General features: G+C 38.7%; 3 protein-coding genes across 3 annotated transcripts; all 3 read left to right on the top strand.

Annotated features, from left to right (window-relative positions):
* Nucleotides 1–1,165: 1,165 nt before the first annotated feature.
* LOC150076698 (2-Hydroxyacid oxidase 1-like) lies at nt 1,166–17,588 on the top strand. The gene is made up of 11 exons (XM_090386940.1): nt 1,166–1,180; nt 2,059–2,153; nt 2,434–2,462; nt 7,913–8,053; nt 9,421–9,572; nt 9,655–9,910; nt 10,279–10,439; nt 10,704–10,795; nt 10,934–11,095; nt 11,180–11,249; nt 17,273–17,588. The coding sequence occupies exons 2-11, from the start codon at nt 2,082–2,084 to the stop codon at nt 17,362–17,364; spliced, it is 1,227 nt and encodes a 408-aa protein (XP_090243066.1). The 5' UTR covers nt 1,166–1,180; nt 2,059–2,081; the 3' UTR covers nt 17,365–17,588.
* A 9,633-nt stretch (nt 17,589–27,221) lies between these two features.
* LOC150076697 (2-Hydroxyacid oxidase 1-like) lies at nt 27,222–38,804 on the top strand. Its single transcript, XM_090386438.1, has 8 exons — nt 27,222–27,308; nt 27,968–28,119; nt 28,204–28,459; nt 28,795–28,955; nt 37,139–37,230; nt 37,374–37,535; nt 38,457–38,526; nt 38,613–38,804. Exons 1-8 carry the CDS (start codon nt 27,235–27,237, stop codon nt 38,702–38,704), a joined length of 1,059 nt encoding a protein of 352 aa, XP_090242564.1. The 5' UTR covers nt 27,222–27,234; the 3' UTR covers nt 38,705–38,804.
* A 5,946-nt stretch (nt 38,805–44,750) lies between these two features.
* On the top strand, nt 44,751–56,998 carry LOC150076696 (2-Hydroxyacid oxidase 1-like). The gene is made up of 11 exons (XM_090386613.1): nt 44,751–44,816; nt 48,208–48,289; nt 48,566–48,594; nt 49,166–49,306; nt 51,481–51,632; nt 51,716–51,971; nt 52,972–53,132; nt 53,255–53,346; nt 53,483–53,644; nt 53,735–53,804; nt 56,907–56,998. The coding sequence occupies exons 2-11, from the start codon at nt 48,230–48,232 to the stop codon at nt 56,996–56,998; spliced, it is 1,215 nt and encodes a 404-aa protein (XP_090242739.1). The 5' UTR covers nt 44,751–44,816; nt 48,208–48,229.
* The last annotated feature ends 3,950 nt before the right edge of the window (nt 56,999–60,948 follow it).

Raw genomic sequence — 60,948 nt, 5'->3', positions numbered from 1 at the left:
GTATGGTGTGGATTCAAAGCAGAGTTTATAATCAGATCATTTTTCTTTGAAGAGTCTACACCTCATGGTTCCGCCCCCCCCCCCCCCAATAGGGTTTACCGTAAATAGTTCACGGTACTGCGCTCTTCTAAGAGATCACATTATTCGCGCTCTGCAAGAAAGGCCATGCTTGGAGACCGTAGTGTTCATGCAAGATGGTGCCCTGCCCCACGTTGGTCGACAAGTGAAGGAACTGCTCCGTTCAACATTTGGAAATCATTTATAGAGACTTTCCACAATTCTGGCCAACTCTCAATCCCATTAGATCTCAATCCTTGTGATATGAGGATAGCTGAAAGACCGTGGCGGCATACAGACGCTTGTAGATTTGAAAGCAAGTATTAAACAGCATGCAGCCAACGTCCCCAATGAGATGCTACGCGAAACTGTGTCGCATGCAGTCCTCCGTTTTCAAAATGTCATCTCAAGTGAAGGAAAGCACGTAGAACAATATCTGAGTTCTAAGTTCTTATATTAAAATCTAATCCATCACACTAATTTAAATGACATACCCACCGATTTTCACAGGGCTACTTCTAACCGTTTTGAAACTATTTGAAACTAGGGTCTCCTGAATATGGAAACTTATTTTATAACCACTCGGCACATCGGAATTGCCTATTTAATAAACTCAGTGTTGGTTTAACTCAAACTATAAACCTCAGTTGAATATTCTTCTTTATTCATTTGTTTTTTTACCACAGTTCAAGAAGATATAACTCCACTCCGTGCCCTTATCGGAGTTCTAATTGCTTCCTCTTTAGGTGTCCTTTGTCCTTTTGTCATTTTAAAGACCCTTTATCCTAAGACTGCCACAAGGGCTTCTGCCCATATGCAGCTTGGTTCTCAGGCAATGACTTGTACAGAAACCTTTTTATACGGTTAGTAATGTTACAACTCAAATAAAAAAGTCATTTTCAAAGAACAAAGACTATTAGAAGAAAGACCATTGCCCATATCACCGTATAGTTGTGCAATTTCCGAAAATATCAATAGAAAGTTTGACTTAGCATGAGTAGAAAATGAGTCATTTGGTTCATCCAGCCTTCATTAGGGGAGTATACAATTTGCCAGTGCAGACGTTACCTGTACAAAGCAGGCCACCACTACTCCGCGTTATTATACCTCTACGAGTTATCAGGTAAGTAGCAGTATGTTAAGTAGTAGCACGGATTTTGTTGCAAGAGAAGCAAGGACAAGTTGTTTTCGGGTTGAATCTAAGTGGGACTGTGAAGGCAGTTATTGCAGTGTTTTTAATATCAACAGCAGTTTAGAAAAGCTCATAATAGTTAGGTGAGTCGTATATATATGATTGATGCTAGCGTGAAATCTATCAGTATTACCCAAAAGATAATTATATGATGTACGTGTATGTGTGTGTGTGCATGCGTGTGTTAGTGCCAAAGCAACTAAAGTTATGAGACGCCAGTGTATTGTTTCAGTGAGGAAAAAACCGTGCTATCCACATTTGAGATGGACTAAGACCTTGTGGAAAAAAGAACATAAAAATTCTTCGCGTAATTGGGATTCAAACCCAAGCTTTTTCTCAGCCGATGCGAGAATTGGTATAATATCCACGTGGCACAATGGATATTGTGCCACGTGGATATTATTGCGTTGGATATGTAAACTGTGTGTGCATTGTATGGTTTTGGTTGTTTACTGGATGAAAAATCTGGCTTTCGGGAAATGATATCCATTTAATAACCTCTCGAGACTGATCAAATCAGCTGGTATTAAAGAAACGTTCATATAGAGAACTCTGATATGATATTTGGTATTCTAAAGGGATCACAACAGAGTAGTGGTAAAGCATAATGATAAATTTGATTAGTTGAGCATAGTGGTAAAGTTGTACTTTACCACTAATTTGATTCTGTTTTCTAGTATGAAAATTACGAAAAGAAGCTTTATAATTCTGTGCTTTAGAATATACAAGTTTCGTACACCACTCTTCTAATCATTATATTCATAAATAATATCTGAATTTTCATTTTAAATTGAGATTTGCTTTAATAGGGTTCCCTTCCAAATAAACAGTCATGAAAATCTTCCTATTTGTCTCACTGGTGCTCACAGGGATGTCAGTTGTTCCAACCGCAGCACAGGATGCGGTAAGTTCCTAGTCTTTTAATTTAAAATAAAAATGTTTTCTCATTAGAAGAATTCCTTAGCATTCAGAAGCAGGTGTTCTTTAGGTTAAAGAACACTTACACGGGCTTCTATATGGAATACTCATTGATAAAAACTGTTTTCTCTGCATTGCATTCCTACTCTTCTTATTTTGTTTGTTGTTTCTCAATGTTTTATATATTTGAATGTTCTAGATCAATAGGATATATTGTCATGTAAATCAAATTAATCTGACTTTCAAAATATTCTTTTACATTCTAGGGACAAGACCCAATAGAAAATATTGTAAGGTAAGTAACAATTATCAATGAATTTATTCTTTAAAAAGCGAGTGTGGGAATTAAGTTCCCTGAAAAGATCACAAATTGAAGGAGATGAAAATGGTTTTATTTTTATTCGAAGTAGCACCACCTGATTGAATCCACTTATGAAAATTGCTGAAAAGAGTCAGAGAAGGCATCCAAAGAGATGATATTGAGTTCGGCGGTTATGTTTTCTTCATGTCCTCAACAAGCCCTCATGTGCAGCACAGTTGGTAGGATCGCAGTCCTCCCCACATCGGGTGGAAAAGACCTGAGTTCGATTCCCGTCGATGAAGGGAGGAACTTTTATAGTCCTTTTTCACAAGTGTTTAATACAAAATTAGCAACAAAATATACTGGCATTCATCTTCTATGCTCAAACACGACCTATGATCGTGATTGGGTGTTGAAGATGCGTAGAAAACTTTATTTATCAGAGTCCCAACTGTGAAGCAAGTAATTCCAGGGTAATTCTAGGAAAAGCCTTGAAGAATCAGCAAATGCTGTGCTGTTAGAACTCTCCAACTGGTCTTCAACACATAAATTGCAGGTTTCTATTGCAAAAACGTCTCAGATGTTGCTTAAGGGAAAGCTTGACCATGGAAGACCTCCAGTTATTAAATATAGGGAACAAACCATTAAGTACTTATCGAAGACCAAATACCTAGGCATTTATATTGATGATGCTCTCAGTTTTCTACCACATGTTCAGTATGTGAAAGAAAAGGCTAAATTGTTCCTGTGCCGAATTAAACAGATAACAAGACAAGACTGGGGTCTTAGAGGTCAAACCTTACGACTTCACTATAATTGTGTGTTTTTGTCGATAATTTCTTATGGAGCTGGTGCATGGGGCTTTAGAGCTAATAAAGTTGCTGTAGTAAAGCAACTGTTACAAGCACAGAGGGCTGCCCTCCTGACCATGTCAAGAGCTTGTCGAACTACCTCCACCATGGCTCTTCAGGTTTTGCTTGGGAAACTACCTGTTCATTTTGAAGTTCAGTACCGCTACCTTAAGTAACACCTTTTGAAGAAAATACCATTGACCTATGATAACATCCAATTAGATCTAAGTGCCCCCATTAAGACTGAGAAGACAAGATTAAGGCAAATTTTTATTGCAAAATGGCAGCAGGAGTGGTCTTCATCTGATATTGGTGCAGTCACAAGGGACTTTCTGCCTGTAGAAAGTGAAATTAAAAAGGAGGAGTTAAAGTGGTTTTCGCCGGGCTTATATGGTATGTTTATATTAACTGGCCACGGAAGTATAAATACTAAACTTCACAAACTGGGACTTTCACCAACAACATCTTGTTTGTGTGGCCAGGAAGAAACTGTTAACCATATTCTTCATCAATGTTATTATTATAACGATCTTCGACGTGACCTACTTAGTGTAGTTCCTAACTTGGACTCCAGCAACAATAAAATTCTGGTTGAGTCTCAGACAGCTTTTAATGCTATGAATGTGTTTGCTTCTCGTGCATTTAAAAGAAGAACCGAAATTAGGTCCTAGTTTTACTGTTCCTGGGATTTCTTGGATCCTTTATTGGATTAGGAAAGAAATATCTCTCATTTTTGATTGGATTCTATATTTGCAACTGATTAGTATCATTAAGTGCTACACTTTCCTGGATTTTATGATAGACTTGTTCTTGATGTGGAACTGTTTTCAGCAGAATAGGTATTTACTGTATAAGGAATTTTGCTCTACTCATCGAGGTACTATTTGGCCTTTAGCGTTTCATAGTTTTTGGAATTAATATTTCTTTGTGAGTGAATACCACTGTGACATTTCATATTACAGACTTTTCCTAGTAACTCTGTTATTAACTATCTTGGATGATTATCTTAGACTTTTTGGGCTCTCTTAGAGCTTGTATTTAGGCAAGAACTTTTTAAAACATAATTTTGAACCCTGCCTAATGTGATCTCATCTAGGATTTGGACATGTATATTACTTTTGCGTTAACCCTGAAACATTTTATTTATTGGGCCAGGTTATGGCATTACCCTGACATTACATTGGACGAATCTGTACATAGTGTATATTCTGCTGTGTTCCTGAAGAAGAGGATATTGTACATATTGCACATAGTGTCTTTCTGTGGAGCTTTTCAGAATTCGTGGAATTTGCTTTCACTGTGTTTTTTGTTAGAAGATCAATTATTTCTTCAACAACTGAAGACGTTCTGCCTACAAGGGGTTAGGCAAACTCTAAATTAAGATGTTTTGCTGATCCTAGTTCCTAGGATTGGATTTTCCATGAGATAGGTCTCCATGGTTAGAGAAGTTAGTCCACTTCTCCACTTCTTCCTACTTTATTCTTGCTTTACTTCTTCTCACTTCTAACTATTGGAGAGTCCCTCTGTTGATTCTCCTCTATTCTATCCATTTACCTCCCCAGATCCCAAACTTCTCCCTCTGTATTCCTCATTTCCACTTCATTCTCTTTTTCGGGCACTCTGAGGTGTTATGCCCTGGGCTTGCCCAGCAGGAGATAATCGATCCTGGCCGCCTCCACGTGGCGGGGATGGGGGTGAGACGTAGTGACCAGGTGTTACTGCTTCTTACCTGCTAAGAGCCAGGCACCGGCCGATAACATAACAACAGAACACATCATAACACTTACACGTCCAACACACTACATACAATTGGCCGGTTTTGGCATAAGCTTCAACACAAGAAGTACAATAGCGGCTTATGGGGGGAAACCCTGAGATCTGCCACAACAACACATGAATATCCCTGAATATCCCTGTGAAGCAAGTATTAGTAATAGCAATGAGAAGTGTTGTTAGAAAATAGGCTTATACAGCATCACCCAAAAAACAAACACTTCCCACATAACTTTCTATCCTTTCGAATAATTTTTCTTATTCTTCTTTGAATGCATTCAAACTACCCACTTTCACAAGAAATATTACAAGTTTTGTTCCAACAAACAACCATCTGCTGGCTGAAGGAAATCATCCGCACATCTATCCTGCAGCCATTCTTCCTCAACTTACATTTATGTCGCTTCATGCGTGTAGTCTCAGGAAGTGGAAGAATACACTTGCTGAGACTACACTTGCTGAGACCATCAACATTTAACTGACTCAACTCATTCAAGGCTTTAAACAACTCAGTTAGATCATGTCGCAGGCTCTAGTCTCTTCACGTTGCAATTTGGAGATTGGAAGCCTTTCTTTGTAAGACCACCCTTTTGTTTCCTTCACTAATCTCCTAGTCCTTCTCTGCACCGTCCAACAGACTTCCATCTTTCCTAAAATGAGATCTCCAGACGTGTATGCAGCCTAAGCATTGCCTTGTACATTGAGATAAATAATCACCTCCTTATCCCTGATAGTAAATTCCTGTATATCATTGGCAAAATCACATGAGCTGCCCTGGCACACAGTCTGTCTTCACTGTTCAGAATAATTCATATCTGATTGCAAATTTACCTCCAGGTCTTTTTTCATTTTCCACTACCCTGGGTGTCGTATCACATAGTTGCTATATTAATCGGGGATTACTGCTAGCAGTCATTTGCAACGATAAACTTCAACCATCATTTCTCAGTCCATCTGCTTAATTTTTCGAGATATTGTTGCTGTATCTTACCCTGATCCTTAACCACACAGCCAGGCTTTGTATCATCTATAAACTTAGACATTAAGTCTGATATGCTTTCATTATTTCATTAATAAATATCGAAAACAACAATGGGCCCTGCAGAGAACGCTGGGAAACTCCACTAAAACCTTGAGTCCACGAAAAGCAGTGTACGTTAATAACTACTGTCTGTCTTCTCCCACTGAACCATTCTTTTGTCCAGTGCAACAATTAATCCCTCACTTCTTCAATCTGTACCCTATTGGCACCCAATTTGTCATTTATGTGCAAAACAATATCAAAAACTTTCTTGAAATCCAAGTATACTGTAAGATATCAAAATTATTTCTTTCATCCAGTTGCTTTGTTGCCGCATCATAATTTCCAATAATATCCATAATATCCAATCCACTGGCCAGTCAAGATCGCTCCTTAATGGACCCATGGTGTGACTACAGCTTAATTGCATTCCTATCTTGATGGTCCGGTCCTGCAATACTTCTTTAACCAGTGACACCATTGTTATTGCCGGAACTAAAGTTAATTTAATAGGTGTGTAAGTACTCATGTCACCTTTTGACCCCTTCTTTGTCACCTTCTTTGTGAATTAGGGAGACACTCGCATATCTCCAGTCTATAGAGACCTCACCTGAATCAAAATGTTCTCTCATAATTATAGCAATGGGTTTGCCTACCTTTATTGGCTGTGTTCCCTTAATATAATTGAATAATCCCATCCAATATAATTGGATGGGATTATCCAGGCACCTTTTTAAGTTCTGTTTCAACAGTTTTTCATCCAATTTCCTCTCAGTTCTCACGAAATTATTTAGCTTCCTGTTTGACTTTAAAAAACTTCTGGCATCCCGTTCCAAAAAGAACTCCTGCGTGAATCTGGATGCAAAATAGCTGTTCTGTTTTTCAACAAACTGAAGTCTTTGTTTGATTTTATTTTATACTAGTTTATATCTACAAAAGGCTTCTGTGTCACCTGATAATTATATGCATCCCATGTATTCCTTCTCTGCTAAAAGTCTCATCAATTCATCTAACATCGATATAAGTCTAGCTCTTGAACAGCATTTCTTAGCTGGTATGAAAAGCCGATTAACTTCTCCGATTTCTTTACTGAATGTTTCCCATTTAGCATTTTTTGGTAACATTATCAATTGGTTGCACTGTATGGAATTTAAAAAGTGAGACCACTGTGGCATCAGTACAAAACAAAAGCTCTTCCCTCTATCTATGAGAATAGTTATATCTTTAAGTAAATCCCACATCAATATACCGTGATTCCTGCCATCAATTGGATCTTTTAACTGCAGATTCTTAATCCATGACGTAATCAATGCTGATAATCAATCAAGGTAATTGCTTGATTCCACTGTTCCAGGAAAACAAACATCATGTCGTGCATTGTAATGATGGAGAATTCGGCTTCTTTCCAAATATGCATCAGAGGATTTATTTTGCAGAGGACAACTGATGAAACTTAAGATTTACTAGATTTGGAGATGATTCGTTTGAATTACCTCTCCAAATACTCAGTTAACTCTGAATCCCTCCTCCAAAAACCCGATTAGTCCTAAGAAAGCGCCGAAGTAAAGAAAAAATAAAATGCATCGAAAACATTTACATGTCCCTTTTAAGAGCCCAGAATGAAGCTAGAATCTTATGTCCTAGAGAATAGATACGAAAATTAAAAGTGAGTTTACCAATAATAGTATCTGATGTAATGCTGGTGCATTCTACTGGCTCTTACGGGGGAATAATGGTTCTATTTCTTCTAAATGACATCTTCCAGTTCTTTTTTGTTCTATTTATTCTTCTTCTAACAGGCCTTCCCGCAGTGAGATGGTGGTCGTGGATTACTTCGAGAGATATGCCACAGTAGCCCTTCCCAAAATTTACAGAGACTACCTGAACGACGGGGCGGATGAAAACTTCACTCTAAGGGAAAACGTCCGAGCCTATAAAAGGTAACCTCTTTCCATAGACATCAAATAAATAAGTAATATTTATATATAAACTACCTTATCAAGTGTCAAGGAACACTTGCCCAAAGTGTCCAGTAAAATTTAGCACGATAGTGAATAAAAGTCATTGGGCATTTGGGACAAGATAGAATTGTATATACGAGTATATCGGGAAAATATCTAATCCTCTAAAAGGTATACGAAAAAAATTGTTTTCACTGTCCATTGGACCTCCTCGGGAAGAGAAGCATCTCAGAGAGGACGTCTGGACGAGAGCAGCGAGTTGTTCTGGTGGTGGCACGTGGAGACGAGCTAACTGATTTACACAGGTGCAGTATTGTGTAATCTCACATTGCCTACTTGTAAATCCGTAGAGTTAATAGGCCGCCGTAGCCTAGCGGTCAGGCGCGCGGGTGCATAAGTACACGTGCCTTGAGTGACCGGGGTTCAAGCCCGTGACTGCTGAATACGGTGCTGTTTCTTGTATTCTGTCTATCTTGTTAACTCCTCTGACCGTTTGGTCGTCCCGGAGTATAAACAGAAAATTTATTTATTTTACTGACATTTTTCATTGCCCAAAGTTGACCATTGTGATAGTATCATGAAATGGAACATGACTGTACCACCACTGTCTGCCAATACACAGGAAGACCACAGAAACTTACGACCTATAGTACGAGATTCGCTTGTACACCTATAGAGTGAAAAGAAACGTCTGGTGAGGGCCAGACCAAAAAGTACTACATCGGTTGCTCAACTGGTCACTGTTCTTCAGGAGAGATATTGAACTAAGCGTCCTGCAGTCTGTCGTTCATTCATGAACATTACCCAGAAGAGTGAAGTGTGCTCCGTCGGCATCTACTCCAAAAGGGGAACCGCCACGCTATTGAAGTGAGAGACAGTAACATCATTGGGAAAACGATGTGTATTCTGATACCTTGTTGAGAAGAGTGAAGCTTTTAATGTTCTGCCAAGAGCAAGTTAAAAGTTGCTTTTGTTATTTACAGAATAAATAATGGTTTTATAACAAAACGGCATGAAATTCCATTAAGGGCTAAAATAAATAAGACCAATAGTTTATTTATTTCTATGAGGTGACAAAGTGTATAATATACAGCTTGATGGGGTAGTTAGACAGTAGTCTCTGAGGGTAAGAAAAAATAACAAAGATAAAATATTAGTAGTGTTGGTTTGGCAAAGAGTGTAGACTAATGTAACCTAATGGATATAAATCGTAGAGAATAGGTTTATTGCTTAATTTGAAAAACGTCCTGCTGCAGTGTTTCAGAGTATTTCTCTCTTTTTCTATTCTTTTGTATTTTTATTATGGAATTACGTTAGGTTTTTCACTGGATGCCTTTTTCGTTCAGATATCGAATTCGACCTAGACTACTCCATAACGTGGCTAACTTAGATACATCAGTTTCAATGCTGGGACAGAAGGTCTCGTTTCCACTCTGCGTGGATCCAACATCTTACCAGCGCTTGTTTCACCCAGAAGGCGAAGTCGGAACAGCGAAAGGTAGGCGTCAGCCCAAAACTGCAATACATCTCACATCGTGGAAGTAGATCATTCCAATAAACATTTTCCGTGTTTCTTTCAGCTGCTTCAAGTGCTGGGATCGTGATGATATTGAGCAGCCTATCTACTTCTTCCATTGAGGAAGTGGCCAAAGCAAACCCGCAAGCCATTCTCTGGATGATGCTCTATCCTTTGAAAGATCGAGAGGTAAATCGGTTTATTGTGGCGAAAGCAATGAAGAACGGCTTCAAGGCAATCGTCTTGACATCAGACTCCCCTATCTATGGTAATAAGGTGAACGACAGAAAGAACAATTTCACTATTCCAGACACTGTTAGGTAAGATGCACAGCAACTGAGTAATGATTTCATTAAGCCCGCGGATCAATAAACTGACCTCAAAACACACGCACTACAATAACAAAATTTGTATGCATACCATAGTTTTCATCACATACTCGTTGTTAACGTTAACTCTGTAGAGATTAAGCATTTCCGGCATTTTAATTCTGATTTCCAATAAGTAAAATTCCTAGAATACATCAAAGAATTTCGTTCCATTAGCTTGCGAAAGTTTAAAAATGACTGGAGTGATTTTCTTTTTTGTATGAAACTGTATTTTGATACATTTTCTGAGTTCCAAAAAAAATAATAATTTCTATGAATTCAATGTTTTTAAAACTGTTCTCATATTTTCTGTTCTATAGCCTTGCTATATATGCTGAGGCCTTTGGAATGCAGAATGCACCAACGAATGAGGTCGAACTACGATTGGTGGACTCATTAGATCCTTCGGCGACGTGGGAAACAGTCCGATGGCTGAAATCCATCACCTCCTTGCCAATTGTAGTCAAAGGTGTTCTCACAGGTGAGTAATATCCATAAAGAAATGTCTGCCCACCTACGTGCTATAATTCCCAAGACGTTCGATACAGAATCATTTATAGATGCAGAATCATTTATAGATAAATCATTTCGCATGGCGTCCAAGTAGTCTCTTGTTTGAATAACGAGTTTTATTTTAATTGTAATAAAAAATTGCGGATCTTCATCAGCTAGGGGACAGGTCTTACTGAAATATTGATGCTGATCTGGCTTCAGTGAAAATCGATTCATATTTATTTAATTGCAGGACAAGATGCCCGTCAGGCTGCGCTCAGTGGTGCTCGAGCTATTCTAGTTTCAAATCATGGAGGAAGACAACTAGACACGGATCCTGCCACCGTAGGTATCACCCAAGATCCTTTTTTTTTCCAAAAATGCAACCGCTTTTATTCTGCAGTTATTCGCGTGGTTTTATGTCAGAGAAGCAGTCCAAGTTCCATTTGTTCTGTCTCTCAGAGATGTCCTGTTTTCCTTTAGATCGAAGCCCTGCCCGAGGTTGTGAATGCCGTGAGGCATCTACCAATCGAGGTGTATGTTGACGGAGGAATAAGAAAAGGAACCGATATATTCAAAGCCCTAGCTATTGGGGCCAAGGTAGTATGCGTTGGTCGGCCTGTGATTTGGGGACTGACTTATGACGTGAGTATGAAATTATCTTCCTGTTCAAGTTACATTGATGTATCTGGATTCCTTCTACATAATCATATTATTTTTTATACGCAGGGAGCAGAAGGAGCCAAAATGGTACTGGATATTTTGAGGGAGGAGTTTAACAGAACCATGATGCTGGCAGGTAAAAATAATTCTATCATTTGTCTTTAAAGTTATGCATTCTTAATTCTCTCTCTCTCTTGTCTCAAATATGCTTTTTGGGCTGTTTACGTGTGACCATGTAGTTAAAAATTGAATTTCTAATAGAATACGATTTGCAGATCATCCAATTTTGAATTCTTGTAATGCCACATAACGCAAAGCTGAGCACTGCCACGAGAAGAAGCTTCCATTGGCAGATTGCAAGTGGAAATGAATATCATTGAGATTGGAACTCAGACCACGTGTATTTCTGAAATGTATGTGGAACTGTTTGGGAGGTTTAGATCTTTTTGCGGATACGCTTTTCTATTACTTTGGCTGTTCATGATGTAGTCAGTAGTAAAGAACAGAGAAAGATGTTGTTCGAAGTAATTAAATTTTGGATAGGGCGTACACTCAGCCAGAATATAGTTCTAACACAACAATTCTTCAATTAAAATTCTCCAGCTTAATGGTCAAAATTCAAAAACTGTTGCAGATGAATTTCCGCAAGTCTCTATAGAAATCTATTGATATTTAGTTAATTCAGGAGCCCTATTATTTGCGTGAAACGTTTACTAGTTTTCCTACAACCAAAAAGAGTCTTATATGCTCCACATCAACATCCTCGTTCTGTTATTGTGCTTTTGAATGATGTTTTGGAGGTTACATTGATTGGCTGTCTAAGTTTCCAATTTGTAAATTGCGCATATATATCTCTCTCTGGTCCTTTCGGAAGTATCAATTTCTTTTTAGGTTTTTGCCCTCCTCAGGATGAATTGGATGAAATTCTTCCTTTTATCGAACATGCTTTTAGAATCTTGAGCCCAGCAAATTTTATTGTAGCTGGTGATTTTAAGGCCAAGTCCGTGACTTGGTTCTGTTCGGTTCTTCTTTCAACCCTAGTGGGTGTCTTCTTGAAGATTTTATTCTGCAGCATCGACTTAATATTCTCAACAAACCTGAGCTACCTTATACTTTTTCTTCTTCTGTTGGTCAGTCCAATATTAATTTAACTCTCTGCTCTTCCTCTATTTTAAATCTGTTCTTTGGTAGTTTTGGTTGATTGGTCTTCTACTGACGATCGCGCAATTTTCTTTCACATTACACTTGTTCCATTTTCTTCGTGGTATTCTTCCACCATCTCTCGTTTTGCTTTGTGAAATGTTAATCGGCAAAATTTCCTTGTTTTTCGGAAGTTTCTGAAACCATGCCTGCAGCTGACTGTGCTACTCTTGTTTACAATATTCTCCTCAAAGCTGATACTCAGTAAAAGGAAATCGAAAAAAACATTTTACCGCTCCTTGGTGGAAAAGAGAATTGGGAATCTTGCGTCGGGAATATTTCCGTGCCCGAAATAATTATCAACGGCATAGACGTTCTTGGCCAGCTGATAATGTCACCAACTACAAAATCAATTTGACAACTGGAAGAAATTTGTTCATCATGTCGGTAATCAAACTCCCTGGAATATTGTTTATAAAATTGCTAGGAACAGGCTGAATGATGTTTTGGGGCACCTGTTATCTATGGAACTGTTATAAGTAAAAACACTGAATCTCTTTCCTGTACAGATACTGTACATTCAATTCTGGATGCTCTCTTCCTACCTGATGATCCCCTTGTAGATTTACCCTCTCATAAAGATATTCGGTCACTTAATCTTAATTACTTTACCTTCGTTGTTGCTCCTTTTACCCCTGTTGAATTATCTTTTGCCATCTCCAGGATTAACCCTAATTGGTGTCCTGACGAAGACCTTATCGAAGGGGCGGTCTTGATAAAACTTCACTTCTGGTGTCCAAATGTTATTCTAAATTTATATATAAGAAATATCTACAATGGTCTGTTTTCCCAAATTCCTGGAAATCTGCCATCTCAAGTATTCTGTTGAAACCTGGCAAGTCTCCTCATCTTCTCCAGTCTTACAGACCTATCGCTTTGTTATTTAATTTAAGGTCCTTGAACGTTTGATCTCATATAGAATTCTCTCTTTGCTTCAGGACACAGACATCTATTCTAGTAATCAATATGGTTTTCGTTCTGGAGTTGGTGCTGAAGATGCCCTTGCTACTCTTCTGAATCTAATTAATGAATTGTCTTCTAAATACGTTCTTGAAATTTTTATCGAATTTGAGGGCACCTTTGAATCTCTTTGGTGGGAAAGCGCCGTCGAACGTCTTAGAACTCTGAACTGCCCTGCTATACAATCTTATTAGGAATTATTTTCAGATAGATCTGTTACAATTTTTACATAGGTTCTTGGAAAGTATTACGTGGATATCCGCAAGGGTCTATTCTAGGACCCCTGGTTTCTTGTTCTGCCAAATTATTCATCACTTGCATACGCGGGTAATTTAGTTCTTCTTTTTTATGGAAATTCTAGCCATTCATGAAAAGAAAACGCGAATTCTGTTCTTCAACAACTTTTTTATTGGTCAACTCTTAACAAATTCACTATTTCTCACAGCAAAATTTGTATGATGGTCTTCAAAGGCCCCCCCCTTTCGCAAACTCGTCCACCCCCTCAAAAAAATTAATAGTAAATCTCTCCCTTTTGTAACTACCATCAAATTCCTTGGATTACTGCTTGATAATCGCTTTACCTTTCTTCTCCATCTGAATCATCTGTCTGACAAAATGAGAAAATTAAACTGTTCGCATTTTCCGTCAGGACTAGGGTCTCAACCATAAGATTTTGCATACACTATACAAAGCTGTTGTTTTACCAATTATTTATGCTGCTGCAGCCTGAATTAGACGAATTAAATTGCACTAAACTGTGAGCTGTTTGTACTGAATCTTAAGTGATAAACACTTGCCTGCTGAGCAACTAGATTTACTCACCTTGGGGATGAAGTTTGCCGTTCTTCCCCGCAGACCCCTATCACTGAGATTGCCTTGTGTGTTGCGTCATTAACTCGTATCCATGAGGAAACTGCGAATGCGATTCGCCTAAAACCTTCGGCGTTAGTACAACGTGCCTGTCCCGTCATCTCTAATCTCAGTTGGCATCAAATCTCTCAACTCATCAAAGCCCTCAACTCATTGAAACCTGATGACTCCATCGTCATCTTGCCAGCAGACAAAGGCCGTCGAACGGTCGTTTTAAACCGTTCCGACTACAACACTAAGGCCCTGTCACTTCTATAAGACACATCCGTCTTCCAAACCGTTCTTGCCTCACCCGTCAAGATTTTAGAACTATGGGACTCTGAAGTGAATAAGCTTGTCTGCAACTGGTTTAGTACGGGGATCACCGACTTCCACGGACTACCAAAGCTACACAAGGAGGGTGTACCCTTACAACCCATCGTCTCCCGTTGTCGTTTGCCGACATACGCGCTGTCCAAGTTTGTATCCAGCCTGCTCTCACCCCTGGTAGGCAAGACTACCCATACCGTTCCAAACAGTGGAAAATTCTTGGACCGAGTTAGCAGACTATCCATTTCAGATGATGAAGTGTCTCTTTTTACTTCAATCCCGGTACAACGATTATTTTTAGGCCACCTGAAGTGATAATCTGTCGTGCTGTTTGTCTTATGTCACAACTTTATTGTTATAAAATCTCATGGACAATGTATAATTTTTTTACATTTTGCATCTGTATAATTTTGTATTTTTCTGTATAATTTCTTTGTATGCCAACTATTTGTTTAAGATTATGTGTGCTAATTGCGTGTGTTCTGTGGTTGATTTGTCTGTTTTTTTGAACCAAAACCCCAGTTTTTGAGGGGAAAACTTTGATATCTACGCCTGAAACCGAATAACTCGAGTTAAAAAACCAATTAAAATTCCTCGCGTCTTCGACGGTTTCGAACCAGGGCATTTTTCACCCGGTATGGGGGGGGGGATGATGGTGACGATACCATTGTGCTACCCGCGCAGACAATCCTGGTATAACTAGCCATCATATGTGCAAAGAAGCTTCTAGACAACAACCAGACCCTAAGCAGCAGATCTTCTCTGACATCCCACGACATTTGCACTGCCCTTAGATTGTGCCTGACTGGTAGTGCTGGTATGTTTAGTAAGTCCATCTATCGGCAGATACATGGCATAGCCATGGATTCACCGGTTAGTTCAGTCACAGTAAACTTCGCAATGGAGGAGCTGGAAGGTCATGCATTTGTGAGTTTTCCAGATCCCATAGCCTTTTGCTGCCGGTACGTGGATGATGTGTTCTCGATAATCCCTCGGGAATCAGGAGATCAGCTCCTACGAGTCCAGCAATATCCTTCCTTTCTTAGGTACCCTTGTCCGATGCTAGGGTTTGCGTTTAAAGACTTCAGTCTTCGCAAGCCAATGTGTGCTGGCCAGTTTATCAACTCCTGCTCAGCACATGCGCGCAACCATCTTCTCGGCACAAGGCGAGCCCTACTAACCTGTGCCTGGATACACTCCAGTTCTGAGGATGATAAGCACATTGAGATCACTTAGGTTAAGGCAGATCTGGCAAAGTGTGAATACCCTGGATTGTTGAGACCTGCAGGCCCGTGACCGTGTTGCCAACCGCAGGGCCCCACGCAGTGAAGACCCCATCACAACCGCATTTATCCCGTACTACTCGAACCTGACGCAACAAATCTCTAGGGTTCTACAGGTTCATGAGATAAAGTGTTTACAACTTCAAGGGAGAAAGTGTCGATCACTCGTCTCGAGGGTTAAAACACCAGTTCCCACCTAAAACAGAGTGGATTGGTGTACCGTATATTCTGCCGTAATTGCACTGGCTACGTCGGGGAAACCGGCAGAAGACTCAGTAATCGAGTTTCTGAGCACGAGACACCCATCCGTTCGGCGGACGTGGATCACTCAGCGATTGCTGAGCACTTCTAGTCAACCCAGCACAACTTCGATCCACGCCGTGACGTTGAGATCATTGGAAGATCCCGCAATTACCATCACCGTGTCTTATTGGAATCGCTCCACATCTCGTGTGGTAGCGGTTCCTTCAACAGGAACAGAGGCTGTCACATCAACCCCATAACTGAGGCAACCATCCTCTTTCCTCTTAGCTGACAAACGTTGGCACTCAGAGCTTTCCTGAGTATTCCAACTACAACCAAAAGCCTCCACTTCAATCAGATAATTGTTTCAAGCAACTGTATTACGCGATTCTCACCACGGATGACCACCATGACATGCACATGATCTTCTGTATTTTACAATAACGGATCACAACTGAGGAAGGACGACATCCTTCTGAAAGTTTTTGTGTATATATTACATTTATTTTTTGTTATTTTTTTCTATTAATCATTAAACGATTTTAATCCAACCATTTATATTTATTTCCTCGTTTCCCAGTGGCGCAATATTATTGTTGTGTTCATCTCAACTGATTGCTCCATATTTTTTACTGTGAAATTTATTACTTCTTATTTGATTTTAATCACAACTTTATTGTTATAAAATCTCATGGACAATGTATAATTTTATACATTTTGCATCTGTATAATTTTGTAATTTTCTGTATAATTTCTTTGGATGCCAACTATTTGTTTAAGAGTGTGTAACTTTCTTGCAAATAGTTCAGTGGTTAACTATCTATCACCATAGAAAAACATGCTAGAGTTGAACTGACGTTCCAGACGCCTCCATTCATCAGACACATACTTTATACTATAGCCACCATCTGGCAGAGAAGAGGCAGGGAGGTCATGCACTAGATAATACACTAGCTAATCCTATAGAGTTACTAAGGAGCTCTGCTCTGCTCTGGGGGTAAACATAGATTTCAGCACTTCAAGCTTCCAAGAAGAGGCTGCATTTCTCTGTGGTGTGGGCTCCACAGCTCGACCGCTGCTTATCTTGGTTCACAGCTGGATGGTCTCCTCCAGTATATATACTTGGTATGGTATTTCAGAACTTGCACTGTGCTATATCCAGGGTTACTAATACTTCCACCATCACGTGGACCTAAATCGTAGGTTCAGATGTATCATTATAAGAATTAAGCAGAAAACTAAATATTACCTGAGGTTAGCTTTAATTTACGCCAATTTTTGTTTATTCCTTTAGGGTCACGGAACATTGGAGACATTGCGAGTTTTCAAGTTGTCAGGGAAGAATACTACTCAGCTCGCTGGAATCCATTCATTCCATCACTTTGAATTCCTGCTGAAAGGATATTATCAGAGAGGAAGACTTTTCTCGCCTACACTCACTCTGCCGAATCTAGATATCAATTGCACAAAGGGATGGTCCAAAACCCAGTCTAATAGGATGACACAGTGTGGACAAGTGCTCGAATATACCAGTGTATGTATTCGAGAGCTCGTCCCATAGAAATCCAGGCGTTACTCCCTGAAAACACTATGTAAAAAGCACCTGAAGAATAAAGGCAGATTTCTTGTGCAACGTTTTGTTTTATGACAACTGACAATAATATTTCTCTGCTCCAAATAAATTTATAGACACCTTTACCATAAATGACTAGTATCATAATTAAAAAGTCAATATTTAACACACTTAACAAGACGAACGTGGAGAGTTACTGCTCTGCTACTTTAGTTTGAAGTATGTAAAGTAAAAATCATGAAACTGATGAAACGGGCCATTTGAGAGAGCCAGAGATCCAATAAAATAATCCATTTTGTGGGATAACTAATAAAATAAATACGACATACTTTGGTCATTCAAATACACTGCCCAAACAAAGGTCATTGGACAATTTGGAGTTATAAAAAAAAATTACTCAAAGAAAGTTGGTGGTATTGTGATCCACTCCTCCTTTCAATCTGGTAGAGCTCAAGTAAAAACACTTGAGTTTTCTTCGTAATGATTTCCAAGTCTCTGCAGGTGATCCATATGGTATTCTTAGGTTGGAGATTGAAAAGCCCAACGAGGATTTAACTGAGTTGAGAGAGAGCGAGATTGAATTCTGTGTACCACCTGGTGATATTGTTTTGTGATGTCTTAATAACAAGTAATATAGAAGTGTGGTATAAATTAATTTTAGAGTAATTTATAAATGGATTATCGCTTCAGACGTTTTAAATATTTCATGGAACAATTTATTTATTCCTGTTGTCACACCCTCCGAATATTAGCTCTTTAGTTCTTTAAGGATTTTTGACTGCTGACGAAAATCCTTAAGGAACTCTTATGGTTTTTTCTCCTGGAAACTCGGGTTTTTCGTCCAGCAAACAGAAAATCGACCTCAAAACACATGCAAGTTACAGACAGTATACAAAGAGCAATATGGCCTTAGTCGCTCCTAAACTTCCTCTCGTATCTCTGTGAAGAACAGTACCACCAGAAAAGGGCCAGGTATGTGGTTAATATAGGTTTGTGTGAATTATGTATGTCTTCTATTCTGCCCTCTTGGCTACCCCAAAATCATCCCTCCAGCAGTCATCTGGAGAGATTATTCTGGGTTCTCGTCCATACCACGGGAAGGTGGATCAGTTCTAACCTGATGTTGACAAACGTGGGCCAGATCCTTCTGGGAGCCCACTTCAGAGGGGAAAAAATTGTTCAGTTATCCATTATTTATAAAATTAAGACAAATCAGGTTACAATCAGTATTGAGGTCTCATTTCAAGACCATAGAGAATTATGAGTTAGAGATCCCGGGCTCAGATGATCCAGAGGAAGATGAACCTATACATAACAGCTGTTGTCTTTTCTCAAAAACCTCTCTGGCAAAAGTTTCAAATGTCCGAAAAATCTCAACATTCTGGATAGGCAAAGATTCCTGGCCAGGCTGTAGAACACAATAATTTGTGAGAGTTCTCTGATCCCCGTAGTTAGTACATGAATATAGTGCGTGATCCCAAGTCTCTGTCTCACCGAAAGACGTAAATCTGTAGTAGCCAACTTGAACCGGAAGAGTCGCTGATTTAATGATCCGTGTCCTGTGGTCAAGTAAGACTTGTATCGATGGAAAGCCATGCCTGTACTTTTTTTATCGTGAAGAAAAGTCACTTACGGGAAGAAGCGTCTTGTCACCAATCCACAAACTTTGTCCAAGCATACCCGCTGGGACAAAAGTTGTTAGAGTTCTCTGATCAAGCGGTCCCAGCGGTCTGCCACTCATTGAACAATTCATTCCATATTCTCTTATTTTCACGCTTGGTATTCTGCTGACAGTCAATAGTGATTCCCATAAACTCTGTCAATATTTGCTTCTTTAATCTGTAAGACAATCCTTTAAAGATCAAATGTAGGGCAAAGGGCAAAACTCCAGCTAAGACTTGTAAGGAAGGGGTCGACACTGTACGACATACTCTGACTATGGATTGGATAATAAAATTTTTCTCTGTTTCTAATTCTAATATTTCATGCCCTGTGAAACCAAGCGTCGACGGCGCAGGCGGCCATTGGGATACATACAGCATTATAATAAATTTTTAAAGTCCTCGAGAACCCCCACTCAGCTCTTGAAATTTCTGTTAACTCTCTAGCGAAGTTCTTGATTTTAATAAATAAGATCTTTATTGTACAGTTCACCGGTACACGCAGGTACCACGACCATACAATATCCTTCACGGCACCATGCCAGGGGTTAACTGTTTAACTGTCAAGTTAGTAACATGTGTCATAAAATTTAGCTTTCAGTCTGTTATTACTCCAAGGATTTTAGTTTCTGTGGCAAAAGGAAGACGAACCTTATTGATTTTAACTTGAAGAGGACAGGAGATATTTAAATTTGCTCCGAATACCATCAGCTTTGACTTCTGAGAGCTAATCTTTAGCTTGTTAAGAAGAGTCCATTCATATAGGTCCTGAAGTGTACTATTGGCAACAAATTCCAACTTAGACGAGTATTAAGAGTATTAATAAAGAGAGAACATAGATGAAACTGATGTCGGCTCTCACGAGCGGTTTCCTTAAGTTGTAAAAAAAAGTGGCCATTCTAGCCACAATAAATCAAGATTTGTTAATTATGCTGCTATAAGGCCTTTTAACAACAAAATACCTGTGTTCTGAAACGAGCCATCAAAAACATAGATGAGTTGCCTGTGCAATATCAAGGCCTTTAAACAAGCATAAGACGATGTTATGCTCAGCTGAGGAACTTCAACCCTTACATAGTTCTTCAGTTTTGTAAAGGATCATTGAGTTGTTAGAAGCTGGAAGCTCAACACGGCATTTGGCCGTTCACGGAGTGGATCGTGATTCTCGAACACTTGGACGGTTTTGGCACGAACAACTTCTAAATGTTCCAGGAAGATACTCGAACACGACGCCGGTAATCTGATGGCATCGAAAGAACGTCAGAATGAAAGATCGACGGATCAGTCGACTAGCGATAAATTCAAATTATTTTATTAGAGGCACTCAGAATTTCTTCTATATACCCATATATGTATTGTGTTTTAACTGGTCGATTTACTTGTTTGCTGGACGACAAAAACCCCAATTTTTAGGCTAAAGACCTTGCCATCTACGCCTCAGACCGACTAACTCGGCCACGGATCGAAAAAAGCCTATTAAAGTTCCTCGCGTCATCGACGAGATTCGAACCCATGCCTTTTCTACCCAGTGTGGGAGGGACGGTGACGATAGCACTGCGTGCAGACAGTCGACTGCCACAATCGGCCAGGTTTCGCACATCGTAACTTTATCCCTGTCTGTGTTTGTGTGCGGGGAAGCAGCGCAGTTGTGGGAAACCACAGGTGGCGCCTTACCCTGAACACTATGCTACTCTGTCGGGGGAAGCACGAGTAGCGGACGACTGCAAGAACTCGGACAAAAGTCTCCCTGTACGTTGCTCATATGCATCTAATGCTTCCATCATCGTCAGCACCATGCTTGGGAAAAAGAATGATATCGTTATTAGCCTGTAGCAAATCCAGTTTCTATTTGATATTAAATGCCATCAGTATGCGGTCTGGAGATAGACAAACTTCAACTTGGATTTCCTCTGTCCCTGGATAAGGGAGAGGTATAAGAGGGCCAACCCGGAATCATGTTAGAGAATCATCAGTTGATAGCCATTCACCTTTGGTTGATATTGCAGCATGGTATTACGCTGATACTATTCTAAAACAACTGTTTCTGCCCTCCCTACGCTCCCTCCCCCGAGATCGATTTTCTAGGAAAAATTCCCCCCCATAGGGATCTGTTCTTGGATTCCCTGTCTTGAACGAGTAGTAGAGTGGACAGTGGAACAAAAGTTCCTTTCTAGTCACGAAACGCTTTTTGCTTTTCAGGAGTTTGCTGAATCTACCTTTTCATGCTGGAAAAAACCCATTCTAATAACATAACTATTTGTACCCAATAATGAGCCATCAATGATGCTTGTGCTCTGCTGAATTTGATTTCATACATAACTACCAACAATCCTCATCAACTGCTCAACATTTCCTGTCCGGACTCATCTGGTGGACGTTTTGGAGGTTTCAGAGTCATAACCTGGTTGCACTGATCGTAATTTCGTATGCTACAGTATTTGTATTGTCCTTTACAGTTGCCTTTTTACTTTTATGTATTCTTTTCTTTTTTCTCTCTATTCTTTTCCACTTCCCTTGTTTTTCTGGTTCTCTTTTGTGGGAGAATGATCTACCGCTTTAATAACATGACGGTACCAATTATGTCAATGACAAACTTCCGTTCTATACAGTTTCAATGGGAGCTGTAGTCGAGTCTCTGGTTTCTATGAGAGTGGTTCTTGCATAATTTTCATTCGTGACAAACGTTGGAGTATTTTTATATGACAATGACTGATTTATGACAGATGCAAAGGAAGTTTGGGAGCGGAATGCTAATGCCAAGTATCTGAGGTAGCGATCTGAACAAATACAGAGACCTTCCAAGAGTATCGAGACAAATATATTCTAATGACACAAACGTTTGTATCATTAGAATACAGTGGCGGACACATAAATTGCATCACAGTAAATTTTCTCCAAAAACAAGCATTTTTGGTGAAATAATTCTCTCTACAGCCTCAAATTCGTTGTACACCGATGTACAAGGAGTTTTTCGTACAGTTTACATTTCATGGAGGTAACGTCGGGTATCTCTCTCTCTCTCTCTCTCTCTCTGAAAATCCCAAAAACGTTACAAATTTTTAACTTTTTTTTACAGAAGTCCTCAGCAGAAGTCTTCCTTCTGTAATCTTCCCTGAAGATGCTTGTATTTATTATTGCTCTCTTTTGACTGTCACACTTCTAAAGTGTTACCTATACTCTTTAACTGGTTCTGTATATGAGGTTAAAACATACATAAATGAAATATTTCTCTCCCGAGCCCCTCACTGGGTCTTAAACTTTTAGTGAATATTATGATATACCAAGTATACCTAAAGTTCAGCTATTTTTGGGTTCAAATTTGAATTGTTATTATGGTCTTCCTATTGGCGAGTTTTACCCGCTTTCTGTACCTTTAACGAGCTCACCAAAATACTTATTTTTCTACGCCATCTAGCCGTTAGTTTATGAAATATCAATTTTAAAAATTAGGATATTCTTAATATTTTTTTTCGAACCTGCACAATACCTGGTAACTTGGTCACCGTTGTTTTGGACTTAGCATAACACCTTTTCTTTTTTCTTTTTGGTACTTAGGTTTTTGCGTTCATCACCGTTATTGCACTACCGCCAGTGAATGCGAAGTTTGTGTATAAAGTGAACAGACAGGTAGTAGAAACAGGCCCTTCCTCCTCGTTGGCTAGATACAGATATCAATCAGCAGCTGCCTGATACCCGTACTACAGAAAAACTCACTACCACGCTACATGTTCAGGCCTGTTGTACAAAGATTCTGTACTCAGCACAGAGACACAAGGGGGAGTTAAATGAAAAGTCTTGGAGCCACTTAAAAACAGACTGCACCTACATACGTATATACATGTACACTGATTGATGTAGAGTGTTGCTAATGAAAAACCAGAATTATAAATCAGAAGCCAATATTCAATTCAATATTAAATATTCAGTATTCAATTCTTTTTTTGTTTTCAATTACGAGAGCTGTTTTATAATAAACAAATCATAAAGTTAATGTAAATACCTAATATGAGGTGTCATATTGATGAAACCTTCAATTCTCACCCTTGAATGTTTCCACATGCACTAAAATACCACTACAGAATGCTACAGGGTATATTAATGCAGGTGGCAGTAAAACGAATATGTGGCAATATTTAGTATTTCCTGATAACAACTATCCGGTAATGATATTGGGGGAAAAATACTCCTTTTGCTGTTTAGCAACAGAACCTGCTAGCTTCATTTTATTGTCATTGGATGGGTATCGCCAATAGGAAAAATGAACTCCTACATATGCGAACATCACTCTTTTTGTGATATATATCTGTCTGTTAGGTATTACCATAGCCTATAGTAAATGTTTGTTGGCAATCTAATCCTCAAATTAGAAAGAAATTAATGGAATTTTCGATTGGAGTAAAAAAGGTGACTGCAAACAAGCAGACCATGTTGCAATGGAACAGATCATGAACCAACTATAAATATATCGGAATTGCAAACTTTAATGAACTTAAAATTTTACTTTCAGTTGTAAATTCGAGTCGAATATATCGTAGTCTTCTGGCTTCATTTCAGGAAATCTCCTGCCCTTATTGAGGTTCTAATTGCCTTCCTTTTAAGGGATGTGGGCAACTTTCAACAGAAATTTGGACTACTCTTCCACAGAAAATAAAAAAAAGAAGTGATTTGGCTCATTTAGTGTTCATTAGGGGAGAGTGTATAATTTGCGGGTACAGGAATGAGACCCGCACTAGAGGGCAACAACCGCTACCCTTGTACTTCCACAGATGTTAAGGTAAGTCGCAATTGTTACTTGCTCCATTTTTTTACGAATAGGGGGAATTTTTTTTAGCAAATTAATCTAGAACTTAAACCTCCAGAATCTAAAACTGACCATATTTTCTAAATTTAATATTAATGTATAAAAAATCGATCTATATTCACTTAAGTTCTTGATTCACTTTGAAAAGATGGTTATATGAAAAGCAATATTAAATTGTACTTTAGCATTAATCGGTTAACTAATTTTCAGTTCCGAATAAGCTATTGAGTTTTTGAAGAGCTTTATATTTTTTAATTTATTTATATTCGAATGATTATTCCATCTTTTAATTTTTCCAAAGGTTTTTGTGGATTTATACATACTATGTTCAAGTGAATATAAATACCTTTTGCTTCCCACCATACTTTACTCATTTAACATTTTCCAGACCATTACGTAATTGGTTAAAAACATTTTTAAACGTACATGGATTAATTTCGATCCCTTAGTTACCCTCCGAATCATCGAATCACCACCAAACTTTCGTAACTTTTTCCCTCAATGGTCTCAATGAAAATTACAAAGAAGACAAGTCCCCCCCCCAAGAACCGAGCTTATGGATTCCACATACTACAGTGGTACTCTGAAAATTGTCCTCTTCATCTGTTGTTAAACTAGTCCATGCCTCAACTAAGTATCTTCTCTGTAATTCCAGTTTTCTAAACTTAATAAACAACTTTTCGTTAATTTGAATCTCGAGAATGACACGAGGAACATTTATGAGCTTCTTTTATAACATGGCCGAGTTAGTCGGTCTCGGGCGAGGATCGTATAGTTTTTTTTTCCCTGGAAACTTATCCTTTTTTCTAGCAATCAGACAGGTTGACCACTAAATATACGCAATTTACAGACACAATATACTGGAATTTCATTGCAATTTTTGTAGTATCGCCCAAGTATGTCTTAACTTGATCTAATTTGCTAATTTGGGATTAATAAAATTGCTTGTTTTTTACCATCAATTTAAAGTTAAATATTTTGCGGTATATAAGGTATCTGAGTACTAAAACAGAAAGGAATCATCATGAGCCTAAGCCAATGTGACGATTATGACGAATTTTTAGAATCTGTTGCCTTCAGAATTAAATTATATTCCTGATATCCTTTCTGAATTTAAGAAAAACAGTAATTAAGCTTTGTTTCGCTTTTCAGAACATTCAAATTTCGTTCACCATCTTTCCAATAAATATTCAATATAACGTCTCTGCTTTTTTTAATTTTAAATCGATGGTTTTCTTTAATAGGATTTCCGTCCATGCTGTAATCATGCAAATATATTTCTCGGTGTTGCTCATAGGGATATCAGTGGTTCTTGCTTCAGCTCAGGATGGGGTAAGTTTAATATCCTGAATCAAAATCTAAAGAAAGTTTTTCAATGAATAGATCTTTTCTGTAGTATTTCATTTACTGGGAACTATAATAACCAAAATTACTTATTTAAATATATAAATTATTAAACACTAATGAATGATGATAATGTAAATGAACTCTTAGAATATTTCTTTTACATTCTAGGGAGAAGGCCAGGCAGAAGAAGAAGTTGTGAAGTAAGTAACTTTGGTCAACAAATTTGTTCTTCAGAACACTGTACACGATGAATCATGACATAAACGCGTTTATTTTAAAAATAATAACGCAATTATAATAGAAATAATAAAGTGGTATGATTTTATTTCAGAAAATCATACCATTGATTGCGTGCTGAGCCATATGAAATTAATGATTTCGAAATTACAGAAAACTTTTCCAGCCTAAAAGCAAGTAAGGCCCCTGGCGTTGATGGCACATACACAGTAATTTTGAGAAAGGCGGCCAGAGAGGTATATTGAACCATTGAGTTTAATTATGAGTGTATCTTTGGAGTCGGGAGACATTCCTTTGGCTTGGAGAACTTGCAACATAAAGCGATTCCAAGAGTGAAGTTGCTAATCTGGTAAGCCGTTTTGATAGTTACTCATGAGCTAGATATAGAGAACAATTTTGATATAATTTATTTGGATTTTAGCAAGGAATTTGACTCAATCCCTCATGAAAGGTTACTGTGTAAGCTGGAACATATTGAGATTACTGAAAAGACTGAACATTGAATTGAAGGGTGGCTGCAGGGCAGAAGGCAGACGGTGATTCAGATTGGTGTAACATCAGAAGTGGAGTCCCCCAAGAATCGGTTATTGTACCACTGTTGTTTCTGATTTTCATTAACCGCATCGACGAAGGGATAAAGGGCTCTATGTCAAAATTTGCAGACGATGTAAAGATTGCGAGGGTTGTTAATGGTGAGTGTCATGACGTGCTCCTTCAGAATGACTTGAACAGACTTCAAGAATAATCAGAAAAGTGGCAGTTTATGTTTTAATGCAGCAAAATGCAAGGTTTTACTCTGTGGGAAATCGCAACCTCAAAATAACTTATGCACTTGGTGGGGGAGAATTAAAAACAGTAGAGGAAGAAAGAGATTTGATAGTTACAATAGAGGCAAATTTTCTGAGCTGTGTAAACAAGCGGCCCGGAAAGTCCAGGATGTCCTATCGAACAATATCCTGTAGAGATATGTCATAATCCTACTGTATAAGGCAATTGTAAGACCACATTTGGAATAATGTGGTTTACAATTCTGAAAAGAAGATATTGAGCTTCTTTAAAAGGGTCCAAAGACGGGCTATTAGCATAGCGAAAACTGCAGAAGGGCAATCATACGAGGAAAGACTTCGAATATGTGGACTACAAAACTTTGCAAGCAGGTACCTCACAGAGGACCCGACTGAGGTTTATAACACTGTGAGAGGGATTAGTAAAATGAATGAAGGCGGAATTTTCACTGTTATGAAGAATTCCAGAACTAGAGGCCATGAATTCAAATTACAGAGGAAGAGGTTTAAACTAGATTGTAGGAAATTTTCTTTTAGACGGAGAGACGTTGATTGCTGAACAAGTTGCTATCACTGTAGTTCAGGCTGACTGTTTGAAGAAATTCAAAGGTCAACTGGACAATTGCCTGAGCGAGGAGGGACGCGCATAATTTATATTTGCTTATTTACTTCTTTTTTTTTAGTCGTTGCAGCATAAGCCTGTGGCTTCCTTGCACTAAATACTAAATGCTAAATACTAAACTCCCATTCATACTTCTGTTTATTTTTCTTTCTCTTTCTACCAGACCCTCCCCTAGCGAGATGGTCGTTGTGGAGGACTTCGAGAGATACGCCACGGCAACCCTTCCAAAAATGTACAGCGATTACCTGAACGATGGTGCGGATGGAAATTTTACTGTGAGAGAAAACGTTAGGGCCTATAAAAGGTAATAAAATTTTCATTTATTGCAACATGTACACGAAAGCATATTGACGATGTGTGGACTTTAATTCGACATGGAAAAGTCAAATATACGTCAAATTTTTACCATATATTCTGTCAGGCTCTGGAAGTCTTATGGTCACTGTCAATCAACGAATTTCTGCTTGCTGGATGAAAAATTCGACTTTCCGTGAGAAAAAACCCTGCTACCCTTGTTTGAGATCAACTAACTCAGCCACGTTATGAAAGAGCCCATAAAAATTCCTTACTCGAACTCAAGTCTCCTCCTCACAACACGTCAACTAACTCAGCCATGTTGTGAGGAGGAGAACGATCTTACTAACTGTGCTACCTACGAGTGAACTTCAGCCTGCATTAGAACCAAAGCTGTCTGTAATTTCTTACAGGGGTCACAAGTAATGCTCACACCTTTCTTATATCACTTCTTTGGTGACTGTACTAGTTTTGCTTTTAAGCATTATTATAAATTATGTATATTGTGATAATATTGTTTTGATTTACTATTTATATGCAATTAAAAATCTGATGATGTTATTTACAGAATCATTAATATTTTACAAACCAAACCATTTTTGCAACAAAAGAGACAGGTGGAGATTAGATTTTCAAATATTTGTATTTTGGATTTTTTCTTTTGTTTAGGTACCGAATTCGACCTAGACTGCTTCATAACGTGGCTAACTTGGATACATCAGTTTCGATGCTGGGACACAAGATACCATTTCCCGTCTGTGTGGATCCAACAGCGTACCACCAGTTGTTCCATCTAGAAGGTGAAATAGGAACAGCAAAAGGTAACTATCAGTCAGAAATTTTCTGAACGCTCCTTGGCAAAGACATTACTCTAGCAAATATTTCTATTTTTGTTTTTCTTTCAGGTGCTGCAAGTGCCGGGATAATCATGATATTGAGCAGCTTTTCCACCACTTCTATTGAGGATGTGGCCAAAGCGGCCCCAAATGCTGTCCACTGGATGATGGTATTTCCTTTGAAAAATCGGGAAGCAAACCGGGTTATTGTCGCCGAGGCAGTCAGGAACGGCTTCAAGGCAATCGTCGTGACGTCAGACTCTCCAGTACCTAGCAACAAGGTCAACGACAAAAAGAACAATTTCACTCTTCCAGACACTATTAAGTAAGAAGTTCACTAAGAAGTTGACTACTTTAAAACTCCAGTGAATTTTATGGCATTCCTCACACTTCTGCCACATTTGCTGTTCCATTGCTGGCACTCTTCAAATGTCCGCACTCTCTTGGTGTCAAAGTTATTTGACCCGTGTGACAATTTATAAAACGACTTCTGATAAAACTTCCAAATCAACTTTCTGAAAGATTTTTAAATGCCGTTGCAATTATTTCAAATCAGTTGATTCGAATTATAAATTTGAATTCTATTATAAACTTGAATTCAAAAATTCAAGTTATAAATTGGATGGTTTTAAAACATTGTTCTTGTTTCTTGTTCCATAGAATGCCAGTGTATGCTACAGCATTTGGGATGCCTAACGCATCAGCCAAACAAGTCTTACAAAAACTGCGGGACTCATTCGACCCTTCGGCAACATGGGAAACAGTCCGATGGTTGAAATCCATCACCTCTCTGCCAGTTGTGGTGAAAGGTGTTCTCACGGGTGAGTAAGTGCTCCAGTATTATTATTATTGAATATAACAGTATACTTTCTTTGATCAACTGGTATTTTCGAAATTTATGGAAATTACACACAATGCACGGCAGATGAATTTAATTATTCCGATGGCCTAAAAATAATAGTTTGATATTTTTGCATTAGCTTCTGTTGTATTATCCTGGAGACTTATTCCTGTCTGTGGGTGGAGTGGGCAACCTGCATCCCTTAAAAGTGTTCTGGATTTTTTCTAGGTCCAGGTGACATCTTTGACATGTGTTATCTGTCACTCTGGTCGTCCTTAGCGATGTATTTCCTGTTGTTTCGGTGATGTTGATTACCTAGTCTTGGATGGCCGACTTCGGGTGGTGTTAGTGACATTGGTCATCGTTATCTTTGTCGATCTCATAATCTCCTTCAGGTCTGTGTTGATCCAGTCTATTGTCGCATAGGAGTAAGTGCTGGGCCTGCATATGTTTTCTATGGCGCTGACTATTTTTCCGCATTTCTGATTTGTTGTGACCTGGATAAATTTGTAGATGTTCGGTGTCTCTATTAACCTGCTGTAGGGTACAGAATCGAAACCTTTCAGTAGTCGATGTCGACCGTGTACAGGTTGCGTTGCTTCTTGTAGGCATGCTCCATAACTGCCACGTCAATGATCAATTTTTCCGTACGTCCTTAGCTTAAAATCTTCATCCTCTTCTTACAACCCTTCTGCTGCTGAGCTTGATGTATCGCATCACCACTAGCAGGCTTCCCAAGGGCGAGATAACTAATTTTACTATCACGCCCCAAGATGTTATGGCTACATCATGGGAAGAATCAATGGATAACATCCTCAACACTTTATTTATCAGCTATGTGAAACCCCAAACAGCCCAACAGCAAGAAATTTGCCATTCCAACAGCACTTATTACAAACAGGCAACTGAAGCTCCATTTACCATCGAGGAACTGCAGCAGGCTCTCGCTCACATGAAAGACTAAAAATTCCCTGGACCAGACTTCATAGACCTGAAATCATTAAGAAGACAGAGCAAATCAACTCTCCCCGTTCCTCTTGGATCTTTTCAACAAATGCTTTAGTCCGGTGACCATTTCGATGGTAGTTCCTTGCATTTTAATCTGTGGATCTGTGGAGGCCTTATTGTCTACAGGGATCCCTTATGAAGGATGGGCTGAGTTTTCTGTGGGGAGATACGTAGCCTAAGGAGTTCGGCTCAATCCTGGAAGATTGAACTGTCTGGTTGCAAGGCCCAGGTGAAGAGCAAGGAGTTCATCTAGAGCAATGTTCCAGAGGAAAGGACCCAGAAACGAGCCCTGAGGGCATCCCCTGTGGACAGAGTGTGAGGCTTCTCTATGGAGTAGAAATTGTGATCTTCCGGTTATCGAAGTATGTTTGAATACACTTGTACAAGTTGATTGCAGTATGTGCTTGCCCGAATCTTCGCAGAATGCTCGGCAACCAGAGCATATTAAATACTCCGGCGAAATCTATTGCAATTACACTACTAGGTAATATTTATGCGTTGTTGTTGTTGTTGTGGCTGCAGTGACTAATTGACAGAGAGCGTCCTCTGTGCAGCGTACTGGCCAAAAACCGATTTGAAGGTCAGATTGAAGGCCAGCATTGATATATTGTGCTTGGAGGAGCCTTTCGAGAGCTTTTTTTTTATCATGGATAAAAGAGCAATGTGCCGGTAAGAGGTGGGTTGCTCGGGTGGTTTGATGGTTTCTTATGTATGAGTCGAACATTAGCAATTCTCCTTTCCTCTTCGGAGTAACCGAAATGTAATGTAGATGAACTCTTTGCTCTTCATCTGGACTCTGTAACCACACAGGCATTCGCCGACGACCTCACCATATCGGTTGCTGCAAACTGAAGAGAATCCCTTGAAGCCATGGCAAATCACGCCATTCGGATCTTCCAGGATTGGGCCGAACTCCTTAAGCTACCTATCTCCCCACAGAAAACGCAGCCCATCCTTCTTAAGGGATCCCTGCAGACAATAAGACCACAGATTAGAATCCAAGGAACTACTATCAAACTGGTCACAGAACTTTAGCACCTGGGCATCTTCTTGGACTTCAAGATCACCTTTTTCCCGCATCATTCTCACCTCCATACCAAGGTCAGGAATTATACAGTTCTCATTGTTCGGATTATCCATTCGGATTAGGGGTTAAACCGCCGCACGTTTATGTTGCTCTGCAAATCCATCATTCTACAAATCATTACATACGGCTCCAGAGTCTGATTTTACCGCACTACACTGATCCGCAAACAGCGCAGTCCAGAAACTATTCAGCGATGTATCCTGCAATCACCAGGGCCTTCTACACGGTCAGTTCTGCTGTTCTCCAGGTCCTTGCGGGCGACCTTCCACTCGATCTAGAGGTCATCCGTTGAGGAATCTATTACTGCCTGTCCAGGGATTTACCAACGTCCATCCTTGGGTATACAATCAACACCCTCAATGAGAGCAAGACCGAGAAGAGACTAATTGCAGCCAACCGTCTACAGACCTGGCATCGCAGATGGACAGACACTGACAATGGTCTCATTACAAAAAAAAAAAAAAAAGCCGTGGTTCTCCCCAAGTCTTTACGCAACTTATTTAATAACTAGCCATGATTCGGTCAAACAAAAATTGACTTCCATGGGTATATTAATAATCCCTATTGCTCTTGTGGAGAAATAAAGGACTGAAACTATCTACTATACCTCTGTCCACCTCTATGAGAATCTCCGTAGCATCTTTTACACTAGGATCCAAGACTTACCACAGGGACATGAACATTTGCTCATTACAGAAGAACAGTATTATCATGCGTTCACCAAATTTGCCCAAGATCTGTTCTCAAGACGGAAGACCCTACCACCTACTCATACTGGGAATTATGATGATGCCTATACTTACCATATATTTCAAAGGCACACAATACTACACATTCAACACACATTTTTCTGACATTTATTGTATATCTTCGTTGCGGGCATATAGCGCAGATGTGGGAAACCACCGGTGGCGCCCTAACCCAAACATTATGCCACTGTGCATAATAGGAACAAAACTTCCATGCAGATAGGGAATCACCTTTGGAAGAAGAAAATGAAAAAAGGCCACACAGAACAGACATAAATTCAGGAGTACAAATTTTGAGAACAAGAGGAGAAGTAACATCAGGACCTGCAGCTTTCTTAGCATCAAGGTTGTTCAAAATCCTTCTGATATCCTTTTAACTGGAAACCACAGGAGGCATTGAAGGGATTGCGCCGGAAATGGTGGGAGGTGGTTTGCCAAGAATTGAATAATGTTGCGGCTCCACATTTATTCTACTTTTATTCTCCAAGGCACCTTCTGGTTATCTTAGCTACTCAGTCTTTTCCAATAGTGAGCGATGTTCGGCCTTCACACAGTTGTCCAACTTCCCTTTTTTCTACAACTTACGAGAATGCAATTTGATCTAATATTATCGTGTTTGTGATCACCATATACATGTAAATAATATCAATGCGTGTTTACTGGAAATGTTGGGGGTATCAAGAAAATAAAATAATAATAAAGTAGAAGAAGAAGAGAATTCACTGGGAAATTCACAGCTAGAAAAATCATAGCTGGTGAATTCTATTCTTCTATTTTAATTCTAAATTTTCTTCTTCTTCTAAAACATGGAAATCATTGGCGCAGACCCATTCTCGTTCAGTAATAAAGTATTAAAGAGAGTAGCGGTTTTCATATCACATTTTATTAGGTATAGAGAATTCTTTGAACACAAATACACAGCACATTTTTCTCATCGAAGACTTTGCACCAATTAACAACAGAATTGGACAGAAATAGTTTATTTTTCCAGTAGACCTATTATTTAGGTAAACGATTGGTGTTAACCCTCACTTCTTTCCAATTTGTCTCACACTGGTTTTGCTGGCTTCCATCTGGTCTCTGAGCTAACAATCCTGTAACCTGATACACTATTTGAAATTGCTCTGTACACGGAACCTTAAACATTCAAAAAGGCATTGATCATTTTAAGTTAGAATTTTCTGCATAGGAAAGAGGTGGGTGCAACGTTTGGTAGCAGTCCAACTGCCGTCTGTAACCCATGAAAAATATAGACTAAACTTGAATATGAAACATTGCAGTTTCAGAATAAATTGTACTGTTCCAATTTCAAAAGGTTTTAAGGCGCTACCAAGTTTCATGTGGTCAACACTTTCCTAGCAGTCTAATTCTATATTAAATTAGACATCCTGTATCACTGAAAATGCTTAAGTTTCAGTGACATTTTTAATATTTTGGTTACCTCTTTCTTGCTAACCTTTAATCTGCAAAGAAATGGCGAAATTATTTAAACAAAATATCACATTTACAACACAATCTTTTAAAGAATAATTTTCTTTTTCCTGCTCTTAATAAAATAAAAAGTGGCATGTTTCAACTCATAACAAGATTTTCTTGAAGAGGACCTCAATGTGTGGAAATATACCGACAAGGGGTGCGCATGTCAGCAAATTTCCACATAAACCCTCCACCCGCCCTATGAGCACCTCTTCATGGATGGATACGCCAAATCCCAACTACGCATGACATTGTGTAGATAATAATCTCGTGTCCTACCATCCGCCTAACGGTCATATTCGCTACAACAGTGTGCTGCTAGAATTGGGACTTAACACACCCATCGCTCATCCCTAAACAACCCTAAACCTATTGGGGTGGGGAAAGTGTATGATGCTAATGATTATAACACTAAGTAATTCACAGCTAGAAAATCATAGCTCATGAATTCTATTACTACGATTTTAATTCTAAATTCACGGCTAGAAAATCATAGCCGGTGAATTGTCTTACATCTATTTTTAAATCTTACATCATAAAAATAATAAGATGAAATATTAATTGGAGTTTAACTGTTCAAATTTTAAGTTAAAAAAGCAGTTCTCTAATAAACGAAGTAGATCTAACTATGTAAATTAATAATCCTAGAAAATTTAAAGTTAGTTTTGGAATGTGTGTGGGGTCAAGAAGTGAGATGAAATCTTACCTGGTCTAGAGTAGTGGAACCATCGGACAGATTACCCATAAGGAAGGACATCAGGAATGACAGACAATGATCCGTTCCCTCCCCCAACCCCACGGGTCGGATGAATGCCATACTGATGCCCCCATCTGCCATCCGGTTCCAAACTCAATTATGGTGCGTCTGCTTGTCCATCGCATCTTCTTGGACACTGAAGATCTATTTACGAAATACGCGGTATAGGAAAAAAAACACATTGCAATATTTGTAAAGGATTTATTTCCTTATTCATTGAAGCATTTCCATCATAAGAGCCGTAGGCCAAACATGGTGCCATCAGGACATCGCTTAATAGTTGACTAGCGCCCGGTCTCCCACCGATCACTTCATTCTTGGTTTGGGTTGTTCTCCCATTGTGATGCATCAATCACTATTGCTCATTTGAACAAATGCTCTAATAATGAGCATGGAATTTCACAGATTTGGTCAACGACAATGGTGTACATTGAGCTCCAAAACGTCAGTTATTTTGTGTGATTTTAGTCATTTTTGTACTATTGGATGAAAAACTCGAATTTTTGGGATTAAAAAACGGTTTAACCTCGCCTGAGATCAAATAACCCAGCCATTTTGGGGGGAAAAAATCTTGATCATTAATGCGATTGGAACACTACCTGCTGTGGGGAGGACAGTGATTATAACTATCTGATACCCACGGAGGTCGAATTTTAGATTGTTCGCTGTTGTAATGAGAATTATTACGCTATTTCGAAACTTCAAAGACAGAAAAGAACACTCGAGTTCCTTGTTGTTTCCAATATATCCACATTCATCTCATGTTGAAAAATGTATCTCTTATATACAGGTTGAGGAATTTCATGATAAAACGTGAAATATTTTCACAATTTGCACATATATGAAAAGTGTCTGTATTATGGCTGCCACTAAGGAGTTCCTATGTTTTCAGATTTATTGGGCTTAGGAGGTACTAGTTACCCCCCCCCCAGTACTTGTACCTTACTAAAAAAAAACAGTCGCGAGATTTATTGCAATTTCAGGATATTTGGTTTCTAGTTGTTGATTAATGAACGAATCATTAATCAACCGAATCTTCATATTCGGTTGGTTAAAGATTGGCTTTTTCAAGAAGTGCAATCTAGACAAAGATACACAACGATTCGAGACAAAAAAGGGGTAGCCTGTTAGCAAAATTGGAAAACTCATGCAGCGGATAATAAATTCTTTAGCAGAATACAACAAAATCGAAGTCTGTTTCTATTAATTAATTAATGCTCACACTATACGCTTTGTGACTTATTATTATTATTATTATTATTATTATTATTATTATTATTAGCCATATGGTGCAAGGAAGCCTGGGGATTATGCTGCACCAGCAAAAAAATTCTCCAATTACCCTGAGAGAGAGAAGTAAAAGGGAATCACCAAGAAAGAGAAGAATGATAATATCCAGCTCAGGACCCTGGGTGCGCCAAGCCCATACTCACCAGATCTAAGTCCCTGGGGTTTGAAGGTTAATTACCATGGTCCATCGTCTTGCAGGGGATTCATTTCCATAAATTAGTTTTTTATAAGTATATATTATTTTTTTAAAATCTTTCAGAGTCTTTTAAGTTAGTGGACAAGGAACTTATCATAAAATCCTCCTATAGTCTATGGGCAGAGCATCATGCACAAATTTTTTTCATATAAACCCTTTGGATTGTATCCGTTTTACCTCTGAGAAAACCCTAATTGATACACAAGCTTCATTTCGGAACTTCAGAAATAGGAGCACCACTCATTCGAAAGGTGAAATTTTAAAGGGCCATCGAAAGGAGGAAAACAGTCCTGATATTTTTAATATTTCAGCAAGATACACTGTTTTTCTCATCGGACTATAATTGATGTTAGTATATCTTAATAAGGAAAAGTCGGATCAATACCCAAATTTTTATTGTCTGTTGTATTGATTTCTGGAAGACTTCTAAGCGCATTTGCGATCCCATAACTACCCCGAATAAGTCTACAAACTCTAAAACTCTAAGGAAAAAAGCTCAAAATACTTAGCAGGGTAACCCAGTGGAATCTCTTTATAACTTGTAAAATCTATGAAATACTCTCCCATGGAGGGGACGAATCGAATGCTTCTGTTTGTTTATGGTACCGTTGTTCAAAATGTTCTTCCTGAAAAAGCTAATTTTAAACCAAACTGAATCTTCAGACAGTTACAAAACTCATTTAAATATTCGCATTCTAACTATCTGTTAACAAAAAATCTTGGACTTGCGGATAAACCTCGAGATTTTTTGGGATTACTAAGTTACAGCCATTTTGGAAAAGCAGTATCGTAAGCCCAATGAAGAGGAAAACATTGCTTGCCCAAAATAGCATTAAACCTTGTGTGGAAAGAGTATGTGTTATGCACATATAGATGAATTTTGGACAGAGGTTCTTACGACACAAGAACTATTTCACAAAGCAAGAGACAGATTTGGCTAGAAAATGTTGGTCTCCAACGTCCAAATTGAACATGGAGCCTGAAGCATGAGAATTTCCACCTAACGGAGCCACACACATTATGCAAATTATTCATGCCTATAGAAACACGGGTTGCGGTCACATCACTTCATTCTCATTTTTCGGCTTGCTCAGTGAGATCGCTACATCTCCAGTACTCAGTCTGGCAAAGTCATCGTCGTTTAGATGATTCTTTGAGATGGTTGGCCGTTGGACGACTTGAAGGAAGGCAGTCATAGGCGGAGATGGCACGTTTCCTTAATGTGTCACGCAGTGTCGTCTCGGCACTCTGGAAGATTGTTCAAAATCTTTCTGATATCGTTTTGATGGAAGACCACTGTAGCTATTAAATGCAGTGTGCTGGGAATGATAGGAGGTGGTTTAGCGAGCTCATTAATACACGAGTTAGAAGAAAAGTAGGATGCTAGCAAGTCAGCTTAATCTTTAGCTGAAGTGGTAATAGTGCCATCTTGCTTTAATAAAAGCGGGTATAGAGATGTGCAAAAGTTGCGGCGAATAGCTTTGGAAAGAGAACAGAACGCTCAACTACCATGTGGACAAAAAGCAAGTTTTCTACTGTTAGGTCATTTCTAACAACCCTTAACAAAGTAACAATTTTAATTACGGTACTTCAATTACAGGACAAGACGCCCGTTTGGCAGTGATGAATGGAGCCCGAGCAATTTTAGTATCAAACCATGGGGGAAGGCAACTGGATATGGATCCCGCCACCGTAAGTACCACCTGATATAATTTGTTTTTAAAAAGTACAATCGCTTTAATTTTGCGTGGTCATTGGCACGGATAAGGTACTGCTGGATGAGCAATTTTCAATTCCTCTTCCGCTGATCTCAAGTTTGTTCTTTTTTCCTATAGATCGAAGCCCTGCCTGAGGTGGTGAAGGCTGTGAAGTTTCTACCAGTTGAGGTGTACGTGGACGGAGGAATAAGAAGAGGAACCGATGTCTTCAAAGCGCTGGCTATTGGGGCCAAAGCAGTATGTGTTGGTCGGCCTCCGATCTGGGGGCTTACTTATGATGTGAGTTCAAAATTACTGTCCAATTCAAACTGTTACAGTAATTAGTCCATTTGCACCATTACTATTTTGTTGAAGTTTTCAGAAAACCGAAATTTGTATTTTGGTTCCTTCACAGCGAGTTGCCCTCCTTATACTCCAAATAAGTAAACTCTTTCCCATTAGAGAAGATTACTGTTATTTATTGTCAGTTAAGTACACCACCCTGAGGTGGTGGTACTCACCTGACAATAAATATGGGTCCAACTAGTTGAGTACCTCAAGGTGGTGGTACTCAGTTCGTTGTGAATGATTTTACGATATGAAATGTTACAATAATGATGGCAATGAACAAACTTCGGTTTGTCTAAAAACTTCAACTGTGTAATAATGATGCAAATGCACTAACTAATGTCATAATTTGAATTTTACATAGTTTGAGGTTTTCTGCCTTAAAATATTATTTGTTCAATTCAAATTACTTTTGGATTTTATGCACAGCCCTCGTGGGTAGCATATTTGTGGAATTGCCGTTTTTCCCTCACCTGGTTGAAAAAACCTCAGTTTGAATCCAGTCAGTAAGACGGGGAATTCTTATGGGCCTTTTTTACAATGTGGCTAGTCAGTCCCAGGTAAGTGTAGTACGTTTTTTACTCTGGGAAACTCGGGTTTTTCTTCCTGCAAATATCAAATCATCCAGAGATCACACGCAATTCACAGATATATTATATACGGCACAATATGGCTTAGTTATTGATGCGCCTAAATCTCACAATCATTAGATTGTGAGTTTAAGTTTTGAAAATGAACTTCAAACTACTCTAACGATACTGCTAGAATGGACAATTATTTAGATGCTGGTCCTACCGCAGAGTCTCCTCCCTTTTAGCTCATATGATGTAAATATTTTCTAAATTTCTTTTTGTTAAATCTCTTCCTTTGTAGGGAGCATTCGGTGTCAAGAGGGTGCTCGACATTTTGAGGGAGGAATTCAAAAGGACCATGATGTTGGCAGGTAAGAATACTCCCTATTTTACTTACTTCTTTAAGGATATTCATTCAGTTACCATTTACTGACACCAGTTTCTTTTATTTCGTTAGGGTCTCGCAATCTTGGAGACATTGCAGATTCTCAAGTTGTCAGGGAGGAATACTACTCACGTCTTTGGAACCCATTAATTTCATCACTTTGAATTCTTGTTCCTAGTAAATTTTCCCCCGTGCATCCATTGGAATGCATACGAATATGAACTGTTCAAAAGTCTAGTCCAAGATGCCTGCCAAACCAAAGACAGTACAGAAAGTCTTTGTGATCAACCAGTGAATATGCTATTCACTGGTTGATCACAAATATGGGCGGCTACAATATAATACTGTCCATGTCTTCAAAATATGTCCGGTAGTACTGCCTACTTACACTGTGAAAATACCTCAGAATAAAACAGATTGTTTGTACACTGCATGGTAGATTAATACCCATCCATTCAAAATAAATTTGTTATAATTAATGATACTTTTGTCGTGATTGAATAGGTTATCGATCAGCTGGCAGTAGTGTCCAGTGTCCATCGTAAATCCACTTTAGCACAGTCCAAAAAGTATGGGTCCAACTAGAGTACTGTAAATGCAACTTATCAGATTTTCTTTATAATTGAACGAAAAAGAAATGTTGAAATGGTTGAAAAAATTTAAACCAGCACATCAGGTTGAAAGGTCAAAGGTTTAGAGAAGGAATAGGTTGGACTAACATGACGGTTATTTTACCAACGCTCTTCATTATCTTATGGCTTGCAATGCACTTTATTATTTTAAATTTTCATAAAACCTTAAGAGAATTGTGCAAATATATTTTGATATTTAAAACCCGGTTTCTTCGATTCACTGAATTCTCCAACCAGAAGTTTAACAGAGAGATTTCTTATTAATATAGAACAGGCAGTCTTGTCGAAATTCTGTTTTCAGATTAAAAGTGTAAACTAAAGGTCACATTTGCTAGTTTTTATAAAGGGTAGGGAGCATGGTGTTGAAGGGGGTATGTAGAACAAGGAAATTCGAGCAATAGTTTGTTATTCGAGAGTTGTTGTAGGGTTTTTGAAGCATCAGCAGCTAAGGTCGTATTGCTCCGTGTATACTTTCTGTAAGTTTCGTGTGTTCTCAGGTCGATTTTCTGTTTTCTGGATGAAAAACTCGAGTTTCTGGGAGAAAGAAACCGTGCTGCCCTCTCCTGAGACCTACTAACCAAGCCATGTTCTGCAAAAGGCCCATAAAAATTGCGCACGACATCGATGGGATTCGAACTTAAGTCTTTTCCACCCAGTGTGGGAGGATGGCGATCCTACCAACTGTGTTACCCAATAGCATTTATCCTGCTATTGGAGTCAAAGTACTCCTCTGCACCTAATGGTACATTAATTGAAAAAAAAAATTAGTTTATAAATAAAAAATGCTTAATATCGATTCTCCACGGAGTTTGATGATCAAAAACTCTGCGAGAAACTTTCTATACGTTTCTGGTGTCTAGAGATATGGCTGTCTGGTATTGTTTGGAAAAAAATATTCAAAACATGTTCAGTTGGAGTTAGGCTTAAAGGAAAATATTGTTTGGATGTAATTAATAATAATAATAATAATAATAATAATAATAACAAATAATGACAATCCCAGTCACCGTGTCAACCATCGGTATGGTGCCAAAGAGTCTCCATTTGAACCTAGCAGCAATAAGCCTCCCAAAAAAAAACTCCAGACAGCCGCAATCCCTGTTGGATAATTTTTTATTATTTGTTTATTGTACAAGGGGTCCAAGCCAGCTGTCCTAGCATCCCCGCCAATAATCAAAATACTGTACAGATATTTACAGACTTACAGCTCTAATTCCCGTTCCATTACAAGAGATTAAAGTTCTGCACTTCATGTTCCCGCCCAAGTATGACCAATAAAGAGAATTTATTGGTCATACTGAAGAAAAGCTTGCAATTCAGTTCTTTAAATTGCAAGCGTCATACATTGGGCGTATCCAATATGACCTTATGTTCATGTGGTCTCCCAAAGAACTGGGAACAAGTTCTGTTCTATTGGATAAGCCGATACCTCTATGGGATCGCAATTGTCAATGTAAATACAGCACCAAAGAGCGTGCTAGCAGTGCGTCCTACCCTTTTAGGCTTAGAAGAAACATGTAAATCCCTCACTCCGAGGAGTGCCAGCAATCCCGCACCTTGGTTGTTGTTGTTGGATTTTAGGAGCATAGGCAACTAAGGCGATGTTGCTCTGCGTATATTGTCTGTAAATTGTTGTGTTCTGTGGTCGATTTTCGGTTTGCCGGACGAAACCCGAGTTTCCAGAAGAAAAACCATGCTACCTACGCCTGAGACCGACTAACTCAGCCGCGTTGTGATAAAGACCCAAAAAAATTCCTCCCTTCATCGTCGGGATTCCAACGCAAGTTGCATTGGAATCCCGTCGAGGGCCGCGCACCTTGGAGGATGCCAGTGTTGATCCTACCCATTTTGAGTTAGCTATAACTTGCAAATACCGCAGTCTGTGTGGGTAGCACAGTGGTAAGGCCACTGTCCTCCCCACACCAGGTGGAAAAGGCCGCATTCGAGTCCCGTCGATGACGTCATAAACTTTAATGGACTTTTTTTCGCTCCGTGGCTGAGTTAGTCGGTCTCAGGTATAGATAGCAAGGTTCCTCCCATAACCAGGGATTTTTTCGTCCAGCAATGCAGGCAAGTCAACCAAAGAACACATGCAATTTACAGACCTAATACACATGGGTAGTTCAATTAACATTCTGTGTGACCTTAATTTTTTTTCGCAGATCTCGCAATTTACAGACACAATACATATATGGGTAGATGTAAGAAATTACCGGGTGACCCTAATACAACAGTTGCAGATCCCACACTCCATAGGGTGCCAGCAATCCTGCAACTTGGATGTTGCTAGCAGTGCTCCTACCCATTTTGGGTTAGCTGTTATATTGCCCATACCGCAATCCGAGGAGTGCCAGCCATCCTGCACCATGGAGAGTGCCAGCAGCATAGCCTACCCTATTTGGGTTAGCATGATAAAAAAATCATTGTTGTCTTGTAGAGTGGCCTTGTCCCATGCAGTTTGGTTTAATTGTTGGGCTCTGTGTTCTGCAATCTTGGTTCGACTAAGTGCAAAGATTTCCAGCGCATAGATAGTTAATGCTCTATAAGTGTCTTCCTCAAGTAGCAGAATGGATTCTTGATTGCACGGATTTCTCTGAATTGCGATGAGGAAATTGAGCCTGCTGTTGTCATAGGAGGATCACTGGTACATTATGTGCTCCCAGGACTCCTCTTCGCCGCAGTGGCAGCGTTGGTCATTCTTGATTCCCATGGCCCTCAGTTTCTGTTGGAAGGGTCCATGTCCGGTAATGACAAAGGTCACTTGGAGAACAGGCGAGGGCGAGGTTGGTGGTTTGGAGTAGATTGTACTGATAGATGGAAGGAAATGTTTTGTGGTGTCTCCATTTGATGTGGCGTCCCAGTTGCCATATCTTTTGTGGATGCTGATTTATACTTCTCCTCTCCTGTCTCGGGTCATTTGTGATGTCAAGTTGTAGATTTAGAAGTTGAGTTGGGACTCCTTTTCTTAAGTGATAGAAAAGACTTGTAACCATTTCTAAGTATAGCGGCTGGCATCCTGTTAACATCTGGCGCGTAGTGGTGCTGACAGTGCGTACGCCCTGCAAATTGATAGGAGCATGAATTTGTGGACTGAATACAGCTTGCATTTATTTATTGCTAGGATGGCTTGATGGGTTCAGAATATACAACTCATCTTGTACTTTGTCACGGATGAAGCCAGTTGTTGTTGTTGTTTTTGTTGTAAGGGAATGAACAACTTTGGCCACATTGCACCAAATATAATGTCTGTAAACTGTGTGTGTTCTGTGGTCGAAATTGTTTTCGATCACAAAACCGAGTTTCTGGGAGAAAAAAAAACTGTACTTTTGGCCAAATAACTCAACCACAATGTGAAAAATGCCGATAAGAATTCCTCGCATCATTGACGGGATTCGAACTCGGGCCTTTTCTACCCAGTGTGGAGAGGACGGCGATACTACCAACTGTGTTACCCACGAGGGCTACAGATGAAGCAACACATACGACGACCAATGCGGTTCCATTCTTTCCAACAAAGAAACGAGAAAATACGTTTGCAGTGGAACCAAGGACCCCAGCACTGGACAGTGCAGAATTGGAGAAACTTGGCCTGGTCTGACGAATCTCGATTTCTGCTGTATCATGCTGATGGTAGGGCCACTAACAGCATGTGTCCTTGGACCCATCCTGCCAGGTGTCAACAATACTGGTTGGCCCCGGTGATGTAGTGGTGGGTGAGATTTCTTAGTACAGATTGAGCCCTTTGATACCAGTGGAGAAACATTTGGACTCCAGATTATCTGATCAGGGCATCCCTTCAGGACTGCAGTGCATCCATATGCGAATGGATTTTTCCACAGGATAATGCGCTATGTCACAAGATGTATAGTATTGTGTTCAGAAACATGAACGTGAATTACACCGACAGCAGTGGCCTCTCTAGTCACCAATATCAACCCATTTGAGACTCCTGAATGGAACTCTTTGGAGTAGAGATCTACAACCATCTTATTTGCAACAACTGTCGAAAGCAATTGAGTCAACGCGGACCAACATTCCTGAGAGACGCTTTTGGCATCTCGCTGAATTCATGCAAGTCCAAGTATTCTAAGGGCTAAATGTACCTTTTCACTATTAGACGGGCGTATCTATAAACTGGCCACTGAATGGATCAAAAAGAGGTCAGCAGGTTAAATAGACTGTGGCATTTAATAATGAATTAGGGACTTGATCATTTCTATCCGTGCCAAAATATAGAAAGTAGTTAGCAGCAGTGCTAAATTGACTACAGAAAATCCCATTGTAATCATATTTCAAGCTGTATAGCCACATTTGGAAATTGTGTCAGTACTGAGATAATGTTCTTGAACCTGATTATATTGGGTTATCCAATTGAGGTGGAAATAAATTTATATTATATGCTCTGTTACCAACGTAACCCCAGTACTCACAATGGACTAGTGGGTTGTGTAATTAATGGATAATCCATTAGCCATTTATGCATTATACATTAATTCATAACCCATTATCCATTGTCCATTTACCAATCGAATGTATATCCATTAACCAACCCAATTTATATCTATTGTCCATTACCCAACCCAATGTATATCCATTGTCCATTACCCAACCCAATGTTAACCATTAACCAACCTAATGTACTGTCCATTAACCAACCCAATGTATTGTCCATTAACCAACCGAGGTGTTTTGTAAAATGACGTTGATCAAGCTGGAATGACTGTGAATGTTACAGTTAAAATTGCAATATTCACTCCTCAATCCTGAAGAAAGTAGGCCAAATATGCTTTTATTTGGAGTGAGGTAGATAGCTCCGAATAATTTGAATCGCTTGTTATGTCTTTTGCCTCTGGAGCGTACATAGCTCATGCTAGGATATGTTAGATTGTCGCTGTTTCTTTGAAGTTGCAAATTATAAATGAAATTTGTTAATGTTAGGTCTGTAAACTAATTGAAATGGGTGGAACCTTAGTTAATGACTACTACAAGCAATAATACAATGCAAATGGAATTGATCCAACTCGGTACTGATATTTTAATATCTGCAAGAATAACTGAATTTTTATTTTATTTCATTTTATGAAGAGGGATTGATTCAAGAATCGTCTATACACCGCATTTAGCACTTGACTGCTTTGTGTACAGAGCTTAGATTGATTAATAGCATTGGGAGAAAAATAACAATGATACTCGAGTCAGAGACCTATTAACTGGGCCACGGTGAGGAAAAAACCGATGAAGAATCCTTCTGCTTCAATAGCATTGAAATCCAGGTACTTTCAACACGATGAAGACATGAGGATATTTTTGTTTTGAATTCCTTTTGTGTTTACTGTGTCAATGCGACTGAAAACGCCCAATGAATAGCAATATCCTGCCAACAGAAAGAAATTACTTTGTATTTATTTCCTGTTTTTGTTGAAGTCAAAGGTTTTTTTTTTTGCACTTGCGCATTGCTGAACCTTTGTGTGTGATGCGTTCTCAATACTGTGTCTGCAGAAACACATAAAATCGGTCTACTGAATCAAATTGGTCTACCGAACAGTAATCATCAAAGGTTGAACAGAGGTGCGAAAGGGCTTCCTCCACTTCTTTTCCGAACGCCTGATAATCACTGAGCCGAGTTTTATTGAGAATCACCTTGGTAAGTTCTGGCTTTCTTTTTAATTTGAATTTCGATTAACATTATGATGAGAAAGTTAAGTTATTTATTTAAAGAGGGACAGAGGGATTACTTCGCACGGAATCCTGTTACACTTGCAGTGCTCACAAGAAAGGGAAGTTGTTTTTTTTTTCTTATCTACTGAAGTAAATGAACTTAACTTCGGACGTGGTTCAACGGACATAAGACTTTTAATTTTCAAAGTACATTTCTCATGTGACTTTCTGGTCCAGTCCAAGCAGAATGGGCCAACGCACTTAAAAATGTCTTGAAAAATTTGTATATTTAGAAAGCTAGTTTTTTGTTTCTTCCAAAACATATACCTTTATAAGAAAAATTGCTAAAAACAGCAAATAAGATAGAATTCTTTCTTAAAAAGATCGTTCTGAAAGGATCATCTAAGCATTGTGATTCTTCGACTCTCAAAACAAGCTAACAATTAAACCATGTTGATCGCAGCTCTAGTTTAATAGCATTAGGAGAAAAAATCAGGAGCTGCGATTTACATGGTCCAGGATGGAACTCCACCGTGTGGTACATCTCTATTAAAATCGGTACATGTCATAAGGCAGTTACGATGTGAGATGTGTGGACTCTAAGATTGATTTAATTGTACTAAGAGTAGTGTTGTAATAGTGAAGAAATTTTTGTGAATGGAAATTAGAGCCCATTTGTCTATTCTACCATAGGCTATTGTTATATCGAAGAAAATTACATCAAGTTGCATTCTCTCATTGAGGGCTTTCTTTGGTATAATCACCATTTTCCCACACCGGTTGTAAAAGACCTGAGTTCGAATCCCGTCAATGATGCGAAGAATTTTTATGGGCCTTTTTCATAATAGTTGATCTCGAGAGAGGGTAGCGTGGTTTTGTCTACAGGAACCAGGATTTTTCGTCCGGCAAACAGCAAATAGACCACAGAAAACACGCAGTTCACGGACATATTATATATGGCACAATATGACCTATGCTGCTGATGTGCCGAAAATCATACAAAAACATGAAGGCTTTGTTTATTTTAATAAGGATGTCCACGCGGTTGCTATATGCAGATTCGGATTCATCCCTTAATCACCGTGTGGAGATACATTGGTCAGTGGTTGAAACGGTGGTCTGCAATGGAGGGCCCAATTGCTTTTTCGAATATCTTAAGAAACTCACAGCTAATGGCAATAGATTTAAAATGTTGCGGCCACTTGGGGACCTCATGAGTTCTATCTCTGTAACGTTGATCGTTTACTGGTGCTTGAGAGTGACTTCCGACGAGGGGCCGGGAGTCACTCTCAAGATTACAGAAGTCCAGTTCGGAACACTGTAATGGATCTGATCTAAACTTGGATCGTTTTCTATTTGGACTGTTCACAGAGTTAGAACCGAAGTTACCTACCTAAATCTCTGGTCTGTTCACAAAGTTAAAACTCTGTGGACAGTCGAAATAGAACACTTGTTAACCAGCTCAATACATTGAAGCGATAGCTACATTTTTACCAAACACTTAGAATGAATCTCCATGCTAATATGCGCAAAAGGGTATTACGCATGTTATAATTTTAATCACACTTAATTAGGAGTCGAAACATACTTATGTTGATGACTGAAATAAGTAATGAAACGGATGCTGGGTATTATGATGTTTGCTGTCAAATCGCTTCTCCAGTAATATGAATCTGGGAGGATGAAAAAATATTGGCGTTGTGTTTTAGATCAATTTCTTTAGCATATTATAGTGAAAGGAACGTCTGTTTTATACTTTTCCCCTTTGGTTGGCTTTTAGTGGTTTCGTATCCTGATGTTACAGCAGTTATCCCAATGGTAGCTTAAGTCTGTACAGGTTTTTGACACCAATTGCGTTTTCACATGTCAATGGAAGGGCATAATTAAATTTAATGTAAAAGCATCGGTGGTGCCAAAATATCATCCATTTACAACAAGATGCCTTCCTGAATTGTTGGTAAGCATACTTTCTTGCAGAATGTAAATGCTGTTGGTTTCAAAAGGAGAAAATAAGGAAATGAGAAACGAATTGACCATGTTGTAACTTCAGGTTCAATGAATACATCAGAATTGCAGATTTAACAAACTAAGTATTGGGTTAACTCCAACTGTAAACCTCAGTTGAACATATTCTTCCTTTTTTTTATTTGTTTTTGGTCACAGTTCGAAAAGATCTAACCCCGCTCTCCGCCCTTATCGGAGTTCTAATTGCTTCCCCTCTAGTTGTGGGTCATATGGGCAATTTCTGAAAATATCAACAGAAAGTTGGACTGGGCGTGCGTAGAGAATAAAAAAAGTTATTTGGTTCATCTAGTCTTCATTAGGGAAGTATATAATTCGTCAGTGCAGGAACTACCTGTACAAAGAGCAAACGACCACTACTCCGCGTTATTATACCTCTACGAGTTATTAGGCAAGTATCAGTAAGGATTTTGCTGTGAGTACAGCAAGGGCGAGTTATTTCCAGGTTGAATTTTTAGCCTACTGTTTAGGTAGTTATTACAGTCTCTTTAATATGAATATTAATTTAGAAAAGATCATACTAGTTAGGTGAGTCGTATATATGATTGATACTAGCATGGAAACTATCAGTATTTCCTATAACTCAGCTTTATTATCTATTTATATATTTTTCAATTTGCTTAAACTTTGAAGAGATAATTATATGATGTACGTGTATGTGTGTTAGAGTCAAAGCAACTAAGGTTTGAGATATCAGAATATTTTACTGTAATTTGGGGGTATTCTGTGGTTTTTTTTGGAAGAAAATAATATCTCTCCTATTATAGTTCTCTATATGAACGTTTCCTTAATAAATCAGCTGATTTAATCAGTTTCGAGAGGTTCCATGATGTTTATTTCAGAGAGGCGGATTTTTCATCCAGTAAACAAGCATTAACGTACAATACCCACTCACAGTTTACAGAAACAATATAATAATGGCTCACAAATGAAAAAGATTATACTGTTCTCATCGCTTTTTGTAGTATCGAGCAAGTCTATCCTCTTTTTAATCTAATTGTGCTAATCTGGTATTTAAAAAAATAATTGTGATATTTTTGGGTCATCAGAACTAACTGTTCTGCTCATTATATGTCCATTAATTTCGTGTGGTCTCTGGTCGATTTGCTTCATGGAAAGCCCAAGTTTCTGGCAGCGGGAACATCAGAATTAACTGTCAGATCTCCACATCTTTTCTGTTTTAGTACTTTCCCAGGTAATAAGTTTTCTAATATGAAAATTACGAAAAGGAGCTTTACCATTCCTTCTTTTTTTCTAAGCTTTGGAATATTCAAGTATCGGAGGGCACTTTTCTAATCATTAAATTAATAAATGTTATCTGCATTCTCGTTTTAAATTGAGGTTTGCTTTAATAGGGTTCCCTTCCATGCTACAGCCATGAAAATCTTCTTTGTCTCAGTGGTGCTCACAGGAATGTTAGCCGCAGCACAAGATGTGGTAAGTTTTTAATATTTTAAGTCAAAATAGAAGTTTTCTAATGAATAAATTGGAAGAATTTCTTAGCATTCAGGAGCAGGTGTTCTTTAGGTTAAAGAAAGAAGATTTACACAGGCTTATACATGGAATACCCATTGATAAAACTGTTTACTCTGCTTTGGGTTGCTACTGCGTTTTGTTTCCTTCACACAGTTCTGAATTTTTATTTGAATGTACTAGATCAATAGAATATATTGTCACAAAATCTGACTTTCAAAATATTCTTTTACATTCTAGGGACAAGACCAAATAGAAAATGTTATAAGGTAAGTAACACTGATTAATGACTTTATTTTTTAAAAATACGAGTGTGGCAATAAATTTCCCGGACTGGTTCCATAAAAAGATCACAAATTTAAAAAAAAAAACAACAGCACAGAAGTGATCAAAAGCACTCCTTTGGATCACTGTAATATCTGGAAAATACAATCCTCTATAGGTACAGGATTGTAATTTGCAGAGAAGGGCAACCGATGTACGATGGCACTTGAGATTCACTGAATTTGGCAATGATTAGTTTTTGAATTATCTTTCGAATTATTCAGTTAACTGTGATCCCCTCCCACACCAAAAGTCTAGATTAGGGCACAGAAAATGTGGAAGTAAGCAAGAAAAAAAAGTAAATGTTTCGAAATCACTTACATGTCTTTTTTAAGAGCCCAGAATGTGGCTAGAATTTTGAACTCGAGAGAATGGGTACTGCAAGGAAAAGTTAGTTTACCAATAGTATCAGATGTAATGCTGGTGCATTCTGTTGGCCCTCACACAAAAAAAAAATCAAAATGGTTCAATTTCTTCTAAATGACATCTTCAGGTCCTTTTTTCTTCTTTCAACAGGCCCTCTCGTAGCGAGATGGTAGTCGTGGAGGACTTCGAGAGATATGCCACAGTAGCCCTTCCCAAAATCTACAGAGATTACCTGAACGACGGGGCGGATGAAAACTTCACTCTGAGGGAAAACGTCAGGGCCTATAAAAGGTAACCTCTTTCCTTTGACCTCCAACAAATAAGTAATATTAAGTAGTAGCAATATTAGTGGAATTCTCTTCTACAAGAAACCGTTTAAAGCGAGTATATTGTCATTCTTCATTTACTCTTCACATAAATTTTAGTATCTTCTTGTTCAAAATACCATCTTTCTATTTATATATAAACCACCATGTCAAGGAACACTTGTACAAAGTGTCCAATAAATTTTGACATAATCGTGTATAAAAGTCATTTGGGACAGAGTAGGATTGTATATATAGCTGGTGAATAACATATAATCTGTCCTCTAAAAGGTATACAGACAAAACCATTTTTACAGTCCATTGGTTCCCCGGGAAGAGAAGTGACTCAGGGAAGAGGGGAAGGCGTATGGTTGAGACAAACGAGTTGTTCTAGTGGTGGCACGTGGAGTCGACCTAATTGATTTACACAGTGGAGTTATTGTCTGATGTCACATTGCTTGCTTGCAAATTCGTGTGGATGCTGACCTTCTGCATCACCCAAAATTGCCTCTGTGATGGTATCATGAAATCGAACATGACTCTGCCACCACTGTCAGCCAATACACAGGAAGACCACAGAATCTATAGTAGGAGCTTACACTCGTAAAACCTATAGCAAGAAATGAAACGTCTGGTGAGGACCAGACCAAAAAATATTACACCAGTAGCTCGAGTGGTCACTGTTCTTCGGGAGATATGCTGGACTGAGCGTCCTGCAGTTTATCGTTCGTTGATGAAAAGATTATCCACGAAAGTGGAGTGTGTTCTGTCGGCATCTACTCCAAAGGGGGAAGACACGTTATTGATGTGAGCGACAGCGACATCATTGGGAAAGCGACGTATCTCCTGATATCTTGTTGAGGATAGTGTAGCTTTTGATATTCTGCCAACAGAAAGTCAAAAGTTTATTTTGTTATTTTACAAAATAATCAATGGTTTTATAACAAAACATCATGGATATCCACTAAGGACTAGAAGGTATTGAGAGTTGTAGGTATTCGGATGATAAAAGTGTATAATATAGAGTTTGATGGGGTGGTATTAAACAGTTGTCTCCGAGTTTAATTGTTTGGAATATGTTGATTTGCGTTTAGATTTACTGAATAATGTTGATAATGTAAATGGTTTGGTGGATGGGATTGAGACATTACTTATTAAAACACGGGAAAATTTCATTGCCTTTCAAAATTTTGCAAATTCATTTCGTGAGAAGGAATATACTTTTGCAATGGAAGAGTTAAGGTTGAATAATGGATGAATTGGTGGACTGTACCCTCTTCTTTACATGGAACAGTATGTTATTTTTTATGTAGGAACAGAGAAAATTCTTTGCAGAGGTGCACAGGATGTTGGTACTCTGTTTCCTTAATGGGTGGGTGTCCACTTCTGCTCCTACCAACGCTGTTGGCAAGAAGCCTTAGTTGTTTTTCTTGGATTTGGTCCCGCAATAACACCTTCTTTCAGCTTGGTTTTGATGGTTAATATGAGTAACTTCTGTCGAGCTCTCTGGCTGCTGGTAGATAGCTGTTCGTTGAACTCTGTCTTTTGGAGAAAACCGGCGATGATCAATCTCTAGGATGTGATGCATGTGGTTACTGTGAAAGTGTCTCTTCATCGGTTTCTGTTGTAGCCTACTTGTCCAGTTCGTTGTGATGATCAGTCTCTAGGATGTGATGCTTGTGCTCATCTGAGGACAGTGTCTCTTCATCGGTTTCTGCTGTAGCCAGATAGTTGTGCTGTAGCTCAGGTAGCCAGGTTGTTGTGCTGTATCATTGCACAGTATAGTTGATTTGTAATGTGAAATTTTTATTACAAATAATTGCATACTGTGCTGTACTATTTCTATATGTATGGCGGATTTGCCAGATTTTTTTTTTTTTTTTTTTTTGGCTAGGAGCCGCTTTACTCAATAAATGAAAAAAATAATAAAAAAAGAATGAGGTTAAGAAGAAATTATTAAGAAAAAGTATCAGTAGCGTTTGTTTGGAAAATAGTTTAGTATTGTAATCTAATGTAAACAAATCGTAGAGAATGGGTTTTGTTGCTTAATTTGCAACGCACTGCGGCTGTAGTGCTTGGGGTCTTTCTGTCTTTTTCACTTATTTTGTATTTTTTTTTATGATTTACGTTAAATTTACACTGGATAACTTTTTCGTTCAGGTACCGAATTCGACCTAGACTACTCCATAACGTGGCTAACTTGGATACATCAGTTTCAATGCTGGGACAGAAGGTCTCGTTTCCCCTCTGCGTGGATCCAACATCTTACCAGCGCTTGTTCCACCCAGAAGGCGAAGTCGGAACAGCGAAAGGTAGGCGTCAGCACAAAATATTCGATAAATCTCGCGTTGTCGCGGAAGATGATCCCAATAAACATTTTCCGTGTTTCTTTCAGCTGCTTCAAGTGCTGGGATCGTGATGATATTGAGCAGCCTATCTACTTCTTCCATTGAGGAAGTAGCCAAAGCAACACCGCAAGCCATTCACTGGATGATGGTCTACGCTTTGAAAGATCGAGAGGTAAATAGGCTTATTGTGGCGGAAGCAATGAGGAACGGCTTCAAAGCGATCGTATTGACATCAGACTCTCCTACCTATGGTAATAAGGTGAACGACAGAAAGAACAATTTCACTATTCCAGACACTGTTAGGTAAGAAGCACACCAACTGAATAATGAATTCAATAATACCGTGGAGCAATAAATTTATAAAATGTCTTGATCTATTGTTCGTAACCGAACGAAAACCAGTACATATCCTATAGGGTGATAATCACAGGTCTGTTTCATTGCCCCAGCTAGTCCTATCCTACTATATCCACCCTAAAATCATTTAACTCATCTACCCATGTAATATGTCCATAAATTGCGTGCGTGTGTTCTATCGTAGATTTTCCTATTTTGATGGACCAAAAACCCTATTTTAAGGGGTAGATTACCTATCAGAAAAGGTCAGAGATCGTGTCCCTCATTCAGGGACACGATCCCTTGCTTTTTTCCACCCAGTGTGGGGAGGACGGTGATTGTAAGCACTGTGCCCCACTATGCAGGGAGTCCTATCGAATCGGAAAGCCCTCGTGGGTAACACAGTTGGTAGAATTGCCGTACTCCAGGGTGGAAAATACTTGAGTTCGCGTCTCATCGATGACGGGAGGAATTTTTATGGACCTCTTTCGCAACGTGGCTGAGTTAGTCAGTCTCTCAGCGAGGGCAGCATGATTTTCTTTCCCTGAAACTCGGGGTATTTCGTCCAGGAAACAGAACATCGACCACAAAACACATGCAATTTATAGACAATATATACAGAGCAATATAGCCTCAGTCGCTGATGCTCCTGAAAACCCTACTACAATAACAACATTTGTATGCATACCGTAGTTTTCATCACATATTCGTCTTTAATGTTAACTCTGTTAGAGATGAAGCATTCCAGGAATTTTAATTCTGATTTACAATAAGTAAAATTCCTTAAATGCTTCAAAGAATTTCTTTCCATCAGCTAACGAAAGTTTAAAAATGATTGGAGTGATTTTCTGTTTTGCATGAAACGGTATTTTTATACATTTTCTATGTACATTGAATTCTGTCCAAGAAAAATAATTTCTGTAAGTTCAATGGTTGTAAAACTATTCTCATATTTTCTTTTCTATAGCCTTGCTATATACGCTAAGGCGTTTGGAATGCAGAATGCATCATCAAGTGAGGTCTACCAACGTGTGGCGGACTCATTAGACCCTTCAGCGACTTGGGAAACAATTCGATGGCTGAAATCCATCACCTCCTTGCCAATTATAGCGAAAGGTGTTCTCACAGGTAAGTCATATCCATACCCCAAGATATCCCCAAAAAGGAAACATTTTCAGATGCATATTTTATAAAGAACACGAATACTTCCCAGTAAAGATATTTGGAAAAATGCATTTATTTACTTGCAGGACAAGACGCCCGTCAGGCTGCACTTAGTGGTGCACGAGCTATTCTAGTGTCAAACCATGGAGGAAGACAACTAGACACGGATCCTGCCACCGTAGGTATCACCTAAGATCTTTTTTTTTCAAAAATGCAACCGCTTTTATTCTGCAATTATTCGCATGGTTTTATATCAGAGAAACAGTCCAAGTTCCATTTGTTCTGTTTCTCAGAGATGTCCTGTTTTCCTTTAGATCGAAGCCCTACCCGAGGTTGTGAATGCCGTGAGGCCTCTACCAATCGAGGTGTATGTTGACGGAGGAATAAGAAAAGGCACCGATATATTCAAAGCCCTAGCTATTGGGGCCAAGGCAGTATGCGTTGGTCGGCCTGTGATTTGGGGACTGACTTATGACGTGAGTATGAAATTATCTTCCTGTTCAAGTTACATTGATGTATATTCTTCTGGATTCCTTCTACATAAATATATTATTTTTTATACGCAGGGAGCAGAAGGAGCCAAAATGGTACTGGATATTTTCAAGCAGGAGTTTAATAGAACCATGATGTTGGCCGGTAAGAATAATTCCATCATTTGTCTTTAAAGTTATACATTCTTAATTCTCTCTCTCTCTCTCTCTCTCTCTCTCTCTCTCTCTCTCTCTCTCTCTCTCTCTCTCTCTCTCTGTCTCAAATATGATTTTTTGGAAGTTTATGCTTGACCGTGTAGTCAAAATGGAATTTCTAATAGAATACGATCTATTCTATTAGATTGTCCTTGCATATATGTTTTTTTATGAAAACCCCAAACAGGAAAGATATTAGAACCTATAGTACCTTGTGTTGATTGAAAGTTGAGAAAACAGAAGCTTATTGACATATCCTGAAAACTGGATACCCAATTGCAAAAGAAAAAACAGTCGGCAGTCCGTAAGATGGAAGCTTTTAAGGACACCTTTATGCCAAACACGAAGAAAAGCCTTAGAAATGTCAAGAGCAAGTGTTAGAGTTTCACCAAACTTTTTCATTGAATTTGTCCATAGATGGATAACGCCAGCCAGTATTTCTCCAGTGGATCGACATTGACAGAATCCATACTGACGATCAGTAATCAGATAGAAGGTTTTGAGACAGTTACAGTTGTCGGTTAATGGATTTCTCTATTATATTTGGAAAGAGTAGAGGTACCAACAAAAGGTCGATTACTGGATGGGAGTGATTTGTCACTTTTTTCAGGAATCGGCCAGATATGAGCAACTTTCCAAGCAGAAGGAAAACCACGAGTGAAATACGAACGTATATAAAGGTGACCCAGAACAAGTTCCAGCTCAGGAGCACAGGTTTTGAGAACAAGTGAAAAATATCATCGGGATCTGTAGTCTTCTTTGCACCAAGACTGTTCAGAATTCTTCTGACAATCTTTAGACGGAAGACTACAGTAAGGATTAAGCGACATTGTCTTCAACAGAATAGCTAAACGACAAGCAGAATGGTAGAAAGTCGGCTTTATCTTAAGCTGAGAAGATAACAAAACCACCAGACTTTAACAAAAGTAGAAATAAATAAATAAATTTTCTACTCTTAGCTTTTTTAAAATCCAGTTTGAAATAGTGTATTAAAACTGTTGCGAGTTTTAGTGTAGGCAGAAAATGGCTGAACATTTCGATGCAAGCTAATTGAGCATTCTTATTTTGAACAGCCTTAACATATTTATTGGAAAATCAAGGTTTATTGGTAAAGGATGACATTTAATTTTAAAGTGAGGTGTGGAATGAAGGATTTCATCTGTACAAAAATAATTTCAGCGACACGACCTGAGCCAACATTGACCTGAGAAGATTTAAAACAGTAATCCAACCATGAAAAAAGAGAACAGAAATACTGCAGATCATCCCAGTTTGTATTCTTCTAATGCCACACAACAAAGCTGGGAATTGCCGCGAGAAGCCTCCATCGGAAAGAAGAGACTTTCACGTTGTGAATTGAGGTGCTCAGAGGACCACTCATCTCAGCTGTGTACTTTGAAGAGTCGTTCGTGAGAAAAGAATAAAGGAATAAAGGAAAAGAATAAAATACAATTAATGGGGAGAGGGAGTCTGGTAGATATAAATGAACAATTTGTGTGAGGTCATTAGTAGCCTCAGCATCTAGACTAACTGGGTCCATGTGACTAGAAAAATGAAACCACATGGAGTTCTGAACATTAAAATCACCGAGGAAAATTACCTCACTATGGATAGTTGAACTGGATTAAGTCAAGTTTCAAAGAGGAGTTGCAGAGAGTTCCAAGTGATTAGTGGAGCTGGGAGAACAATAAAGGCAAGAGATAAATTTGAGAGTATGGGATAGACAGATTTTAAGCCAGAGAAGGTCGAAAAGAAGAGATTCCATATTACTGTCTTTGGCAAGGAATATCAGAGCGAACATACGCACTAGCACTACCTTTGAAGCGAAGGGCGAATAATAAGAACAACTGAGATGAGCGGTGGTCGACCCTCCCGTAGTTGAGATTCTGACAGGAAGTACGTGGGGGTTGGCAGATTGAAAGTTTAAATGGATATCATTCAGATTGAAACTGAGACCAGATGTATTTGTGAAATGGATATGGAACTGTTTGGGAAGTTTAGATCTTTTCAAAGATAAATTTGTTCTATTAGTTTGACTGTTTTCATGATGTATTCAGCAGTAAAAAAAAAAGTAGAGGGGAGTTGTTGTACGAAGTAATGAAATTTTGGATATGGTGTATACGCAGCACGAATATACCTAGCACCTTGACAAAACGTGGACTTTACAATGTCCCTTCTCCTCACATACACGTTACCAGATACTCAAGTATCTGGCAGAGAAGGAAGGGGCAGCTTGATTAAATACTAGATAATTCAGATGCCTCCTAGAGAATTTCTAAGAGGTTCGGTTCGGTGGACTATCTAGCGGCCGGTCTGCGAACACCGATTTAGAGCTGTACTCTCGAAATGATCGGAAGACTGAATCTCGCTCGCCTTGATGCCCATTATAACGTCAAAAGACACCAATCATAGTGCATGATGGAAGAGATGGGAGGTTGCCGGGGCTCTGGTCTGAGGACTAAGAATGGGTTTCAGCACTTCACTCTTCCAATAAGCAAACTGGTGTTATTTCACCAGTTAATCAGATTAACCTAGTATTGCCTGGTAGCTGTAGTGTGTATCCCACAGCTCGACCGCTACTTACGTTTGTTCGCACTTGGATGGTCTCTTCCAGTATGCATTCTTAGTACAGTGTTTCAGAACTTGCACGCTGAGGTAAATCTAGGGTTGCTATCACTTGCACCATTGTGAAAGTGTAGTATGACAATTTATTTTTTTCTAAACATGAAGACTAGCAGATGAATCGTGCTATGGTGTATAAGGGATTGAAAGTGAGATTACAGACACTTCTTCAGGTAGTAAAATATCGGAGTGATTTGTCTGAAACGCTGTACCAAGAATTTCTGCAATGGTGTGTGCGTGTGTGTCTGTGTGCGTGTGCGTGTCATTTATCATGACTCGAAATGTAGAAGAAATTTCGGTCCTGTTAAAGTCCAGGCATCATGTGGACCCAAATCATTAGATTCGGATCTATCATTAGAAGAATTAAGCAGAAAAATAATTATTACCTGCAGTTAGTATTAATCTTTGCCAATTTTGCTTATTCCTTTAGGGTCACGAGACATTGGAGACATTGCGAATTCTCAAGTTGTCAGAGAGGAATACTATCCAACACGCTGGAATCCTTACATTCCACCTCTTTGAATTCCTGCATAAAGGATATTATCAGAGTAGAAGAATTTTCTCGCCTACACTCACTCAGCTGAATCCAGATATCAATTGCACCAAAGGATAGCCCAAAACCTAGTCTAACCAGACGACACAGTGGGACAAGCACTTGAATAGATTAGTGTATATATTCGAGCGCTCATCTCACAGAAATTCAGCCGTTACTTCCTGCAAACACTGTGTAAAAAAGCATACCAAGAATAAAGGCAACATTTTGTTTAACATTTTATTTATTGGCATCTTACAATACTATCTCTCTGCTCCAAATAAATTTATAGACACTATAAAATAAAAACGTAACAAGTGTCATAACTAAGTCAATATTCACACACTCAACAAATCGAAGCTGAAAGTTGCTACTCTGCTACTTTAGTTTGAAGTAAGTAAGGTAATAATCATGAAAACGATGAAATGTGCCATTTGGGAGAGACAAGGATCCAATAATATAATCCATACTGTGGGATAACTAATAAAAATAAATACTTCATACTTTGGTCATTCAAGTACACTACCCAACTACGTGGAACACCTAATGATAAAACTGTTTATTCAATTTTTATATTAGAAACACCTAGAAAGTCACTTCAACTCAACTATCCATGTGAAATCTGTCTGTAAATTGCGTGTATTCTCTGGTCGATTTGCTTGCTTTGCTGGACGATAAATCTTACAATCAAAGCGTGAGACTGACTAACTCGGCCACGGACTGAAAAAAAGTCCATAAAAGTTCCTGGCCTAATTCGAACCGGGGCCTTTTCCATCCGATGTGAAGAAGACGGCGACGATGCCACTGCGATAAAATGCGCAGATGATAACACTGTTTACTTTACATTACATTGCATTGCTTTTGCCCTTCTTAGTTGGAGATCATCACCATGAGCTTTTCCTTTTAAGGGAAAGGTCCATGGTCGCCGATTTCGCTAGGTTCATGTTTGGATTGAATATATGTAGGTGTTCAGCCACGAACTGAAATTTATATTGAGGGTAGATGCATCTCCTAAAAGAGCTGAAGTTTTAATTAAAGTTAGGAGCTTTGTCAAATGCGTAGCCCTAACATGTCCTCATGAAAAAAAAAAAGAGTTGTAAGTGCGAACCTCAAGAAAATTCTACTTTTCAATCAACATTGATTTGAGCCGAATTCAAGGAATTTTGTGCAAAAGATGGACACTTCTTTTGAATAGTGGAATTGCAGAAAACAAAAGGATGCTTCTATCTTTATATCAGAAAGAATTAAATTAAAGAAGAGTTCTCAGAGTGCTTGGAATAAGACTTCTACGCCATTTTTAGGTGCTCAATTTCGGAAGATACTGGCCTAATAATGGGTGTAGAAATGTTGAAAAATTGGTAGATTTTTCATAATCTAGCTCGGAGATAAAATCAGTACTTCTCAAGAAGTCCCAAAAGAGTAAAAACACGATGATCCTCCCACAGCTCACAAAAGATGTTCATCGGAATTTTAACAATATTAATTGATCGATAAGTTTGAAATTTTTGGAGAGAGCTTTGTTTTTAAATAAACATATAAATGGCACTTCCTATTAAATTTGGAAAACAATATTCCTTTTTGGAGAAAGCAGTAACCGGAACAAGACCAAAGATATGAACTTGGGCATAATTTAAAAAGGTGCTATATGGGGGAAGAGGGAACAATTAACTTTACGAATTCGCTTAACCTCGTTGAAGAGTTCAAGAAAGAAGAGAGAGTATAATATCAGAAACTGTTGTAATGATAAAAGTGACGTATTAGAGGTAGTCTCCGATTTAAAATTAAAACACCGTTATATTGAAATGAGGACACATCCTCTATAATTAATCTGTTGATATTAGCAGTAATATTCCTCCTCCTACTCGGCGTAATAATTCTGACCCCTTCCCCTCATGTAAGTGGAACGAATTACAATAAGATATGCAGATACACACAACCTGTGAGTGATTAAGTTCTGCGCACCATCAGGTGTTAAATCTGATTATTTTGTGATGTCTTTAAGACTTTACTTACCCTCCCGGTATAAAAGCAGTTGCAGAAATCATTTTTGCAGTGGTTGGTATAAATTTCGTGCGTAGTGATAGCATGAAGTGAATTAATATTTCGGGGTATAATACTCCGAAAATAATAGTTTTGTGGTCTTCAAGGGGGAATCATCAGGAGAGGCGGCAATATCTGTGTACATCCCACTTATTCTGGTCGTACTGGATATATTAAGGAAATGGTGGAAAATCGGCTTTGGCTGGTATCTTCTTCAAGCCTTCCTTCGACCTCATTGTGTACTTTGCGCCAGACTTCTAAATGAACAATTAGACACCTTGCGAAATATGTTTTTCACTTCAGCCAGAGGTACCTTCTTTCGCAGAGAGAGACATATATTCATGTAGTTGTCACAGTTGTTCTGGACGCTGTTTTAAGTTTCTCCCTCGGCTATTTCGACTAATACTCCCTCAGTATTCATATGTCCTTCAGAAACTCGTACAGTAGTGATGAATACTGTTAGAGAACAGTCTCATTTTTAAGGAATCTATATTATGTAAATTTCAAACTTCGATATATTACGATTGACCATTGCGACCCTTGATTTCAAGGATATCAATGGTCAAGTATTCAATTGTATATCTAAAAGTACTTATCAAAAGTACTTTTAGGCATGTTATTTTCTGAATATAACATTTCGCAAATTATTTAATTTATGGGTATTATACGCAAATTGCTTTCACTCCACCCCTTCTCTGTATTCTCTGGTTCAGCCTTCTTAAGTGATCATTCCAACGGCATTGGTTATTCTATTTTACTGTCACTTTCAAACCATCGCCGATATTATTACAAGGAACCGTTTTTCAATGCCAGAAAAACTTGCCATAACTTTGCTGTGATTTGTCGCTAGATTTGACATTCGTTCAGATATAATTGTCTCAAATTATCATGCCTGTCACTAGTTATCAATCTTTCATTAACTATCGTAAAGCGTCCTAAATTTCTTGTATAACGTCTGTTTCTTTGTTACTTAGATAACATGCAACTATTTTAAATTTTCCTTATTTTGATAAGGAAAGAAGTTCAATAGGTCTTTACTTCCATATGACGCTCGCTTTATATTCTAGTGATGCGATCTTAATTTGATTGTCATGATCCATTCACTGTTAAGAACCTGAGAGGAAATATTAGCAAGTCAGCGACTGCTGCATATGTTTTGTTTGTCATATGTGAATCCTATCTGATAATTTCCGGAAATTACCCATTGTTCAACTTCCCTACAGATTGAGTAAGTCTGACTCAAAACCTTTGAGTCAATCCAAGAGGAGAATATTTTTCAACTTCGAGAGGCTTTCTCGAGAATCCTATTAAGTCCTTCGAGGATTGATGTGCCATCTAGTTCTGCAATTTACAATTCTGCGTTACTGTCATGAAATGGAAGTCATTACATGACGAATTTCGTCGAACAAGGTATTTCCAACTGAAGAAATTAATCGTGGATTATAGATCAAGACTTAGCCTGCACTGGTGGTGCTATGCCTGATGGGTGTGAACTTTAATTTTTGGAAAAAGCTTATAGATTTCTGCTTGAAATTTACCAACATTTCCTTTTTTGTAATGTACTGTAATAGTTCAGGTTGAATAAACAACATTAAATACTTGGTTTTTGCAGTTTAAATTTTTGAAAATTACATTCTGCTGAAAATGAAACAACATACATTACATCAATTATAAAGATGAAACTGGTATCTACCAATTTCAAGATGAAACAATTCATGCACATCTGTCTAGGATTTGCAAAGAGTCTTTACTTTTTTTTATCAAAAATTTAAATTCAAACTTCAGTGGCTACGAAGCGAGCGAATTTGAATGTCGAACTCCTCTCCCGAGCGAATATCGCCTTGTGTGTTTTCTGTCTTGATTATTCAAAGCAATCTGGAAGAAAGTCTTGTAAAAGATG

This window comes from Mastigoproctus giganteus, chromosome 12, assembly GCF_048544385.1.
Source record: "Mastigoproctus giganteus isolate SK-2022 chromosome 12, ASM4854438v1, whole genome shotgun sequence".
In the NCBI taxonomy this organism is placed as follows: Eukaryota; Metazoa; Arthropoda; class Arachnida; order Uropygi; family Thelyphonidae; genus Mastigoproctus; species Mastigoproctus giganteus.
This window is presented reverse-complemented; position numbering and strand designations above follow the sequence as displayed.

Coding starts and splice junctions, on each gene's coding strand:
- LOC150076697 (XM_090386438.1), top strand. CDS start 27,235: ATGTACAGCGATTACCTGAACGATGGTGCGGATGGAAATTTTACTGTG. Junction 28,460..28,794: donor ACTCTTCCAGACACTATTAA/GTAAGAAGTTCA, acceptor CTTGTTCCATAG/AATGCCAGTGTATGCTACAG. Junction 37,231..37,373: donor TGGATATGGATCCCGCCACC/GTAAGTACCACC, acceptor TTTTTCCTATAG/ATCGAAGCCCTGCCTGAGGT.
- LOC150076698 (XM_090386940.1), top strand. CDS start 2,082: ATGAAAATCTTCCTATTTGTCTCACTGGTGCTCACAGGGATGTCAGTT. Junction 9,573..9,654: donor CGAAGTCGGAACAGCGAAAG/GTAGGCGTCAGC, acceptor TGTTTCTTTCAG/CTGCTTCAAGTGCTGGGATC. Junction 11,250..17,272: donor CAGAACCATGATGCTGGCAG/GTAAAAATAATT, acceptor TTATTCCTTTAG/GGTCACGGAACATTGGAGAC.
- LOC150076696 (XM_090386613.1), top strand. CDS start 48,230: ATGAAAATCTTCTTTGTCTCAGTGGTGCTCACAGGAATGTTAGCCGCA. Junction 51,972..52,971: donor ACTATTCCAGACACTGTTAG/GTAAGAAGCACA, acceptor TCTTTTCTATAG/CCTTGCTATATACGCTAAGG. Junction 53,133..53,254: donor AGCGAAAGGTGTTCTCACAG/GTAAGTCATATC, acceptor ATTTACTTGCAG/GACAAGACGCCCGTCAGGCT.